Source organism: Periophthalmus magnuspinnatus, chromosome 17, assembly GCF_009829125.3.
Source record: "Periophthalmus magnuspinnatus isolate fPerMag1 chromosome 17, fPerMag1.2.pri, whole genome shotgun sequence".
Classification (NCBI taxonomy): Eukaryota; Metazoa; Chordata; class Actinopteri; order Gobiiformes; family Gobiidae; genus Periophthalmus; species Periophthalmus magnuspinnatus.
Window position 1 is genome coordinate 21,068,738 of NC_047142.1, and position 72,089 is coordinate 21,140,826.

At 38.1% G+C, this 72,089-nt stretch overlaps 1 protein-coding gene across 1 annotated transcript; it reads left to right on the plus strand.

The window, feature by feature from the left end:
• The first annotated feature begins 17,847 nt into the window (after positions 1-17,847).
• Positions 17,848-41,723, plus strand: kiss1ra (KISS1 receptor a). Its single transcript, XM_033982498.2, has 5 exons — positions 17,848-18,097; positions 28,316-28,440; positions 38,752-38,887; positions 39,301-39,539; positions 41,340-41,723. The coding sequence occupies exons 1-5, from the start codon at positions 17,848-17,850 to the stop codon at positions 41,721-41,723; spliced, it is 1,134 nt and encodes a 377-aa protein (XP_033838389.1).
• Positions 41,724-72,089: the final 30,366 nt, after the last annotated feature.

Genomic DNA, 72,089 nt, shown 5'->3' on the forward strand with positions numbered 1-72,089 from the left:
AAACATATCTCCTCTGCCAAAAGAAATCATAGAGTTTCAAACAAAATATCATCTTTCTTGGGGTAGTTGGGGACAAAAATCTTGTGGGGAAAATTGTTGCTTTCTCAATGTACTGATCCCACAATAATATCTGGAGGCAAAAGTTCTCATTTGGAATGAAACCTTTGGAATGAAACATTTTTTAGCCCAGCATGGTGACTTTATCAGACCATGCTATCTTCTCTCAATAGCTTTAGATAATGGTGAACTTCAGGGCACTTATGAACAGAGGAGAATGCCACAAGCTCCTCTCCAAACACGGCTATTTTAGGCCAAACAGAAAAGGTAAGAGCAGAGACAGGCCTATTTCATGCTTTCAACTGCAGCACAAATGGCTGCTTCTTCACACCCACAACAGAGGAATGAGGACATGATGTGTTTCTTCTATATATCTTTCTAAATCAAATTAGGGTTATATCCACAGCTTGTTGCTATATAGTGATTAACAATTTAAAGCAAAATATCTTATCCGTTCCTTCAAAACTACCTCTAATTATAACCCTACGTCTTGGTTTAAATGGAATGATTTTGAGCCATGTGTTTACAGACATACAGAATGGTTGATGGAGTCATATGGGACATTTATTATATTTGTGGTGCACTCTACATCATGAGCGAAAAGCATGATACTTGCATTGAAACTGCAATTTGCATCTCACCAATTTGCTACCGTGCATGAACTACACAGACAAATTACTAATCTATTTTTGAATTTCAATGGGCTCAGTGACAAATCAGAAGTATGAAAGTAATCACGGTGGTGTTGCATATGAAGAACTACTACACCGGAATATGCGTCACTAGAGCAACTGTGAACTTTCCTTCGTGACAGAATAAAAGGAAAGCGGCTGACATACTGGTTTGTGTGAATTGGTTATTCACAACAGGACTATTTATTATTGAAATCACACAAGAGAAAAGCAACACATCATAGAGAGGATTGAAGAGGCAAGGAAGAAAAGTAAAAAAAAAAAGCAAACAAACAAAACTATTATTTAGAGATGAGAGAAAACTGTGTTGTTGTGAACATCAGCCTCAAATTGTGGGATATCAATGACTCTAGATATTGTTTCTACTGCATTTAAAAGTGCAATATGTAACTTTTCTGCAAGATGATCCACCACCTGCTCATCTCTATTGATTTATTCTCTTGCAGGTGTTTTTTATAGTTAAAAACATGCATCCATAGATCTGACCTTTAGGATTAATGGTCACTTTTGTAGATAGCGCTTTTCCACTACTCACTCATTCACACACACGTTCATACACCAGTGTAAACAAACACCGGGGCGAGGCGGGTTAAGTGGTTAAGCCTAAGGACACAACGACAGCATTCATCTGTGGGAGCTGGAATCACCTGTGGATCAGTGGATCTGACCGCTCAACCTGTAATGTTTACGTTTGCACTGCCAACCTTCGGATCAGTGGACAAACACTCTACCAACTGAGCTACTGTCGCCTTTAAAGTTTGTGTGCTGTGTTATAATTTTTTATGCATGTCATGATCCCAAGAATGATGCCAAAACCAGCAACAAAACATCGCCATGTATAACACAACTCTTGCCCTTTCGAAGCATATTCTTAGACCTTTGTGTTGTCGTGAGACTGAAGTCCTATGGGATTTCTGTAAAGGTCATCAGTAGCATTACATATACAATACAGCCATACAATGCTTCCAAGTTCTGCACATTATCTACCAGCGAGAACAAATGTGCAGAATAAATAGTGATTGTATGCACCGCACTGTCTTCTGTTTACATTCAACCCGGGCAGCTGCAGTTGGAGAGAGAGAGAGAGATAATACTATGGCATATGTTGAGTTTAGCACTCAGCGGTCTGCCATACTGACTGGCATGGTAATTACAGCTTTCAGCAGCACAGAGAAGCCCATACTTGTCCCAGGGAAAGTGTAATGTGCAGAAACCAGGAGAAATCAGAGCAAATGTGAACTCAAATGATAAGGCTTCAGAGCACAGATCAATGCTGTTTGTTGGGCGGTGAAAGCTCAAAATTGGGATACAAATTGGTATAGGTACAATATAAGATACTGTATTGCACTTTTCTGAGGAGGGAACACCATAGACATGCATTATATGTTTCAGTGTTGCTGTAATGTGTCCATGGAGAGTAATATTGATATTAGGGTTATTATTAGGGTTAGAGTGTCCATCCTCTGGTCTCACGGTTGGTGGTTCACATCCTGCTCTCAGCTTAAACATCGTTGATAGAGTGATTAGATCCGCTGGCAGTTTGATCTCAGCTACCATAGGGGAATTTTGTCATGATGTGTCTGATGTCTTGTCTGATGTATAAATGTATGTGTAAAGGAGTGATTGCTTCCTTGAAGTAAATTGCTTTTAGTGCCTTGAAAGTAGAAAAGCATGGTATAAATGTGACTGTTTAACAATAAAAGAGGAGGTATAGAGGAACAGACAAAGCCACTATATTGAGCAAGGCAAGGCAAGGCAAGTTTATTTGTATAGCACAATTCGTACACAAGGTAATTCAAAGTGCTTTACAGAATAAGAAAGACATTAAAATCACACCAATCTGCAACTCTCTCACCCACTCGTTTGCACCCTTTAAAAACTCTCTCTCGCACTCTTTAAACACTGTCTTGCTCAGTTTAAGAAGTTTCCCATTACTTTACAAAAAACTTTCCTGTCACTTCTCAAATACTTTCCTGTCACTTTACTGTGTCTAATAAAAGTCCATCAGTCCATGTTTCTTTTGTCATCATAAATTTACCATTAAAAAAGAAGAGTGCAGAATAAAAACCTTTCAGTCGTATGCACAGCTAAACAGAACCGTTTTGAGTCTGGATTTTAATATTATCAAAGTAGAGGCCTGTCTCACATCTTCAGGAAGACTGTAGTCTTCCTGATCAAAGACCAGTTCCATCACAGTAAAACACCAGTGGCATCCCTTCTGTCTTCCTTAGGGAATTTATATCAACAAGAAGAACCTGCAGCTGTGCATGAAGAATCACCCGGGATAACAGTCCATAGCGTGTCCTCAGGCTGAGAGCTACAGCACCAAAACAACAATGAAATATCACTACTCCTGTGTCTCAAGAACTCTTCCCCATTAACTAAACTGTATACTGTATAATCAAGTTTGCATAGGGTACAAGTGAGGACTGTTTTCACACTGATTGAAGATGCAACATGTAACCTGTTTGTCTCTTGTCGCTTTTATAGCATTTAACTCATCTATCTCCATTTAGACAAACAGCAGACACCACCAGGCCAAAGTTACAGGTCAAATCTATCTATGTAAGATTAAAGTCTAATGTCATACTGTGGAACATTCTAACCCTAACCTCTCTAAAGAGTTTAAGGAATGCAGGTCAAAACATTATATCTTTTGAACTGTGAAAGGTCCTCCAAAACAGGAATCATGACTGAAATTGCCCGCTCTTCCTTTACGTTTATTATCAATTTATCAGCATTGCTTTGATTTCCTTATTGTTTAAAAACCTCCAAATCCTATTCAGTGGCGGTGTCTTATCTATCCAGTATCTATCCATGGAAAACCTGCCTGCTACACAGTGGACTAGTTCTTTTTAAATAGAACACCAGAGTTCTTCTTCATAGATTGAGGTCACGTCAACACCACGGTCAGGACATGAAAAATGGACAACACAGACAATCTTCAGGAGGTCACAGAAGGCTTTAACAGCTAAATACCACACAATACTGTAAACTAACAGGACCATAACATTAAAGGAAAGGTAAGTGCTCTGACCTATTATAGCAATGATTGAAACTAAAAGGTGCCCCCTCAGTAAGGCTTGTTTTTATGCTGTAGATCTATAAGGCTGGTGAGTTAAGTTGTTTTTTGATTCCCAGACAAGACAGTGACCCTGAAAGAAGGTTTTATGATGTGGGGCCAAGATAGAAAAACAAACGAATAAAAAAAATAAATAAATAATCCTGATGGAGGCAGAAACATATTACAAGCAGCCTCTAGCCATAATACATCATACAATTATAATTAAATAGTGCTGCTTAAAAATTATATTCCTACCATTATTATATTAGTAGAAGTAAAAAGGTATTTGGGGAAACTATTATGCCTGCTCAAGTGAGAGTATTTGTAAGAGTATTGTCTAGACATGGTATTTATAGTTTGAAGTGGAGTCATTGCATGGACCGTATATAACATAATGCAAACAAATACATATATTACTATGTTGTCTGGGTGAGTAGGCGAGATATATTGTTTGTAAGTTTGTCTATCCTCCTGAGACCTGGCATCCTCATATGTGGACAACACATTTTGGGTCGTCTAGCCCAGTGGTCCCCGGGCCACCGGCCGTCCAAGAAATAATTAATTATTTCTGTTGTATTTATTATCTGAGTCTGAACAATCGTTTATTTTGAAAAATCTTTTATTTTGAAAAATGACCGGATTCTCTCAGTTACATTTCCGTCACTTGAGCGCCGACAACTTAACCACTTAGCGTTCCGACGGCCCGCCCGCGTTACACGTTACAACTTTACAGCAATGTACGTGTATTTCTGCGTCACCCACACAAACAATCTACACATCAAATGAAAGCTACGGCATTCATCTTTCTGAATATGTAAACCATTTACACCTCGAATCACCACAGTGCTGACAGGAAAGCCGTTTTTACAGAGAAGTCAGAAATGTGGATTTGGACTTCACTTACCATTGAACGCTCTGGTTCTGTCAAACATCAACATATTCACACAAAGTTGGTCTCATTCGTTCCGTAAAGGTCCACAGAATATAATCCAGTCAAGAAATTATGTCCACAAAGGAAGTTAGAGCCTCCATGTCCAATCTGCTGCAGGAAAGTGAAATCTGTTCCGTCACTTCTCTGCATTTCTTTTGTCAGTTTCAGGCATAATAAACTACTGACAGCGCCAAGTTTGTTCCTCAGCGCAAAACAAACTTGTTAGCTTGTGATTGACACCAAAGTTGGCCAATAAGGTGGGGGCTGTGGGTTACTGGAGCCGCGGACAGTGAATGAGAGCTACAGATGACTGAAAGAGTACGCCCCACTCTCCCCCTTGTAGAATCAAGCTGTTACATTACACACGTTTAGTGATGTTTTCACCTTAAAGCCCATGAACTGCGGAACACGCTGATGCGTGACATGCAGTGGTTTACTGTAAATGGAGTTTGCAACACGCGTAAAAAGACGAGACTGGATATAAAGATCTGCGCGTAAAATTACGCGCGCGTATTGCGTAATTTTACGCAGCAGTTTTTACGTTTTTATGTGTGTTCCAAAGTGTATAAATGCTCAGCAGACAAACTTACAGTGATTCTGACACCTGTGGGTAAAACTATAGGGTGTTACCTTTACAAAGACCCCAAACTAGTGCAGTTACTACTGAGGGTTCAATAGTGGTGATTATTTTAATTTGGAGAGGTCAGAACAAAGGTAATTTCACCAAAATGACCCGGAATGCTAAGGGGTTACAAATTAGCAAAATGAGGGAAAAAAAAAAACCCCGGTCCACGGTAAAATTTTCAAGCGTTGGCCGGTCCGCGGTGATAAAAAGGTTGGGGACCACTGGTCTAGCCCACAATGCAAATTTTTAGAAGAAGAATAACAGAATACAAGAACAGCAACAATCCAAATATATTATATATATTCATTTTTTTAACAGTTTAGAATGTTTAGAATATTTTATTCCTACTCCTGTCAGCAGCTCTTCACACGAGACACATTGTTCCAAGAGACACAATTGTTGTTTCACATTTTGTTTTTACATTCAGGACAAATGTTGCTGTTTTCAGGGTCTTAATTAATAGGTTTTGCAAATCATTATTCAAATGTTTTATCAAAATGATTAAAATGTCACATATGAGGACATTAGATTTACATAATTTTTTCTCAGAAACTACATAATGTAAAAAGATAATTCTTTGTATTTACACTCATCAGGTCCCAGTCAGCCCAAATAACAAAGAGAAATTAATAAAGTATCTCATGCAAGAGCTCGGGTCTCAGGAGGCTATGATGTGTTTATACAAAAGCAGCTTAGTCGGGGGCTTGTTTGCTTCTTAACTAGTTGTCTTGATTGGCTGACCCCAAGCACAACTTTTTCTGTTGAGGAGATAAATAACTTCCCTTTACGCAGTGAGTATCTCCATTTCTCTTGTTTATTAAATCTGAGCATTTCCAGCTAGTGCCCTATTGCACTATGTTGATTGTATGTTGCACATGGAAGCAATAATTTCCCTAGGTCTGTAAGCAGAGAGTATGAGTGTTCACGCTGGCTTTGTCTGGAATGATCCAATGTATGGCATTCAACTTATCTATCCTGCAATTATTTTCTCAGACCAGTCATTTGTGCTGGTGGCGCCAAATGATAAATGGCCACAATTTTATTTAGCACTTTTCTACCTTCAAGGCACTCAAAGCACTTTACATCAAGGAGCCACTCACACATCCTCATACACACACCAGTGTACACAGACACTGGGGGCGAGGTGGGGCAAGGACGAAACAACAGCATTCATCTGTAGGAGCTGGAATTGCACCACCAACCTGTGGGTCAGTGGACAAACTTTCTACCAACTGAGTTACTGTCCCCCACTTGTATCCATGGAGACATACGTTTAATGAAATACTATGGAACATTCAGGCAAATCATTCACATGTCAATGAATTTCCTCTTAAATAAATACATTAATTAAGTACAAGTTTATGGCATCACAGACAGTCCATCAGAAAAGTTCCGTAGTGCACCTTTAAGTGCATTAACGTCAAGACTCGTCAGTGTCTCATCCAAACGTTATGTTTTGATTTCTGTTCTCTCCAGACTGTTATGAATAACATTGTAGATTGAACTAAACACTCAAACACAAAATCATTGTTCGAGAGCTGCTAAAATGATAAGTAGTTGATGATAAAAATTCCCATCATGCACTTGGCAACATGATGCCTGGTGAAGTTGTTTATTTGGGTCCTGAGTTTGGCATTTCTCAAAACTCATTCTCCACTCAGCACCAAAACCAGCTCCATCAAAAGTCTGCTCCTTTGACTCCCGCAGCTGTCATTCCAAATAAACCACGGTAGAACATGGGAAAAGAAGGAAAAAAAATGGTAGAAAGTGGATAAAAACAAACCCGTTCAATTGCAAAGCTCACCAGACACACTATTCTTTTCTCCATGCAGCATATTCAAAGTAACAGCTTCACTTTGATTTTTTTCTAGTTTAGGAAAATGCCCCTTGGATTATGTGGTGGGCTCTACTCCAATTAAACACATTGTCTGATGAGAACCATGTAGAAGCAACTGACTGGGATTAGAATTATTATGTCTCTCTTTCATGGTACAACGAGAGAACGAGACAAGAGACAAAATGAACAACATTTTATTTTGAACTGATCCATGGCTCCTCTTTTATGGTTCAAAATCAGGTAAAGAGCCTTTGAGGACGGCATTGCCTGGATTACCACTTGATGATGTCATAAATTGGACCCAAGGCTTCTGATCTCTTGGTTAAAATATGCACTCAAACATGTATGATTGAAACACAGCTCAATACCATGTAGAATATTTTTTAACAACAAAACAACATTGTAATCCGCTCAACTGATGATGACCATTTACGATTTAATATATTTGGAAAATCCTATCTCAATTTCTTGCCCTTTTCCCAACTTATTTGAAATGTTAAGTGAAATGTGTAAATATCTGTTCAAGCAATAAATGTGTGAATAAAAAAATTGCAGATATATTGGCACATTTATTCCTCTTATTACTTTTAGCACTGGGCTAATTCTTTGGGTACTATAGGGTACTTTTTACAGTCCCAACTTTTTCATACTGTGCTTCCTGACCTCACTGTGTCTTGTGTACACCTACTGCTTTCTTCTGTCTTGTAATGGACCCAAAGTTCAGGTAGTCATTCCTGCCAAATGATTTGAAGCACAAATCAATAACACACTCTCATCCCCTCCGCAATGATGGTAAAATCACTCCTTCTTCAGATGTAAAGGCCACAGGGGTGCAGACTGGGGTATTTTTGCTCCGTCTGTAATGTCAGTACAATATTATAAAAGAAATACTGTACATGTGTTGAAGTAGAGTTGGATATCGTTGAAGAAAATGGGGTTTATATGAATTTGTAAGTATATCTGCTCAATGCAATCTATTCGGAAATATTCTTATGCAGGACATCGTTTAACACACCAGTGATTTAAGGCCTGTTTCTTTATTATGCAACACTGTCACCGGGGCCGTGCTTTTGAGTTCAACGGCATCTGTCTTGCACTGTACATTACGGAAGGGGAGGAGGTATAGAGGATAGAGTTGAAAATTAAACGCTCACCGTATAAGCTCGAGAGAGTATGTGAGATGCAGCTCTGAAGGGGAAAGCTGTTATAAATGCCATTATGGTGGTGAAGTCCCTTACGAGGTCCTATACACTAATCTGAAAAGTCTTTAACTTCTTTTGTATTTTCTTAAGTATAAGCTAAAAGAACATTATAACTTTTCTTGTCCCCCATCGTTTGTCTCCATGGAAATTGTTTGTCAAGCGTTTTTTTCACAATGTGCGATTCAATGGCTCACTGTAAATATTGTTATTACTATGAGCGGGTCCGCCTAGCCTCGGATCTGGCCCGTAACTTGGGCTAGTAGCATTATTTGATGGTGTCCACTGATTCACCTTTAGAATAATGTACTGTATGTGTTAGAAATACATCACTACGTTGGGACTAGGACTGCGTCTGATGTTGCACTGAAAAGGGAAGTACTGTAGCGAAAGACAATGGCAACGATCAACAAAAAGAGAATAATGGAACTGGTGAGTGCAAGATAATACAGGTCATTAAAAACAGACGCTAAAAGTGTTTTCATTAGTATAATTTGGCTATTGGTACGTGTACAAATGTCTTAATTGAATGAGTCATACTTTAAAAATGTTAAAATGGAGCAAGTGGCAGTGTAATTGGTCGTTTATTCCATTTACACATTTTTGTTGCAACCCCGAAATGAACAACAAGACTCATTTTAGTTTTCTGACGCACATAACAACTTTCAAGGCACTACATATGGCTAAATTACTTTTTTATGTTTGGTTTGAACTTTTGCAACGGTTAAAAAGCAGACTAAAATGAAATGCAATGTGTCCACTGTCTATTTGCTTTTGTACAATAATTAAACCTCAACCAAAGTCGTCCGATCTTAGTTAACTTTTGAGATTTCTAGTTTCTAAAGCTGCTTTTTATGTACACGGGGCTTTGATAAAACAGCTGGTTCACTAGTTTATATCATTAGCTGCATTCTATGAGCTCTAAAGATGGCAGCAGATTATAGCACTGGTTAAATAAGTGTAAAGACCAGGCAAACACTATTCTAAACACCAAGATCAACAGAGAGATGTTACCGATAATAACCCCATAATGAAGCTGCACACCTGTCTGTGTCTAAGCAGCCATTAGACCTGCTTTATTAGGCTTGAGCTACTTCAACCTTCAACAGTATTGTTACAACATTTGGGCTCACCAATTATGCAGAAATTGTTGCTAAAATGGCCTCCGCTTCACCCGTAATTGTCCTGATGCTATTTTCCCAAAGCAGCTAAATGTACCTTTACTTTGTGCTTGAACGTGGAATGAATAAAAGAGGCAAAAGCAGCATGGGTAATATTCCCAGAATAGCTAACAATATGTTACTGAACCTGGACTTTGGTTAGTAATGGAAGTTTTTATTTGGGTTAGAATTGTATTACCATCTTACTTCAATTAGCATATAAATGTAAAAGGCCTCCATTATGTTTTTTTTTTCTTTGTTATCTTAGAGGAACTGTATGTTACAATTAGATTTTAAATTGTGTAAACACAGCTTTGACCGATAACTATTCTAATGCTGATTTAATGTAAGTTACAAAAACACCGGACATGCTGCAGTCAAGTTGTTTATGTTATAATTTTGTGTTCAGTTTATCTAATCAGAAAGCACCATGTGGGCTGCCAGGTTCAAAGCAATGCAAAATCCTTTATTTAAACCTAAAAGGACTCTGATCTGATCTGACCTAAATCCCATCACCTGCAGTCAATCATGAATCAGTGCCTCTGCTGCTGCATTATATACTGTCCATTTACTTTTATTTGAAAAAAAAAAATGCTCCGCTAAAGCAGAACTATGAGCAGCTTAACTGACAAAATGTGTGCCTTATTTTTGTCCATGGAGCTATTGTTTTTGCCCCACAATAAATATTTCCTCAACACAAAGACTCAGAAACTTGTTATTTCAGAAGAGAAAGGTTCAGTACAGCTGTGTGTGATCCCAAAGTCCCACATCAATGATAAATGTGTTTCTCTGTTTACTGGTCTACCAATGTCAATCTCATAAAGTTCCAAAGGTTGTGATGTCATCTGTATAACTTCTATATGCAGTTTAAGGCACAGCCAGGTTCAGTTGTGGTTGTAGTACCTTTTTTTTAAGACAGTAAGAGTGCAGGCTACATACAGTACAGTACAAATACTCTAATATTTCGTTGGACCGTCTTTAGCTTTGATTATGACAAGCATTCGCTGTGGCATTGTTCCGATTTCGCTTCTGCAACGTCACAAGATTTATTTCCACCCAGTGTTGCATTAATTTTTCACCCAGATCTTGCATTGATGCTGGTCGAGTCTGACCTCTGCACAAAGCTTTCTCCAGCACATCCAAAAGATTCTCAATGGGGTTAAGGTCTGGACTCTGTGGTGGACAATCCATGTGTGAAAATGATGTCTCATGCTCCTGAAACACTCTGTCACAATTTGAGCCCAATGAATCCTGGCATTGTCACCTTGAAATCCATTGATGGAATAACCTGGTCATTCAGTATATTCAGGTGTCAGCTGACCTCATTCTTTGAGCACAAACTGTTGCTGAACCTAGACCTGACCAACTGGAGGAGGCTCGCACCTTTTGCTTAGTTAAATCCAGGTAGTGACTTTATTTTTGACAGTGTATAAGCTATGTGTATGGAAGACAAATAAAAACAAACTGATCCTATATAATTAGAATAACTCTTTTTCCAATCATTTTAGCACATTTTTTGAAACTTGATTGATGATTTGTTGTATCTGAAAATATCTGGGGCACATCACATCATTTGGAAAAGTTCTCATCAGTTCACACAAACCCGTTGCCTCAGCTCTCATAGCTCTCATTCACAAACATGATCAATGAATTGTGAACTTTAGCCCAAACTCGTTTACTTTTAATATAGAAACTCAAACATAACAGCAACACAATACAATTTGTGAGCACCTAAAATGTAACAACAAATGATTTCACACCTGAATCCGACAGGGACAAAGGACTCAGCAGAGCACAGACTGTGTGACTATACAGACACATCTAACACTCAGTATAGTGTAAATCCAGTGTTATGTTGGTGTAATTATATTGATTTTACAGAACTATATGTAATCACTCACAGCAAAAGCGATTTGGATGTATTCACTGTTCTGACATCTCTCAGTATTTGAATAAAATACCACAAATTCCTGTGTGCAAAATGGTAAAATGTACATTCATTTCAAACTGCTTTTGAGGGATGCTTGATGAGTTATGAATGTAAAACTGCATACTGCTGAGAAGAAAAAAAATCTGTTCAGTATTCTGTGTGAGCTGTTTTGCTAAGGTCAAATTTCAATAAAGAAGTGTGTCAAAGCGATTTAAAAAAAACTGTAAATGAGGCTTAAAACGATAACTGCCTGCTACCATTTAATATGATCAACAGTGTAGTGAAGGCAGCTTGAGTGTTAAATGTGTTAAAACTAAAAGTCAAGCTTAGGTTTCCTTTAAAGGAGACATATTACACCTACTCCCATCCGTAGCTCTGTACTTATATGTGATTCTTTGAAAAATGCTGCTTCATACACAAAAAGGTGCATAGCCATTAAAAAAACAAACAAAAAGATATTTATATTATTATTATTACTATGTACAAAAATCTAGAAACTATAATAGATCTACTTTAAAAACACAGAGGAGATCTTCTGGACTGAATTACAATATCATTTCTTCTACAAATTCAGCACAACTGCAACATTGTATTATTTTTACCTGGTGATATTTGTATAACGGTAACAACCAGAAGACAATGACTGCTGTGCAACATGCCAAGTTCTAGCATTTCAGCTCTAAAGGTGAACTAAAATAACTCAACATGGGCTCAATGATACACCAATGGGATGCAATACTTTTTATTATGACTTTTCAAACACTTAGAAATGCATTTGTTGAGATTTAACATATTTTCTATACAGTTGGCACATTCCAACAGGCAGGGCAGTCATAGTACACATATTATTATTGTCTGCGTACACTGGTGTATGAATGTGTGTGTGAATGAGTGAGTGGTTCCTTGATGTACCATTTACCATTTACTAAAAAACTGTGTGGGATGCCCTTATTTGTGAATTTGTGTGAAGAATAAATAGCTAACGGTATGTTTAAGTGACTGAGGTAGGTGTAGGTGTTACGTATCCCCCCAGGAAGCCATATTCCATAGTATTCTTAATTGGACTTTTTGAATAATTTATTTTTATTTCCACATATTTCCATTTATTTAACAGTGTGCTGCGTAACGTATCTGATGAGGAATCCAGCACCTGCTTGTCTCCATAGAAATCTCCAGAACTATTCCACAGTATGGCAACATATCTATCATGGGTGCAAACATGTATTCTTTCTTTTTTCATCTTTATTTATACAGGAGAAACCAATGATAGCACTTAGACTCTCTTTTTCATGGGTGCCCTGTCAAAATAGAACACAAACAAAACAAATATGTCCATATAAAACATTAAAAAACAGGTGCAGGGGTAAGTATAAAAGTTCATTAGGAGGCACTAAAGCAGAGGTGTCAGACTCATTTTCACAAAGGGCCACATCAGCGAAATGATTGCTCTCAAAGGGCTAGATGTAAATGCAAGACAGTATAAATGTAACCAAATGTAATGTAAAATAAATGTAACTATTTTTTTTATCTTGTTAATTAACCGTTTCTGTATATATTACTTATTCAAGTTACAAATATTGCATATGAATTTGCATAGATATGAAAAAATGGCTGTTTAACTGTGTATCTCCTGATAAACTGATATTTTAAGACAATCACACGTCTTTTAATTTACCTTGTAGCAAGTCACATAAAATGACGTGGCGGGACGCATTTGGCCCACGGGCCTTGAGTTTGACACGTGCACTAAAGTATCCAGTTTTGCTTGGATATTCTTACTGTGATTGGTGTCACCTCTCCACAGATCACACCTGTAACTTGGACTTGGTCATCATAGAGACAGATCATGCCATACTCTGTAACACTGTAGGCAACATTTCCAAGAAGAACTACAAGATTTTTTGATAATAGGCAGAAGAGCAGATGATATCATTGTTTTCTTTGTACTATTTGCACAGTGTTGACATATGCTAATATTTACCAATTATTTTCCAGTTGTTCCCTATGTTATAGTGTGCTGCATGTCACAGAAAAAGTGTCACCTATACCCATTTTGCCAACACGTGCAGAGCTGGAGCTGCGTTCACTACGGTCAATTTACTGAGAGAAATCGACCTCAGGCCCACACGAGACTGAAACAATCCCTCTAACCTTTAATAGAGGTATAAGTCAATACATTATGGGACTATATGTGACTAGGGAACACTAAGGAACTATGGAAGGTGAAAGAACATTCATTTGATTTTACATGCACATAATGCTGTGGAGGAGAGTGCAAATGCAGCATGTATTTGGGTCACTCAGTACGGACTAATGGAAAGGATTGCATGTAAGCTATAAAGGAAAAACTGATTTTGTGGGAGGGCATCTGATGCAGGAAGCTCACAGCAATACTATCGACTACTTTCAGATGATTTGTTGTGATTATCCTGGAAGAACAAAACAATTTTATTACAGTAATTGTGATGATTATACTGTACTATGTGAGATAATTGGAATTTCAATAAACAAATACAAAGCTAAACAGACACATTATGAACAAAAAAAATTAAAATAAAATAAAATAAATAACAAAAACAGTGAAAAAAGTTAAACATTTGCACACCTAAACTATGCCACTGTTTGGTCACAGCCCCACAAGCAAGTTACACAATAAATCTTTAAGCTCTTTAAGCTTTTACCTAGCAATCACCTCAGTAACACAAATACGGACACAGAATGCGGGAGTATTGCAGCGATGAATACTGGATTAATAAAATAAAACCACAAACAAAAGCAAAAGAGAAAAATAACTTCATCACCGATGAGTACGCCCCGCTTTTCTCTGGGGTAGCACCCACACACACACACACACACACAAATACCCCCAAGATTGTCTCCTACCTACACTCTATAATCATATAATTTGTATCTGGAGACTGCTGATTATGGTTGTGCCTCATCTAACCTGGGTTTACTTCAGAAACTCTATCTGTCTATGCGCGCACACGGTAGCATCCGAGTGATTACAGACTGCATGATTGCAGAGTGGTAGCAGCATGTACCCTGAGAATAGAAATATTTCCTGGAAGTGCATGTACTAGCTAATGAATAAATCAAAGAGGTCGCAGGTTCAGTCATCTGCTGGTTAGTAATCCAACATAACATAATCTCCGGCAATCGTTTGAAAAAGCTTTGAATCGCTGACACCAATCAATATCCATACATGTAATATTCAAAATGGCGTTCTTTAAAATATGCAAAAAGTTGAATATCAAGCATAATATGTCTCATTTCAAGAGTTACATTTTGTTTATTGCTTGCCAGTGCGTCCTAATGCAATGGTAAAAAAGATGACAAATTCAACAAATTCTTCAGCGTTTGTATATTCTGACATATGAAATCAGTGCCTTATGCCGAAAATCAAGAATTTATCTACAGTAGTTGCAAAACGGTTCTTCTTCAGCGCGCATAGTAATTAGCTCTCACACATTTAACGGTAACATCTTTTAAAACAGCTGGACACGGGTACCTCTGTGATCACATAAGGAGCAAACTGCAACTCGTTTAGAATTAATGAAGAAATACCAATGACCAGGATACGACACCATCTCTGCTGCCTCATTACATGTACAGCATTAACAGTCAGTCATGCTAGCACACGTTCATCGTTAAGGGATATGCTGTACCTGAATGACAAAGGTAAGGAACCAAGGTCAGAGAACATACAGCGCAGAAGGGAATTATAGAAACCTCCAGGATAAAGACAAGAAGAGGACTAAAGAACTTCATGGTCGCATTGTTGACTTAAATTGACTCTTGTGAGCTCAAACTGTTCAGGGTTTGTGTGTTAAACATGTGTGAATGGAACGAAACACAACTCCAGGTATGTTTTTGATGAGGAAACAACATTATTACATAGATCAGAAAATAGCATAATATGGGCCCTTTAAGCACCTATGGAATGCTATATTTTAAGGCAGAATGCATTTTTAGGAAATTCTACAGACAAAATAACTTATTTTACATGGAAGCATTAAATTATGAAAAGTGTTTGACAGAATTTTTCCTTCACTAATCCAAAGATTTTGTTTTGTTTTTCCCTATTCACCAGCAGTGTTCCACTTGAAGACACAAGATTTGACTTGTAATCAGGCTCGTGTCTACAGGGGTGCAAAAGGGTGACCTGCAACCTCATTTAAAAGTGTTTGCACCTTCATTTTAGGCAGGTAAAATAAAGATAATAAAGGAGCATAGCCTTTGGACCCTTAGAGGCACCCTCTGTCAGTTTGGTGTGCACCCAGACCTACCTGTAACATTTTGATTGATAATTCTACATGTACCTCAGTAACCCTAAGCACTTCATGCTAAAGCTACAACATGTGTATATTGCAAGATAGGATCAAATGAGCCCCTATTACGTTTTACTTTTTTTTTTATTTGGTCAGTCATATTATGTGTAGTTCCCAGCCTGGTGGACGACATAGATGCCATAACAAAAACTTTAAAGTGCAGGTTAGACCACTCATATCAGAAACAAATGTTTTGTCAAGGTCAAGGTGGAAAACACCTCCAAAGGTAGTGGAGACTTCCAGATACAGACAGAATGGTGATGGCGAACCAACCGAACATTGTGGTGGTGGATAAACAGAGCAAAGCTGTTGTGGTGGACATTCAAGTGCCAAATGATGGGGACATCAGGAAAAAGGAACATGAGAAACTAGAGAAATACCACGGGCTCAAAGAAGAGCTTTTTTGGCTAAGTGCAATCAATTTCTCAAAAGATATTATAATTTATTATGGGTCTCTAGTAGTGTGTCACAATATAAAAATTTTAAACTCAATTTTGATACTAAGGAATAGACCTGATACCAATTGCGATACCACGATGATAATAAAAATAAAATGCTTTTTATTTAGGCAATAGAATGTAAATGATAAACACTGGGGGGGAGGTGGGTTAAGTGTCTTGCCCAAGGACACAACAACAAATCATAGTACTTATTTTTATGCTACAAGACTCAAATGAGCATCTGGTTACGACACTAGTTCTAGTATCGATTAGTATCTGATTTTCTCTACTTCTGACAACAAGTTTATAGTGGTAAAGTCTAATACAACAGTCAGAACCACTGATCCGAAGGTTGGCGGTTTGAATCCCATTTCAATATTACTGGAATGGAATAGGCTGGTGCATGAATATGTGTTGAATCTATACATAAACACCATACAGATCTATTTATAAACTGTTTACAGTAGCTTTAATACTCAGGAGACAGGATATGGATTTCTTGCTTCATATCTCATACATACATTTGACATCTCATTTGCACCTCAGCTGTTTTTATTATGTAAACACCATTTACAAATTTTCCTCGTAAAGTTGTCATCGAGCAAGTATTTAGTTTTTCTAAACACATTCTGTGTTAATGCATTGTGTTTGAACTCTGTGTAATATGCTAGATGGCTTGTATTTGATTGGGATGGCTTATCTGCAGTCCCTGTTAGCCGCTATGGCACAAAATGAAAAAAAAAAAAACAAAAAAAAAAAAGAGAACGCGGTCCCTTTTCAGTTATTTGTTCTCCCCAAAATAAATAAATAAAATAGATGGATATAATGATAAGGTTGCCAGGGAAACCGTGACATCAGCTGTTTTCATCCCAAATAGCCCACGTGTATTGGATCTCCCCTCTTCTCTCCTCTCCTCTCTCCTTCTCTCTCCTCTTCTCACTGTATCCCTGCTCTTACTATAAAACGACTGCATCAGACCCGGCGAGCGCTCAGTCTCTGTGAGGATAGCAGAGGCAAAAAACGCGGCTCTCAGATCTCACGGGCAACAAAAAGAAAATGTATCTATTGTTTGGGATGACTTTTTTGTATCGGTAAACTCAAAATAATTGCTGTGATCATGCCAGACCGGGCTACTTGGATTGGAAGATTGGAAAACCCTGCTTTGTGGACAGAATTCAATGGATTGTGAACCTTTTGTACTTGTTAAAGACAGCCAATATTGCCTTGCTACCAAGAATATACCTTAGAGACTGCTTCCCAAGGGTACTGTGAATTAATAATATTCTTTGCAGCAGCTTCGGGCAATTTAAAACAACTTTTTCAGATCAAGATTTCTGGGATTTTTGTCTTTGCAAACCACTCAATCCCCAATCCAATTTACTCTTTATCAGTGTTACAAGCCTTTAGATTTGAGTTCCGATAGCGTAATTTCCTCACCTTGTCCCCTGCGTCTTCAGTTACCAATCATGGACTACTATTACTACTACTACGACTACTACTGTCAACTTTCTACTATTGCTGCAGGACGTGCTATGTTTAATCTTTGCTAATTGCTGCTAGTGCTACTATCATCCCACCAAAATGTTTTCCTCGGAGGACCTCGGCAACAGCACGGAGCAGATGTGGATAAATGCAACCCCAGCAAACTTTTCCCAAGAGAGAAGGACAGAAGACGAGAGTGAAAACCACGAGCACCCGTTCCTGACAGATGCTTGGCTCGTACCTCTGTTTTTCTCCTTAATTATGCTGGTCGGACTGGTCGGCAACTCTTTGGTGATCTATGTCATTACCAAACACAGGCAAATGAGAACTGCAACCAACTTTTACATAGGTGAGTAGAAAGCCAATGAGACTCTTTACTCTACAGGAATTGTGCGTGGAATATTAACACATCTGTCATGTTGTGCATATTCTGCCCGTGCCGGCTGTAGCGTCAAAAAGAATAGATTATCAACAGCGCTTAATTGGTGGGGTATATAAAGGCGCGTCTGTGTGAACTGTTAAATTCATAGGAGAGGAGAGGGAATACGGAATGATTCAAACATATGGATGACTTTGGAAACTACATAAGGAGCATAAAATCAAGACATGCAAGTTGATACTGTGCTTAAGCTTTCCCAAAGGAGACGTATAGGACCTAGCAGAGCAATGGAAAACATCATCATTCCCTGCGTGGTTATATGGCGTGGTTAGGAAGGTAATTAAAAGTTTTCAAATCAGATTCAGTAATTCCAGACATGCAGCTAAACAGGAGACAATATTTTTGTTAATGCCATAGTTTTCCTAACAATACCAATAACTGAAATCGCTTGTCCGTTCATTGTCACCCTCGCTATAGCCATGACCTTTTGAAAATGCACATGGCGAGTAAAAATGTGTGTGCAAACAAATACAAAATATAATAGTAGTTTTTAATCAAGAAAGTGCCACTGCCGTTTAAAGGTTCTATATTACACAAAACTGACTCTTGCGAGCGTTAAGTCATGTTATAATGTTTTTTATAAAGAGTTGTGTTTTGTTTTATTCACACATGTTTGAGTAATCCTGCGTTATGACTGTCTACATGTCCATATCTCCAAATACCCTGGTCCTTTTACCTTTAGTTCAGTAGAGGTTGTCAATTCCAGGGCTGAAATTATCCAAATAATTCAAGTGAAGGTGTGCGGAGTTTAAAAATACTTCCTGTATAACCACAACCACAAAATAGCATAATATGGACTCCAAGGTCACCTGTCTTTGTCCACATGGCAAGGGCTGCACTGCCTCTTCTGCCTCTTTTATGTTTAGTATTTCCTACCTCACAATATCTCTACGCTTCAGTTTGCATAGCTGCCACTTTTAAAATGAATAACCTGAAATAATACGCTATCGTTTTTGACAATTTATGGGATTAATTTTTGCATATAATGACACGGAATAAAGCAAAATCAAAGCATTTTTTTTTTAGGTTTAGTGAGTGTTTTTAGTTATCATCTTGTCTTTTTAGTGTAGGCGCTGTTTAATTTACTGACATAACTGTTATATGGAGCAACACACGCGATCAAGATGACAGCTGGGCCGAATGAGACTAACATAATAATAAGAAAGCATATGGATACTTGTATTAAATTATTCAACAGGTGCATGCAATATGAAAAGCATAGCAAGTAGCATGGGATTACCTTAGAACCCTTTTACAACCCGCTTAGAACCCGCTACACTTTGATGTCTTTCTATTGAGGTTACAGAAAATAGGAGGCAAATCTGCACTGTCGCCTCTGCTTTGAACCGTGTAGTTTCTATATAGAATAGGCTGGAAGAGGAGAACTACAGAAATAAGCGTTTGATGTGGTGTTGACAGAGGACTCTGCCTGTCCTCCTCATGTCACCTCATGTTGACTTGGTGTTTGTTTGCAGAGATGGTAATTGTCAGCTACTACGTTGACTTGAGTACAGCTGTTTCGAACATCAGGTTTATTTACTCCAGTCATATTTGCATGTTGGTGACTCTTCCCAATATGAGTAAACTGTCAAGTGAAGTATGTTGCTTGATAAATGATAAAACATCCTGTGCATTGTGTATTGTCTGCATGTTTATGGGTGGGAGAGAGGGGTTGAGAGTGGAGACAGAAGGTGTATAAATAGGGCTTCTGGGTAATTAGAGGTGTGGCTAAGGTGAGCTGTGATTCGCTGGAGAGGAGCAAGAGGAGATTAAGGCGTGGTCCTGCTCCTGAATCTCAATTAATCACATTAACTAAATTTTTTGGCTACTTGGTGGTGATATAGATGAAATGAAATGTGTTTTAGTTGCAGTAAATGTTCCATAAGTAGTGAATACTTGCTGGGATAGGATCCATATGTGTGTAACCATACAGTGATGCCCTTATTGAAAATTGATTTGAATATGTTTAACTCACAACATTTAGCCCTCACATAGTCGATGTTTTAACAGTAGAAACAAAGTTTGAACAAAAATACATTTCCATGGTGGCTGCAGTATTTGAAAACCTGCTGTGTCAAAAGCTCATTATGAAAGCTCCATTATTCCTGATTTTCCGATTCATTTCTGCAGATTGACACTCTTTGTTAAGGCCTCCAGAGTGAGCAATGAGATCCAGTCATGGACCCATCAGAAAGACATTGTACTTTTTGAATAAATACACCCCCCTGTGTTATTTCTCTGACAAAATCCAACCATGAGCCAGGTTAATGCAAGCTGCAGTCCAAATGCACCAGAGAGTAAAAGACCAAGTGAGAAAGTAACAAGTACATCGAGTACCATTTTAAGGAAACATTTGAATTTTCAAGTAGTCTCTTTGCAAGACTTTGGATTTCAACAAAACTGGATCAAACAGGTGTAAAAAGCACTTCCTGTATTAAACTAGAACTAAACCAACATCAAACTAGAGCTAAACCAGGATTAAATGAGGAACAAACCAGACATCAACCAAGATTAACCAGGACCGTTTTAGGATTAAACCAGGGGAACTAAACCAGAACTGAACCAGGATAAAACAAGAACTAAATCAAAGCTAAGACAAGATTTAACCAAGACTACCCCAGGACTAAACCAGGACTAAACCAGGACTAAACCAGGACTAAACCAGGACTAATCTAGGACTAAACCAGGACTAAACCAGGACTAAACTAGGACTAAACCAGGACTAAACTAGGACTAAACTAGGACTAAACCAGGACTAAACCAGGACTAAACCAGGACTTAAGTAAAGGGACTAAACAAGAACTGAACCAGAATAGAACAAGGACTATATTAAGACTAAACCAAGCCTTAACCAGGATTAAACCATGAGTAAATCGGAGGAATTAAACCAGAACTGAACCAGGATCAAACAAGGATAAAATCAAAACTAAGACAAGATTTAACCAGGACCAGACCAAGACTAAACGAGGACTAAACCAGAGGGACTAAACTAGAACTGAAACAGAACAGAACAAGGACTATATTCAGACTAAACCAAGACTTAACCAGGACAAAACCAGGATCAAACAAGGACTAAATCAAAACTAAACCAAAACTTAAGTAGGAGCAAACCAGGTCTAAACCAGGACTGAACCAGGACTAAAGCAGAGGGATTAAACTAGAACTGAACCCAGATTTAAATCAAGTCTAAAACAAGATTTAACCAGGATTAAACCATGACAAAACCAGGGGAAGTGAACCAGGATTAAACCAGACCTAAATCAGGGGACTGGGAGTAAAGGAACTGAACCACAAGGATTTCCAAAGGCCCTGACACCTCTTGATATGGCTCTTATGTAATGTGTGTCATGGGATTTGACAAGGCATCGGTTATGAAATTGTAACATGATGGAAATATTAGATTCTCCATTAAGGTTTTAGAGCCACCAGAGAGCTGCTAATAAAATATATTTGTGTGTGTTTATTTTGCACATAACCGCTTCTTCTGTCAATATAAACTGTTTTACGTTCACCTTTGGATTACGGGGAGACTACTGGCAATTTAAGATTACATTATGACCTCCAAGACGGATTAGCCTGTGCACTTTCCACCCCATAAGCTATGTCTTATCTGATAAAAAGGTTTATCTACAGCTTTACTTTAAAAATACTAGAAATGCATGCCAATCTTGTAGTTTATGCATATTTTAATCCTTGCTGTGAGGCTATAACAAAACAAATTGATTCAGAATTCAGCCTCACAATATGATTAATACAGAATTATTCAACCAGTGATAATTTGTATGTATTTTATGATTTTTACATGGGAAATAGCCTCGAGCAGAATTGCGTACTTTTAGCATTCAGGTACTGTACATCATTGACAGTATTTCTAGCCCCATTAAAAGGTGTGCCTAGGTGGTGTGGACAGTTGGAAGGATTACATGTCAGGAGTGGTTTTGTTGTGTTTAGTCCAATGAGCTGGTCTTTATCAGTATTCAGCTCACACTCTTCAAATGGAGGTGATTGATTTCTGTTGCTCAATTCAATTACAGAATGTCTGAAAGATCTGTGACACCAGCTGCCACTTCTGAAAATGTAAGAGAGATGGTTAGCGAAATGGGTGATATTGGCACAAATGTTCTAAAACTTTTATGGATAATCACAATGACAGTATGTTTAGACAATATAAGGTGATGCAACGGAAATATGCCAAAAAAAAAAAAAAAAAAAAAAATGCATTTAAAGTTGAGCCACTACAAACAAGATGGTGGACTGGGAGTGTCTGGAGAACATTAAAGGGGAGGAGGAACAGTGTTATTGTGATTTTAATGTCTTTCTTATTCTCTAAAGCACTTTGAATGACTTTGTGTGTGAATTGTACTACACAAATAAACTTGCCTTGCCTTGCCTTGATATTGTTGCCTGGTAAATCCAAAATGATGGCTCTTTGTATTTTTGAACAGACGGAGATCAGCCCGGTCACCACTCCCTTCTGTTGGGTCCGGTTCAAATGGCCATGTAATTAGTTTTTTTTGTCTTGTTTTGTTTTCATTAACATGTGTGAAACTCATTTTTCACACATGACTTTGAGCAAAAATTTCTTCCACCTCAAATTAACACAATCAGTGCTTCTATAATGTTTTCTACAATGTTTTTTCAGTTCTCTGTGATATTTTTTCCTTTATTTCCTATATTTGTTCTGACACAGATGGACCACGCACATCCCTGATTGGCTTTCAATCCACCTTTCAATCATGACCATCTGAACATGGGGAGATTCACCAGTAACCAGACTCACATCTTTGTAAAGTGTTGGTGAAGTGTGAACTTTGGAACCGAGACAAGTCTTATTGGTGTGACAGCCAAAAACACTTCAGACGCCACCCCTGCAGCCAGGTGTTACCACTGGGCTTAATCAGAGCAGATGGACGCCATGTCACCAGCAGCACACACGGTTTTAGACTGAAACGGTTCACTAAAAGTCTCTGTGAATGCTGCAGAGAAAGTCTTCTTTTATGGCTCCATTTAAATGTCATTTAGAGTTGGATTGAACAGATGCAGAGAAAAATAATGAGAAAACCTAACACCTGTGCGTCTGTTCATTCTCATCCTTGCGAGTTTAGACCGTGGGATGGGCATTTTAATATTTTAGCTTGAGAAGATTTTTTTCATGTGTTACTTTTACTTTTACTTGAGTATTTTTTGCCCTGGTATCTGTACTTTAACAGATAACAAAACTGAGTACTTCTTCCACCATCTTTCCTCATCGTGATATAGCCTTAAGAATAACTGATCCAAACTGAGTAACTATGGGTATAAAAATGTGTCCATGTTTTTTGTTTTTTTTCATTTTGTGGTTGTTCCTATATTGTCTCAAAAAGTACTTTCAAATGTAGTTTCCACTGTACCTTCCTTAAAAGCAACAACACTTTTTGTTGACTTTTTTCCAAATCACTGAAATATGGGGTAGACAAAATGACAATGAAAATAATATGATAATTTGGGATAATATATATAGTGTAAGTCACAATGGTATAGTCATCACAATTCATGTATACACTAAAGATGGTTTGGTCCTCTGGTTTAGTCCTGGGTTTAGTCCCAATTAGACATATTTTTGAAAGCCTAAGAAGTTATATTGTCTTATAAATCAACAGTACCATCTTCTGAGAGTTGATACTGATTAATTAAAAGTGGACCAATAAGAGCAAAATGGGTGGAAGGAAAGACAGAATCCATTTGTATGTTCATATAGAGCTGGATTAAATCAAAAAGGGTCAATTCACAATTTAATTATCTCAACAGACCGAAATTAGCCACAGACTTAGATCATAATTTGGCTTCTTATTGTTGTATTACTCACTTCTATTTCAACACAGCACCGCAAGTGAAACATGTCATTTCCCTTCACATGTTTTCCCAGAATCCCTTGCATATGGCCTTTCATTCTTTGAAAGGCGAACTGTTTTAATATACCCAGTTGTAACAGGTTCGGAGCTCACCATCTGCGCCATCCTGCAAAATAATGCCCCAGGAAGCATAATGGGATTACATTCTGCTACAAAACAAACACAAAGATTAAATATTTGTCGTGACTGGGACACTGGGAAGGGACAATCCTATCATGCTCCATTCAATTATGATGACCTTTTAGATGGAATAGTGGAATTATCACTTTTCCAATCTCCACATGTGTAACTCTTTGATATCTTCGTGCGTATGTGGCACCTAATCAAATAAAAAAATTGACTTTTCACTGAAACCTGATTTTGCCGGGGAACTAGGACAGACGGGGCAGCAAAATGACTTCTATCTTGGTGATTCAAGATTTTTTCAAACTGAGCTTAATTATTGATCTCACTCGGGGGTTCTGTGTGAAAATACACAGAGTGCATATATATTATTCAAGATGGGGAAATTGTAAGAACAAAGTTGGACAAAGGTAAGATAAGGATTTGGTCTAGTTTTAAAAGTTATACAGTATTGCGCTATGTAACCTTTCTGATTTAGGGGCTGTCACTTGCTTATATAAATTATAAATGTTTCATAATATGATCCACAAATGTATCTAATTTACATTTTTGTTTTTACTACTCAGAAATACCTTAAAAAACACGTGGGTGGGATCGCCTCCACACAAGTCTGACTTCTGACTTGACTTGATGGAGTTATTGTCTCATTAGACAAATGTAAAATTGAATGCCAGATTGTGGATGATTTTAAGCAAAGCCCCAACATCTCCATATAGATTATTTTATTTTTATCATTTTTAATACATTCTTTTTCCAGACCATGGTGTAGTTTGTTTTCATACGTGACAGTTTCAGACAGTTCTCAGAGTGGTCTCGTGATGTTGCTGTAACGTTCCCAGTCAGCTGATTTAAACAGGTTTTGGTGCTGTGTTCCTACCTAGGAGACAGGACAACAGCGCCATCTGCAGTCTGACTTTTTTCAGGACAGTATCCCAGGTGTGTGAGGCTAAAAAGGCCCCCTCGTCTCAGTTTAAAGTCCCTTGGACACGTTTTTGCATTTCAATTGTCTCCTTAACCCAGCAACAATGTCTGTTGTCCTCTGTCCCAGTGATGTTGTATCCATAGTAACATTACCGTACATTAAGGGTATAACAAAGAACCTATTAAAATAAGTGAATGGAAGACCAGATGAACCTCATTCGACCATCACCGTATAGAAACAAGCAAGTGGTAAACACTCCACCAGAAAAGTTACATAGTGCACCTTAATGATGAAAGGATAAATGATTGTCCATAACCTTTTGGATTTATTGGCATGAATTCAATGAGTCTATTTGTATGTATTGTATATGAATGCATGTATGTGGGTGTGTGTGTGTGTGTGTGTGTGTGTGTGTGTGTGTGTGGGTGTGGGGGTGTGTGTGTGTGTGAGTGGAGGGGTGTGTGTGTGTGTATATATATATGTATTATTTTTATTTCCTTTTTTTTTCTTTCTTCAACTGAATAGGAAGTTTAAACAAAGCATTTAATTTATGTTCAAATGGAAGATAGGGTGGGATTTAATACGTTTTCTTCTTTCCACTACCTTTCGAGCTTGTAAAGAAATAAATCTGGGAGATGTGCTTTGGATATGCCTGACGCGTGTGCTCGAAATTAAAAAAAAAGAAAAAAGAAAGGATTAGTAAAGTCCATCCATCCATCCATTTTCTTCCGCTTATCCGGGGCCGGGTCGCGGGGGCAGCAGTCTAAGCAGGGACTCCCAGACTTCCCTCACCCCGGACACGTCCTCCAGCTCCTCCGGTGGGACCCCCAAGGCGTTCCCAGGCCAGCCGAGAGACATAGTCCCTCCAGCGTGTCCTGGGTCTTCCCCGGGGCCTCCTCCCGGTGGGACATGCCCAGAACACCTCCCTAGGGAGGCGTCCAGGAGGCATCCTGAGCAGATGCCCGAGCCACCTCAGCTGGTTCCTCTCAACGTGTAGGAGCAGCGGCTCTACTCCGAGCTCCTCCCGTGTGACCGAGCTCCTCACCCTATCCCTAAGGGTGCGCCCGGCCACTCTGCGGAGGAAGCCCATTTCAGCCGCTTGTATCCGCGATCTTGTCCTTTCGGTCATTACCCAAAGCTCATGACCATAGGTGAGGGTAGGAACGTAGATTGACCGGTAAATCAAGAGCTTCGCCTTCCGGCTCAGCTCCTTCTTTACCACAACGGACCGATACAGCGACCGCATCACTGCAGACGCTGCACCGATCCGCCTGTCAATCTCACGCTCCATCCTTCCCTCACTCGTGAACAAGACCCCGAGATACTTGAACTCCTCCACTTGGGGCAGAGACTCACCACCCACCCGGAGGGAGCAAACCACCTTTTTCCGGTCGAGAACCATGGCCTCGGATTTGGAGGAGCTGATTCTCATCCCAGCCGCTTCACACTTGGCTGCAAACCGCCCCAGTGCCTGCTGCAGGTCCTGGCTCGAAGAAGCCATCAGGACAACATCATCTGCAAACAGCAGAGATGAAATCCTGTGGTTCCCAAACCAGGCCCCCTCCGGCCCCTGACTGCGCCTAGAAATTCTGTCCATAAATATAATGAACAGAACCGGTGACAAAGGGCAGCCCTGGCGGAGTCCAACATGCACTGCGAACAGGTCTGACTTACTGCCGGCAATGCGAACACAGCTCCTGCTCCGGTCATACAGGGACCGGACAGCCCTTAGCAAAGAGCCCCGGACCCCATACTCCCAGAGCACCCCCCAAAGGACACCACGAGGGACACGGTCGAATGCCTTCTCCAGATCCACAAAACACATGTGGACTGGTTGGGCATACTCCCATGAACCCTCGAGGACCCGATGGAGAGTATAGAGCTGGTCCAGTGTTCCACGACCAGGACGAAAACCACACTGCTCCTCCTGAGCATTAGTAAAGTCATGGGACTGTATATGGAGGTGTATTAACAATATGTCAAACGTAGAGTGTAGTGGCTTTTAGTTGTTATTCATACACACACATTAAATATACACAACCTCAAGGCTGTTGTGCCAAAGAGCCTGAAAAATGCATAATGGTGCAATTGATTTAACACGTATAAATGTTACAGGTTCACAAACACTGAACAACACTCAGCGCATTTTAATATGGACCACATTTTTATCACTTTATCCATAAATGAGTGGTTGATTTATGCTTTCCATAATCAATCATATGTTTTGTTGTTCTCTAAAATGAATTCAGAAATTGATTGATGCCGGCCGCTTTAGAATAATGGTGTATTGTTATTCAGGCCACACAATGGACATGAAATTGAAATAAATGAGAGAGGATTTGCATATAATTGCCTCAGAATATTGACAGCAGAACACTATTATATTTGATTGTTTTTGTTTTTCCAGCTGTCAGGGAGTACAAAGTGTATGTACAGTATACATATGTTTTTTGTTTATGAATTGCCACATTTCACAGTAAAGTTTCTATGCAGACAATAACCTATATACCATGTTTCCTCATTGTGGCATGGACTTAAGAATAACTGTTTCAGACATGTTTATTTTTTCATTTATGGGTGACAGTAGCTGAGTTGGTGGAGTGGTTGTCTATTTCCACAGATGAATGCTGTCATTGTGTCCTTGGGCAAGACACTTAACTCACTTCAACCCCAGTGTCTGTGTACACTAGAGCATGAATGTGTGTGTATTAATAGGTGGATTGTTTGGGGGTGGAAAAGCGCTATATAAGCATGTGACCATTTACCATTTAGCTGTTATTTTTTTCCTATATCGTCTCGAAACGCTACTTTCAGATGTAATTTCCACTGAACGTCTTCCCTTCCTTTACCCCCTCAATCTCTCTGTAATAACCAACACTTTTGCTTGAGTTTCTATCGTGAACGCTTCCATTATCTTACAAATGACCTTTCTGTTTGTTAAGAATCTTCATTTACTATAGTACTATTGGACAATCTTGCCTTACATATATTATACTCTTATAGGCTCTTTCCATGCCCACTGCACCAAATAGACCAAGTCATTTGCGGTTCATTTCATATGCCGCTTGTTCCTCCAAATGTTTCTCTTATCTCTGTGAAGACTAGCCTACAGTTTGATGATAATGAACTGCTATAAGAGGCTTCTTCAGTTCCGACCCTCTTGCACTGATGTATTGCGTTTTGTGTCCACAGCTAACCTTGCTGCCACAGACATCATATTCTTGGTCTGCTGCGTCCCGTTCACCGCCACGCTTTACCCTCTGCCCGGGTGGATCTTCGGCAACTTCATGTGCAAATTTGTAGCATTTCTTCAGCAGGTAAAGTCACGTGATTATATATATCATCACATCTAAAACTGTTGTTGTGGTGTTGTGTTAAAGTATGTAGATTTTTAAGTTTCCAGATGTCAGTGTATATGGTTTTTTTTTGTATTTGTTTGTTAGCTCAGTTGGTAAAGTGCACTTCCTCTGATTGGAAGGTTGGTGGTTTGAATCCCGCTGTCAGCATAAATTGGTAGCACGGTTAGGTCCTGACACAGGCTCCCATAGATGAAGGCCCCAAGTGCAAGGAGTGGTTCCTTGATGTAAAGCACTTTGAAGATGGAAAAGCTCTATATAAACATGTGACCAGTTACAATGGTTTCTCAGTCCTCAGTGTTAATTTTTTTCTTTCTTTTTTGTTCACAAGTCGCCATGTTTGTTTTTGATTCGAGGTAAAAGCCAAAAGTAAAGTAAAATCTGTCAACTGGACAAAAAGTTGTAGGAGTGAAGACGTTTCGCTGCTCACTCTTCATATAGAACCTTTTCTTCTTTACTCCTACAACTTTTTGTCCAGTTGACAGATTTTACATTTGGCTTTTACTATGGATCAGACCTGGATGACTGAGGGATTACACAGACATTTTCTGATTCAACCACTTCCACATAAATTCAGACTCTTACTCCTCTGTAAAATAAAAGTCTTGGGTAGGGAGGCATTATATACTATTACCAAGAACAACCTCCATGTCTTCCATTGTTAACATTTCTATGTAGTTAGTTCTATCCAAGACCTGCGTCATCTCATCTCAGAGGCTTTATGTAATGTGCTCCTCTGAGTATGAACGGGCCAGTGTGTGTCACAGCTGACCTTCTTAGTGAACCCCAACTCAGACCTATTCAATCTTGTGTGAAAGAAAACCTGAATGGAAGATACTACTATAGTGTGTTCAGTGCTCATGAAGGTGTGGGGACAGTATTTGCTAGTAAGAAAGTGTAAAGAAAAGCAATATTTTCTCAGCAGCTGACCAATGTTTGAACCACAATCAACAAGAACACATGACATAAACAGAATCCTTGTTAGCTTTAAAGGTCCTATGTTATGTAAAATTGACTTGAGAGCTTTGAGCCATGTTAGAAAGTTGTTACCTCTTCAGAAACAAACAACTTTTAACTTTTGTTCAGTAGTGATTGGTAATTAAAGGCTGAAATTATCCAAATGTTTCTAGTGAAGGTGTATGGTGTATTGCAACATGATGACACAAGGTAGACCTTCCCTCCTGTGCATATAAAGCCCAAATACATCTCATTTTCACCTCTTACTTCCTCTCAAAACAATCTAAAAAGTTGTAATTTGCTCCCATTATGAACAAATAGAACATATTCAGCTGTTCATCCCTCTCTCCTGCTCCCCAGTCTTTCTCTCTCAACCACTTTTCATCTACTTGTCTCATTGTAATCAGCAAGCTTTCTCTAAATTATCTTTAAAAGTACAATTCCAGATCTAAAGGCTATTCATTATAATCATCCTCATAATAATGCAATCAGACAGTCTCAGAGAAATTCAATATAGAAACTCATTTTAAAAAACCCACAATACTCGCCTCTTTCAAAATTAGCTCATACAAAGTTGTCCATGTTGTTTAATGTTTCAATCCCTTTTGTTCTTTGCTTCTGCTGTTTTACCTCCAGCTGTGCTCAAAACAACACCTCAGGCTGATGTGGCTGGGAAACACTGACAATAAAGTGCAAGACAACAAATGGATCTTACAGAAAGTTATTGGAGTTATGTATTAACTCCTGTCTGCTTTTTAAAAACAAATTGTTATGAAATCAAATTATCAAATCACAAAGTATTTATTTGCTATTTTTATACCTCTGAAAACATGTCCATGTAATCCATATGTGATTCTTGTATTAGTTTAGCAGCTCATCCCTCAAGTGTTAAAGGTACTCTAAGGAACTTTTCTGGTGGAGGGTTCACCACTAGGGTCTGCTAGTCTCTATGAAGAAGTTATTGTCTTTTCTACAGTATGGCATTAAATGGATCCATCTTACATTTATTAATTTAGAGGTGCTTTTTATTTCTGCAAAAGTATCTTGAAAAGCATGCATTCTTACAGCAAGCAGGGTCGCCTCTCCACAGATCTGACCTGTAATTAGCCTGCTTATGCCACCTGCCTGTCTACAAATGTGGAAACAAGTAGATGACATACCCTCTACCACAAAAGTTACATCGTGCACATTTAATGTGTTTTGTTTAACATGTGTGTTGTGAAGTTAATATTGATTTGAAAGCAAAGACAAAAAAAACGTGATTTGATTATTTTCTTCCAAAATTGTGCAGCCATAATTTCAAAGCACTGCGTTTAATGAATAAAATTTAAAAAAAAAATTAATTAATTGAAAAATTGATTAAAGTATCCAGTCATTTTGTTTTCTTTTATATTCCACTCCACTTCCTCTCTGTGGATCTGAACTGGATTTAGAGAGATATTGAACAAATGGACAAAGATGAAATATTTCACAAACATGAAACTAATCAGACGGCAGCAGGCAGCGCTTCTGACGCCAGTTTGAAAAATGCATCACACACAAAAAAACAGGAACAATGGAACAAAATGGCAAAAGTCCATGCTTGATTTCACAGGCTTTTGATAATACCAAAGCCAGAATGATGGATACTATGGTCCAACGCTGAGAGGTAACGAGGCCAAGGCAACGTGACCAAATATCTAAACCTTCTACAAAAATCTATTTCACCGACCAATAATATTTATCAAAAGACGACAGGCCTCGCAAAGTAACTCTTACATAAGGGAGAAAGTATATGTACAGGTTTATAGAAATAGCAGGGAAGATATGATATATCATCACAAATCAATCCTTGTTACCATGGCAATGACAAAACTGTGTGGACCAGAACATTCATTATTATTTTCAAACTGCAACATCCCACTTTGCATTCAACAAGTGGAGCTACACTGTAAAACGTTTGCTGTAGGTATTACAGTAAGTTACAGGCAGTGTAGTGATACTTTAGTGATACTGCAGTTACAGTACATTGAATGATACTGTACAATACTGTATTTTTACAGTACCATATATCTTAGTGTAATATTACAATAGTTTACTGCACCAATAAATTATTCAGAATCCTTTGCAAAAGCAACTTATAGTAGTAGTACTGTGAAAACACTTCCTTCACATCCTTTACAGAATATTGCAAGACAGAGTTTCACATTTGATGTAAGACATTTGTAGATATGGATAAATATTACAGCAGAACAGCATAAAACATCACAATCTCAAGAATAACTTGCATAGGCATTTTAATGATGTTATACTTTGAGGCTCTGCTGGCCTGCATTAAAGTCATCTGTGTGAATAAGGGCGATTTACTGAGGCTACACCAGCAGGAGGAATGGCACTTCAGACATTTATCTTTAAAACACATATTACTGCATCTCACTGTGTGACTCAAATATCCTCAAGCCAATGTTATTTATAGTTATGACGCACTAGTGAGGGATGGATGGCACAGCCTTTCGAACACAATACAGAAGCACCAAGACCTTTAAATAAAATATATACAAACTTTCAATGGCTCCCACAGAGATTTTCAGTCTCAGTAAACTGTGCTTTTCATTTTTTTATTTCCTTTACCTGTTCCAAGCACATTGCACCACCAGGTGAAGATGGATTACCTGTAAGTGAAGGTAGACTATAAAATAAGTTTAATATACTGTGGAACATTCCAGGTAAAGCAATTACATCTCCATGGAGACTGGTCTGACAGATCTCAACCACCACATGGAAAGTTACATATTACACCTTTTATTTAAAGAATATACAGCAGACAGTACAGACATAGACATATAAGCAGCCAGTTCATGGGGTTAAAATGTCCACTCCCTGCTGTCTGCATATAATTATAAATACGGATATGACCACTTCACTCCTGCAGTGGCTTCTTTCCACTGGCTGCTTGTTATTTTTAGAAATTACATTGCTTATTTTTAAACACATTTATGGACTTGGACCACCCTTTATCAAAAATGCTATCTTTACACACCCCAGTCGGAGCCTTTAGGTCTCTGAGGACTCTGCCCATGGTCCAGACTTAAGAGCAGAGGAGACAGAGCTTTTTTTAGAGCAAACCCCAAACTGTGTAATTCTCTGACCATTAGAACAACCACTTCTGTAGAGAACTTCAAATCTTTATTCAAAACATATTTTGCAGTGCTCATTGCAGTGAATGATTAGGCTTGGTATGCAGCAAAAGTAAGTGAGGAATGACTTTGGACCACTGCAAACAGTTTAAAACGAGCTACTTCTGTTTTCCACATTTTTAACAATCAGGTACAGCACATTTAATCGTGTTTTCAGGGTTAAGAGCTGTTTTGAAATCTCAGAAACACTAGCTAATGCAACCAAGGTTTTAAACATGGCAAACTTAAAACCTTGGTTAAAAGACGAAAATGAATGAATGCTTGTCTACATTTCTATCTTTCAGACGAAACCACTTACATGCAGTTTGCCCTTTGGTATAAAACTGTACCTTTCCTATAATTAACACAGGAGATGGGGGTTTGAGTGGCAGTTAATAAAAATACACTTACAGCTGAGGCAGAAATGATGGGCTGAACACGACCAATTTGAGCTTCAAGAAGTAACGCATCACTCAGACGGGGGGCATGGGGGGTTAAAAGGATTTTAATTGTGAATACTAAGATAGATACAGACTCATTTAGGTCCAACTAATGGCTTTAATGAGAAGAAGTCAGCACATTCCAAGTAGTCTGAACATTATTGCACGCACTGGTAAGTCATTGCAGTTTAATTGTTGTAATTAGAGAAAGCAGAGAGCGTTATCTTTCACAAAATGGCCGTGGTTTTGAAGAGGAGGGGAGACTGGAGTGTTAAATAATGAACCGTAATCACTTAAAGGACCACCCAGGGAACTAGTGTATGTCTCCCTAATGTGGCCTATTATTCATTTGAGCAACAGGGAACATAAACAAACTTGCAAAAAAAAGTCATTGGGCTCAAGGCAGATTGTAACCAACCTCCAAAGCACTAATGAACTCATTGAGAATCTTATCAAAGTCATTTTGTATGCTTGTCTTTTGAGTGTTGTGTTCTTCATTGTCCTCCTTTATTGCATTTTTAGCATCTTAAAAAGTCAGATTTCAATATGCTGCGTTACAATATGGGACTAAATTTGCCTTGTTATGAGAATATATGACTGTTGCCATAGCGATTAACATCTCAAAACTAAATATTATATGATTTGAATGGTCAACCGTCCTCAAAATGGCACCATATAACAGGAAGTTGAATCCATAGGCTACTGAATGTATCAATTAGAAGCTCTACAATACTTTTTTTTTCTTTGCTACTTTAAATTTTTTACTCCATCAACATCAGTTCCATTTGTATTTTCTGTTATTTGCTTATTCTTTACCTGTCAGTGCTTTCATGCCTACACATATGAATAACTTTGCATGTTAAAACCTTCCAGTAACTTTATTCCGCTGTTGTCTCATTTAAACTTCAAAAACATAATCCTCTACTTTGTTCTCCAGTTTGACTTGTTTTCTTGCCTCTGTCTTTTTCTTATCACTTTTTATACTCAGCGGCCAGTCCTTTCATTTTTGTTTTCAGCGCAGGCCAGTACATAGTAGTCATTACCACTTTTTCCACAGATTTATGTAGCATTCTTCTTAAATGTGCAGCCGGGGAGAGAGTGTCACTTTGCTGACAACACAGACCACAGCGGAATATTTTCAGTAAATAATGGATGAGGAGCCACCACCAAAACTTCTGCACAAGTGAATCTGAACTTTTTAAATTTTCTGGGTGGCTCAAAAAGTGAAAATGCAATACTTTTCCTGCAAGTAGTGGTATTTAGAAGAAATTCCCTATCTATATATATATGGTAATGGTTGTAGTAATAGTACATTAGTATAGTAGATTAATAATACCTGTTGTATGCCCCAGCAACTTTGGATACGGAACAGCAAGCCATAAACAGCAGTCTTGGGCCAAAAAACGACTGATAAATTAGCTAACGACATGATTTTTGCATTCCTGGCATCCTAATAATTCACTGCGATGACAAGTTTCAAAGTAAAGTTTTGCCATCACGTAAAACTACCAACAAATAGCATGCAAAAAGGCTCACTTCCTGTTTTGTGGACGGTAAATGCAGAGCTGCCAGGAGCTGCTTTTGCAACATATCTGTACTGGAGCAAAAAGACATTTTCTCAGCATGGATAAAAATAAAATTAACACATGAAATCTAAATAAAATAGTAAATTCAACCCCCCGTTCCTGCTCTAGCTGTCAAAACAATAACCTCTCTTAAGTTATTTCTATATGAAGTGTGTTCTCTCCTTCTTTTCCCAGCAGCAGAACTATCGATCATCTCATACTTTCTTTCTCCACCTTTCAAAATACCATTGTCTATGTCTTAAGAGGTTTTTCTTCACTCTCTCTCTTTCTTCATGAGTCTCCTCTAGCATCTAACTGTCAAACCTATGACAATGCAACGATACTTGTCTGGAGGCAAGTGATTTAGTTAAATAGTCCATGGAGATCTTTCTGGCATAATGTGGTTTATAAGAACAGGAAAGTCTTTTGTCAAATTTTGCAGCAACAACAACTAAGTCATTTGTATTCAGTTCACATTTTAATATTGCACTAACTGTTGTTTGTCGCTGTGTAGCTTCGTGAGGCGACGCGTCAACTTGTCAAAAAAAAAAGAATGAAGCTCAAAAATTAGAGCTATTATGCTAATGACAGGAAACCTCAGGCACACCATTAGAACAAATTGATGAATCCCGCTTGGTTAATATTTATGTTATTTATAGCGATTTGTCTAAGTGCATTTTATATAATGTGTTTGTAGACATTTTCTATAGCGGCAACATCAACCTAGCACTCCCGCCTTAAGTAATGTCATTAATTAGCAATCAGTTGTGGTGGTAGAGTCGTAGAGTCGTGATGCATAAGCCTCTTTTCCATTAGCATGGTTTGCTTGGGGCCGCCTTGGAGCAGGTCCGCTTGGTGTGGCTCCCTCCAGCAGAGTTGAGTTTCCATGCTCCAGGCACGGCTCTGGGTCCAGTCTGCCACCGGAGATATCACCCGAACATAACTCATGTTTTTGTAACTATATGGCAGATTTCAGCAATTCACAGAAAGTTTAGCAATTTCAAGCTTGTGGCTAAAGCTAGAGTCAACACAAAACTACTTCAGGTTTATTGTTAGCTTTTTCTGCTTTGATTTCACTTCTCTGCACCTCTACACTGTGTTTTGACATCTCTTTATGTAATGCATTAGGTTTGGGTCATGTTAGATGCAGAGAATATCAGCTCAAGTTGCCATAAGTGGAAATATGGCGGTTTATCACAAGATCAGGCTGTAATTTAGTTCACAATAGTTTTGTTAATTGTAATGAATGCAGTTCTGATATAGACAATGAGACATTATGTGAGAGATGTGTGAGTTCCTCCCTGTGCCATTTTCAGCAGTCAGCAGTATCCCATTATCAGGTGGGCCTATGCAGCTCTATAAGGAACAACCCACGCTCTTAGCTATATGTCTCTGTATGCACTTTCCTCCATGCTGAAATCCATCTTTACTATCAATTAGGAGATAAATAATAGTGCCTCCTATTACTACAGCAACAGGACAATTTGGATTAGATATTTCTATCCTCTAAATGTTCACAAATAGACAGTAACAGTTTTGGCACATTGTTGATTGATTGAGATCAGATTGTCCCCACCAAATTCAGAATTTAGTATTGCTGAAAACTATTACTGCTCCAAATGTGTATGTTTATAATATGATCAAAAACTATCATTGTAATGTGACTAAGCGTGTGTGGGTGTGTGTGTGTGTGTTAAATATGTTCTAATTGACAAGTCACATTATCATTATACTTCCCGTTTGGGGATTTCAGTATTTCCAAAATCCATTAAAACATTGTTTGTTTGCTTTTTTAAATCTTTATTTATACAGCGAGAGCCCAAGGAGAGCACTCAGACTCTCTTTTTCATGGCACCCTGTTACAAATAAAGAATACAAAAAACAAACTAAAATAACTACCTAAGTCCATTTAAAACATTAAAAACTGGTGCAGATATGTTTATTAATGTTTTTCCCCAGATCATTAAATTGCATTTGTGGTACCAGTGTGCCCAGTTTTGTCCTTGAAATATATTCAATTTTTAGGAAGCAAAATACCCAAAAGCTTTTTTCCTCATTTCACTTGGTGCAAGTAAGATGGGAAAAAGGTGTGAAAAGGTCCTATTCAGACAGTCTATTAAGTAGTCCCTGATAAATGCCTTGTATACAGTGTTGTTCTCTTCTGACATATAGTGATGGTCAGCCTACTTTTCCATAGAGTGCACAGGGATGAGTTTAAAATTCATCACGTGTTATGGGCTGAGTGAAAGCGTGTGCGTAAAGGTTTCAGAGCAGAGGATTAAGGATTAAGAGGTCTGCATGTATATTATATCGTCAGAATCTAGTACAGAAAGAAAGTATAAGATATAAGAAACATAATCTTATATCTAATCAAATATATTCTCTTTGTAATGCAATGGGACAGGGATAACACAGGACAGACAGATGACTCACAACGGCCACCTGAAAAGCACAACCTGTCAGCACCTTTATGTGGCTCTGCTGTGAGGGTGCCCATGTGCTCACACGAATGCTGTTTTTATTACATTTATGTGGTCTAGTGATGTACAAAAAGATGGGCTGGCGAGAGCATCTCATTCTAATTATGTTTATCAGTGGATGTATTTCTGAAGCTACACTGATCTTGCCATATTATTATATACCACGCATGCTTTTATCTGTAGTGTTTCTGCTTAAATGAAAATGCGTGCTCTTCTTGTATCATGCAGAGGTGGCTTATTGTAAAGGATTGCAAAAAGTGTGAGATGTAACCATAGACTGTATAAAGAAGTGGACTGTGAAGTGAGAAGTGAGTGTGACGTCACCCATGGCATTCGGCTCCAGTCAAATAAATCAGTTACAGGGGCGAATTTTGAGCCGAGTTCCTTATTTGGTATTCTGACCACGAGTATCATAGGAGCCAAACAGCCAGTCCAGAGCGAGACACCCACCCGTACCGCTGGTTTAGCAGGAGCCGTGTGCTTAGAAACACTGTCAATCAAACCTATTGCTAACGCTAGACCTTGGGAAAAGAAGGCACCTCACTGGTCTGTTATTAATATTCAGATCTTGATGTACAAAATAGCCAAATAATAACACCAGGATCATGTAGAGTGGGTTAATACAAACATTTTAAGACCAAAATGATAGCAGCAATTACAAAGGGAGGGGCGACAGTTTTTCAATAGAAAGTGGATTGGCGCCAGAGTCGAAGGAGTCAGAAATGCACTCATGCTCACTTCCTGTTTGGGCCAAGGTGACTAACAAGTTGGCTATGTCCATTTATAGTGTTGAATATATGGACAGCACGAGGCATTCCTTGAAACAAATTTTAACTTTTTAAAATAGGTGATGAGGTGTTTTCCAGGAACGTGACCTTTGTGAACTTAAATTATTACATTTTATAACAGAGATGAAGATGAGAAAAATGATTTGAACGATGATTGGAATGGTTGGAAAGGCATGAATCATCAAATATTTCATGGCAAATATCTGAATATGACCGCAAAAGGTCAGCAATGGAACAGTTGCCATATGATTGTGCTACTCACTGGAAATAACCTTTATCCCTGAACTAAAACATATTACCAGTAGTGTGCCATTTGAATATATATACATTTCTAAGATGAGTTTTTTGGGTTTTTTTTGGTCAGAAGAACTTTATAGTTGAAAATTTGAGCAAGGTTAAAAAATACTCAAAATCTTACAAATATCTTTAAAACAACAGCAAAGAAAAGCATCGTCCTCTCATTACCATATAAATTACCTCTATAAAACAAATAAAAGGGGCAGAGGTTTGGCCATGAAAAACTTCTGAATCAAGCTGGATGCATTAGAAATATCAAATCATTTTGGATGTTTTTATTGCACAAGAAAACACTGAAAAGCATGTGTTCTTACTGTGAGTGGGCTTGCGTCTCCACAAACCTGACTTTTTTTAGGCCAGGAGAAGGCACCTGCTTGTCTCCATGGACATGTTGTTCCTTTGGCAATAATATTCCACAGTATTGAGTATGGTTTTAATTTTTCTTGTCATGGACTTGTGCAGGTACAGTTACATGGTTTTGCTTTAACAGAAGACTAACTTTAACCATTTTCCTTGCCCTACTCACATAACCTGTTTCCGTTCCTCTTCATCCATAAAGATCTGACCTTCCTATGACCTGTTCTTTCCAGGTGACAGTCCAGGCCACGTGCATCACCCTGACGGCGATGAGTGGAGACCGCTGTTACGTCACCGTTTACCCGCTCAAGTCCCTCCGCCACCGCACGCCCAAAGTCGCCATGATCGTCAGCATCTGCATCTGGATCGGTCTGTACTCAACTATTAGCAACCTACAATAACTGTAAGGCTGTTATTAATGCAACAAAAAGATCTCCCCAAATTACATTAGGTTAAGTGTGGATCAAATAATAAATGGGCAAAAGAAACTCAAATCTTGCGTAAAAAGGCACTGTACCTGTAAGTAATTAAATTTATCCCTCACTTTCCTATTCACCGCAACAAGTGTAAGAGCTTTTCACTACTGTCAGAAGCTAGAGAGTTTTGCCAACAACTAGCATGCTAACAGTAAACTTCACGTCCAATTCGGCCCTAAGAGCTGATTTTACAATATGTCTCTATGGCAACAAAACAAATAAACTTTATTACATACAAAAATCAGGTACAGGCCCTTTAATATATTTAGTTTCCCCTTTAATGTCTTTGTCTCTACTTCGGTCCAGGGTCTCTGATCTTGTCCACTCCCATCCTGATATACCAGAGGATAGAGGAGGGATACTGGTACGGCCCCCGTCAGTACTGCATGGAGCGGTTCCCCTCCAAAACCCAAGAGAGGGCGTTCATCCTGTACCAGTTTATCGCGGCGTACCTCCTCCCTGTTCTCACCATCTCCTTCTGCTACACGCTGATGGTGAAGCGCGTGGGGCAGCCGACTGTGGAGCCCGTGGACAACAACTACCAGGTAAGTTCAGTGTTGATGTGTTTGGTTTTGGAGTTAATTAAAAGTAAAATGTGTCCAGACAACTTACAGATAATTGGGAATCACATTTTGCACATAGAAGCGGGAGTAATGTGACATGTGTTCAGTTTTGGATAGTTTCTGAAAGGGCTTGTAAACACATTTTTACAACATATAATATTTTAAAAAAGTAAAAAAAAAAAAAGATGACTTAATAGGTAACATTTTTCTTGGTTTTGGTGTAAATATAACACCTCTGAATATATTTAAATGTGCACTCTGTGACTATTCTGATGAATGGTACACCACCTGCTTGGTCTCCATGGAGATGCAATTAGTTTATGTAGAATATTCCACAGTAGTGCAGTGAACTTCTCCGGCGATAATAGATAGATACATGGATACATACATAGATACATAGATAGATGGACGGATGGACAGACAGACAGAGAGATAGACAGATAGATAGATATATACATATATACATAGATACATAGATAGACAAACAGATGGGCAGACAGAGACAGACAGAGACAGATAGATAGATCGATAGATAGATAGATAGATAGACAGATACATAGATAGATACATAGATAGACAGATGGACAGACAGACAGATATATAGATAGATACGTAGACAAATGGATGGACAGACAGAGAGACAGACATACAGATAGAGAGACAGACAGAGAGATAGATACATAGATAGATGGATACATACATAGATAGACGGACAGATGGAGAGACAGAGACAGACAGAAAGACAAACAGACAGATAGATACATAGATTGATACATACATAGATTGATACATAGATAGATGGATACATAGATAGATAGATAGATAGATAGATAGATAGATACATAGATAGACGGACAGATGGACAGACAGAGACAGACAGATAGATAGATACATACATACATAGATTGATACATAGATAGACGGATAGACGGATGGACGGACGGACAGACAGACTGACAGACGGACAGAAGCACATACCTTACTGTGGTCAACAACATCTCTATGTAGAGAAGCAGGTCATGGACCCGAACCAGAAAATGACAGTGTAAAATGGTAATAAAATTTAATCTACTTCTTATAATAAAAGACATCAAAAACAACAGTATCTCTGGATCCTGTTCTTTCAAAATGTACAAAACTATACTGATCTACATATCAAGGTCTTTTGGATGAAGTTCCAGAATAATAAAACAGTTTCTTCCTTTCATAACCCACATCCATAACTGTCAGTACTGCCCCCCAGAGGTGCACCACAGCAGCAGGTCGGACACGTCGCCCTGAGCACTTTCTATTTCAAGTGAGATTCTTTGAGGTTGGAGCAAGAATTGAATAATCCCAGTTTTACCTGGAACAATCCAATGTGACCAACTCAACAAAGAATGGATTATTTTCTCTACAGTATATGCTGTTTACATTAGGCTGGGTGAATAAAACTGTAACTATTGAATGTCAAATTATTCTCACAGTGGTATGGGTAACAAGTGCTCCAGGATATGTTCTTTCTTTCAGTGATTTAGTGATTTTAATACCACCTTCACTCTACAACAATCTTAAGGAGGGGGTATTATGCAAGATCAATGTTTTGAAGCTTTCTACCATTGTAACACTGTTCTATCATCAAAAAACATGCCTGAAGTGGCTCCCTATGCTCTCACCACACAGTCTAAGAAGTTACTTTGAGAATTACAACAAGAAATATTTCAAAAAGAGCAAACTCAGAGAACCGCAGACTTCATACGTCTTTATTCTCTCTCAATATGTGTCAATCTTTCTTGTCTCCAGGTTAATCTCCTCTCAGAAAGGACCATCAGCATTCGCAGTAAAGTATCCAAGATGGTGGTCGTCATCGTCCTGCTTTTCGCCATCTGTTGGGGTCCCATTCAAATCTTCGTCCTATTCCAATCGTTCTACCCGTACTACCGCCCCAGCTACGCCACATACAAGATTAAAACCTGGGCTAACTGCATGTCGTATGCTAACTCATCGGTCAACCCCATTGTCTACGGTTTCATGGGGGCCAGTTTCCAAAAATCGTTCCGAAAAACATTCCCTTTTCTGTTCAAACACAAGGTCAGAGATAGCAGCATGGCTTCCAGGACTGCCAATGCGGAGATCAAATTTGTTGCAGCGGAAGAAGGGAACAATAACAACAATGGGGCCGAGTGAAGGCAATAAGAAATGTAGAAGATAAGCGCTCAGTATGAAGAGTCTATCAAAACCGGTTCAGTGTATGGTCCTAGGTAATGTCTGGTGGATCACAAATTATTTATGTTACTGAATGTCTAATTAGCAAGCTGATAAAGTGGAAATACAGACTAATTATACTGAATGGAGCCCAAGGGTTTGCTGCATAAAATGTCTGTAGTCGTCACTGCCAGGACTAGGCAGAGTCGGCTATAGCACCATCCATCAAACCAAATAACCAAATAACAGTGTATGTGCAGGGTACTGATACACGCTCTGGCATAAATCGGCTCACAGAACTGGAGATGCAGATTGGTGCCATTGCAAGAGCACATGACATTTTTGTGACAAGAAATAATGGAAATGGCTATTCATGATGCTTGACAAACACTGACAGTTCACATCCCTATTTTTAAGTCAAATGTACAGAGTGAAAGTTGCCTAAACTTGTGTCCTCAGTCAACGTCAGTGTATTTATATGTGTAACTTATGTCCAAAAAAACCCATACTTGCACTTCAATTATGAACCGTCACTCTTCATTCATATTTATACACTATTGTATTAATTCCCCGCTAATCTGTTCATAGTGCAAATATAGTATTTCTGGCCAACAAGAAGTACTTAGATCACTGATTAAATGTCCAGGGAGCTGACCCTATCTCTTCTAAGGTGAGTAAGGTGTCCAGGGGTTTGAAAGTGGTGAAAAATTATCATAATTTCGGTAACACTTTAAAATACGGTCCGGGACTTACGGTGGTAGTTAGTAGATACTTGACTGGTAGTTACGGTGGTACTTACAGTGGTAGTTTGTGGTAGTTACAGTGGTACTTATAGTGGTACTTACAGTGGTACTTATAGTGGTACTTACAGTGGTACTTATAGTGGTACTTACAGTGGTACTTATAGTGGTACTTACAGTGGTACTTATAGTGGTACTTACAGTGGTAGTTTGTGGTACTTACAGCGGTACTTATAGTGGTACTTATAGTGGTACCAGAAGTGATACTTAGACTAATAACTACTGGTACTAGTACTGGTACTTACTGCTAAATCATATGAAGTGAATGGTATTAAAGAATATGGTGTTATTAGGCATATGAATCTTTGATTTCATTATACGTTCATAGAAAATACACAAGACAAAACACTGTGAAAACACAAACACTTTATTATGACAAATTTCACATTAATACGACAATCAGATTTAAAAGAAATTTCCAATAATGACAATAACAAATAAATGACACGTTTTAAATGAACATGACAGTGATACATACTGTAAAATATCAATACTTTAACTGCTATTTTAAAGCGAGACATTATGGTACTTGCACTATTAATTACTGGTACTTACTGTAGTTTATACTGGTAATTACTAGTACTTTCCGTGGTACTTACTGCTGTATGTACTGGTAATTACCATAATAGTTACTATGGTAATTACCAGTACATACAGCAGTAAGTACCACGGAAAGTACTAGTAATTACCAGTATAAACTACAGTAAGTACCAGTAATTAATAGTGCAAGTACCATAATGTCTCGCTTTAAAATAGCAGTTAAAGTATTGATATTTTACAGTATGTATCACTGTCATGTTCATTTAAAACGTGTCATTTATTTGTTATTGTCATTATTGGAAATTTCTTTTAAATCTGATTGTCGTATTAATGTGAAATTTGTCATAATAAAGTGTTTGTGTTTTCACAGTGTTTTGTCTTGTGTATTTTCTATGAACGTATAATGAAATCAAAGATTCATATGCCTAATAACACCATATTCTTTAATACCATTCACTTCATATGATTTAGCAGTAAGTACCAGTACTAGTACCAGTAGTTATTAGTCTAAGTATCACTTCTGGTACCACTATAAGTACCACTGTAAGTACCACTGTAAGTACCACTATAAGTACCGCTGTAAGTACCTCAAACTACCACTGTAAGTACCACTGTAAGTACCACTGTAAGTACCACTGTAAGTACCACTATAGGTACCACTGTAAGTACCACAAACTACCACTGTAAGTACCACCGTAACTACCAGTCAAGTATCTACTAACTACCACCGTAAGTACTGGTAAGTCCCGGACCGTATTTTAAAGTGTTACCATAATTTCCATAGAAATTAACCATTAAAACAAATATTATAGATGAATATATTATAAATAAAAAATGTAAATATATTTTTAATGGTGAAACAAATTTGGCCACATGTAAATGGGAATTCAAATAGTTGGGTATTAAAATTTAAGTATAGTAAACAGATGAATTCAGATATTGTGGTTCAGGGTTAAAGTCTATAGTTAAAAGACTGATCTTGTTTTCAGTATTAATGGTTAATGCATGCATAGCCTAGAGGAGAGCATGGTCAACATGTTACATCTGGCTTTTATTAATTAGTGTCTATCACACAATTAAGGAGTGTGATTGATGCTAGGAACTTGAACAAGCTACGGGGGTCATCTCATCGTATAAAGAATAAAAACTGATTTGTTCTTCAATAAAACATGAATCAAAACCATACACTGTATAAATGGACATAGCGGAGCCTGTTAGCTGTTGCGTCCCAAATATGAAGTGACCTTGGGCGCGAAGTGGTTCCTTGAAGCTCTGGCTGAAATTGACTTATACTGAAAAATCATTGGTATTTGAGTTTTATGTTTTATGAGCAGCTGAGCGTGTTGATTCACCTCTAAACTCAGAGGATCGAAAGGTCAGGTTAAAATGCAAATATTAAGAGTGATAAAAGATATATTTATATGCTAATTTAGAGGTGACATTTAATTTTGTATTACATTCCACATTACAAAAGTGAATTTTAAAAGTCAACATTTGGCACCAGGGGCAGAATAGGGGCCCGTATCAACAATAGGTGAAATCTTAATGGAAATATCATCATATATATTCATGCTGCACATACTGCCACTGGACACTAAATCAATATAATGCATATATAAAATATTTTTTCATATGGATATGCATACACTGGGGAGCAATGAGGAGGCACTCAGACCTTGTTTTTCCAGTTTCAAGTACATCTCAGGTGTTTGGTCTCAAGTCTGAGTCGATGGTATTCAAGACCAAATTCTAAATTGAAAAAGGCTGATTCTAGGCAATGGCATTTAGCTTAGATTTTTTGTTAAATTTCATTTATAGTTTTAAACTCCTTACATAATAAAAACACTCAAAAATAAACACAAGTTAAGAAACATTTCTATTAGAAAGGCCTGCAGATAATCTAAAGAGTGAAACAACCAGAATGAAGGTCTTCAGTCGTCACGACTGAAGACCTTCATTCACTCCTGTCTAACTTGTCACGAGTGAGACAGGAGAGAAAATGTTTGAAAAATGATAGAATCATTCACTTGTTTCTGGCCCACAATGAGATTCATGTAAAAAATGCCCTGTGTCAAACCAAACCAGAGCGGCTCCAGCTCATTTATACTCTGTTCAATGTGATAAGTGATTACTGGCAGGACAGGAGCTTTTAGCTACGAAAAACATGTTTACCTTTCTTTCAGACCCTCACATATTATCCCAAATGTTGATGTATGCACGTCAGATCACGCAGGTATAATTCAAAGTGGTCAGATGTGGCTGCGTGCCCTTTGGCAGCGTATTTTCTGAAAGCACAGACTATTCAAATACAGCTTTTTGGCTTTTTTGAGAACAGTGCATATTATACCTGAGCCAGCTTCTCTATTTCTCATGGTTTTATGTCGGCTTTTATGGACTCAACTAGCACCCAAATTATATGCCCCAATTTTGTCAATGCAATTCACTTTTTTTTTTTTTTTCAACTGTAGATAATGTAGATAAAGAGCATTTATTTTGGGGGACATTTTATAAAATGGTTAGGTAGTAAAACTCAATTACATGTAATTAGTTTGAATGGGATGTAATTAGACCTAACTAGTCCATTCAAATTGGTTTTACTGGTTGAATCACTCTTTTTCAGGTTTACCAAACCAAACCTTCAACATTTTAAAATGCTGTAGTCTTTGTCAAAACGTCCATTTTGTACATTCTAACTGTGCTCCAGGATGCAATGTATTTATGTCTGACCCATAATTGTTGAAAAATAATTTGACGTTCATTATCATCTTGTAAAATAAATCCACAGCTTTGAATGAGATAAATGTCTGAATGAATAAACATTTGCAACAGCATTGTGTGGGATCAAAATCTGCTGTGAATCATTCATAGAAAAACAGTGAAACTTTGAGATAGAAACCGAATCCAATAGTTTAATTATATTCTCTCATATCTGATGATCGTAGATGAGGATTTTATCATTTTTCACACACCATTTAGAATTCAGTCTTTTGCAGAAGATGCTATAGGGAGGTATGCTGCAGAACCAAAGAACTGTGGCCAGGGTTTAAATAGCATTTCTGGGTAAAAAACGAGGTGTCACTTTGCAGCCGTGAGCAGAGGCTAGGACATAGCACAGTTGTTGCCCGATTTCACAAACGGACCCATTGTTTTTGTTCAACTAATTTAACTCTATTAAAACAAGACACTGGACTGATAGATGAGACTTATGCTTATTATGTGCTGTGTTCACAGTAGCCAAAAGTGCTGCTCAGTACAAATGTATATCAAGGTATCTATTGCTAAAAATGTGAGTGTATATGTATGTTGTCCCAAGTACATCTTTAAGCGCTTTTATAAGACAACTGAAGCTCATTAAACAAAACGCACATTAGTAATATTGGAGAAAATGAATTTACTAAAAGTGTCTGAGGATTTTTAATCATTTGGAGGTTATGAGTCATTTACTTTTGACTGATACTTGTTTAGGCCATTTGTGTGTTCTGTTTAGTGTTATATTTGCACAGAGAACCCTTTTCATGAATTACTAAAAAGGATTCTAAATTATGACAGAGCAGAAGGACAAACTCGGGGAGCAGGTGAGAGCTGAAACTCACAGCGTACACTTTAGGACATCACCAGACTCAGACTTATAACTTAGACTTAAAATTTAAGCATCACAGAAAAGATCAGAGAAAATTTTTGTTGAATTTTAGATATAAGGCAGCATTATAAAGAATCCAATTTAGGCTTTATCTTTTCTTTCTCGGTCAAATACACTGCATTACATCGAATAAAGTGTAATGAATAAAGTCACTGAATAAAGTGGTTGATGCGTCAAATACAAGGATTCCTTTTTATAGATTCAGTTAATTCCACTTCAGCCTCTTTTGATTTTTGTTTGTTTACCCTAATTAACAAACTGTGTAATTAGTGATGGCTGCAAAAAAAACAGGACTTATTGTTGCACATTGTAGAAAACAAGAGTGCCCAATATAAACATGGTGAATCATGCTTTCTGTACACACTGCTGCCCACAGATTCCCCAATGAAATAGCCAGTGGTCACCTTCACAAAAATGACACCAGCCATCTCTGCTGTCCAGGAGAGTGGGGTTTTAAAGTAGACAGCACAGACTGTATAATAGAAGTGGAGTAAGTGAGTGAGACATTACCCATAGCGTTCGGTTGCAACCACATGAAGCTCATTGAGGCTAACAGTTGCAGTGACTAATCTGCAGCCGGGGACCATATTTGGAAATCCGAGCACGAAACCACAGAGCCAATCAGGACCAAGGCTATTGAAGGCACTACTGGTTTAACAGTGGACAGGCGCTTAGCAATGAGGCTGTCAATCAACCGGTTGCTTACCCTAGTGGGAGCAACCTCAGGGAAAGCGGGCATCGGATTGGTCTGTTATTAATGTTCTTATCTTAATTTAGGGGCAAATTACTGAAATAAAACACACATAATCATGTAGAGCGGGTTAAAATGAACATTGTAAGACCAAAATGACAAGCCTGACCACAACAGCAAAGATTTTTCAATAGAAAGTGAATTGCACCACATCTGGTAGTAACCACTTTATGCCCATGCCCACTTCCTATTTGTAATGTCCCAGTTATAGATACAGACTATGGTACACAGCTTCAGTGTGTTCAATTTCTTCTTCTGACGTGAAATAAAGTTGGCAGGAAATGCTAAGAGACAGATGTGGGAGGAGTGATTCAGAGGAGAGACAGTACAGTGCATGTGGGCTGCGGGGCATTCACTGGTAACACTGTAGGATGGGATCTGAAAGACAAGAATTATACAATATTGTGATTTATACTTTAAAAAAAATGTATTTATGTATTTTTTTTTGCTGTCGTAGATCAGTTAAAGAGTGGGTTTTGCAGGATGGGGGTTGCACAGATATATTGAGCCCCACCACCCACAAGATAAAGTTAGTATATTCATCATTCACTGGGGGAAAAAAAGCACCAGATTGGTAAAATTACTATTGGACTATTGAAATCTTACAATTTTGTCACAGGTAAAGGAGCAGATTAAAGTGTTCAATCACCCCAAAAGCTCATATAAAGCCCATTAAACAACTAAAGCACTTCAAACCTAATCTCTATGGACATTTTTTGCACTGCAGCTTCAAACATGAGGGATTCTGTTCATAACTGCCATTTTTAGACTTTTAATCCCAAGCGCTATAGTAAACACACTGAATATACATATTTTTGAATGAGCTGTTGCGTCGGGATGGAGTTTTGTATGGATGGAGCAGAGTGCTGACTGCCTGCTCTACTAAACAGACAGGAGGATACAGGCATTATCATGGAAAACAGTTGACTCTGACTCAACTCTTTGAATGCCAATGATGCAGGTATATGAAGATTCCCATGAAAGACAAATGAATAAAACATTAGCATGCATGACGCGAAAGACTATGAGGAGAACCCACAGAAATGCTCAAACAAATTAGCCAAATGATGCTGTCGGGTTGAAAGGTTAGAAGCGAAAGAGCAAGACAAGAGCTTTAACTTTCAGTGATGGAATACATTTTACTTCATGTGTATTTGTCTGCCACATGACTCTCTATAGAAATGTATTTGCCTGTAATGTTCCACGGTATGGGATTACATGGAATGACCAACACTTTATATTACTTTACTTCACGCAAAATACATCCAGATTGCAATTATGTGTATAGTATTTACTTCAGTTTATGTCTGGTCGAACGGGCCCATATTACGCTATTTGCGCATCTATGTTATCGTCAAAAACGTACCTGGAGTTGTGTTTTGTTTCATTCTGCCGACAGACTAATAATTAGGGATTACTTAAACATCTCCAAACAACTCCGGGTGTCGTAACGTCTGACAGGAGGGACCAAAAAGACTTGGGGAAAGGTTTAACAGTGTTTATTTACAAAAGTGCAAGTGCAAATATGACGGCAGATCAAACGATGAGTCAGGAACGGGGTGTTTGCCGTGGTCCAGTGACAGAGCGTGAGTAGCAATGACGGAGACGGGACGGACAGTACTGGTAGAGAAGAGCAGGGTTGGAGGCGGGAGAGCTGAGTGGGTCCAGGGAGCGGGATCTAGTGAGGAGCAAAAGTATCCAGTTTAGTAGAGTCAAAAAGATGAACTGAGCCAAGCAGGGAACACCACAGAGATGCACGGACGATCTGGCGCTGAGTGTCAGGTCCTGGCCCCTCTTATCCTCCCCAGGTGCAGCTGATTGCGGATTAACTCCAGGTGTGCACGGGAGGAGCCAAGATCTCCTCCCCAGCTCCAAGCTCAGACACAGAAGGGAGGAGAAAAAGACCAAAAAAGGCAGGACAGACAGGGATTGTGACATCCAGGTATGTTTTGGATGAGATAACAACATTCTAACGCGGCTTAAAGCTCACAAGAATCCATTACATGTATCTAACTTGTGTTCAGTTCAGTTCATTCAAGTGTTTTACGTCTAAAAAATACCTTAAAACACATGTATTCTCACTTTGAATGTATGTTTTTGGTTCAATGGCATGCCTTGTTTGTTAAACGTGACTGGAGCTATTCAGTGTTGTGAAATATACACATGGCAACGGCCTCTTCAAAACTCTTCCTGTACCTCAATCAAAGATGTCTCCTTATAAACAATGACATAATCAGTGAAACTTTCTTTCCACACTTTTTCCCAGCATGCCCTAACATATGGTTTGCTGAAAATTACACATTTATATACCACGATGGACACACATTTCCATCTCATTCACTGTTGCTTGATTGTCTAGTTTAAATTTGAATAATAACTTGTGGTTGAAAAGACTGACTTTGTACAGTTCATATGTTGAAGTAAAAATAGGGCAATATCAGACATGTTAAGTTTGTAATCTAGATATATTTTTTAATTGATACTTTGGTTAAATATTGTAGCGTTCTGTTGTAAGGAAGCACAACAAGTTTCTTCTGGTTGTCTATTTTCTGAGCAACTGTACACCGTAACCAACGCCAAAACAAGAGCAAAACAACGGCGGTCTTAACTCACTGGAGCCTGTCCCCAAAACCAGTCACCTTCACGTCACTTTGCCGGCATAGCAACCAAGTGTCACATACAAAATGAATTACGTCAATGACACATAAACAGGTGCAAGAACAACAAAAGGTCTCAACTCTGAACTAAACACAAAATATCAGATCATTACAATATTTTAAATTCACAATATGACGAGTGAGCCATGTGTTAAACGTACATTCTATCGATGTTATTATGAATTCACAAAATGATCAGTACAGGCAAAATTTTGTTCAAAGTTTCTTACCACTACTAAAAGTTCATTTGATTTTTGAAATTATTCACAAACTCCACTTAAAAAGCTGACCAAAAAGAATATTTAATGATAAATCTGAGAAGTACAATTGTTATGAAGGTTAGCATTGGGACAGGTTTTCAAGCAATTACCTCACCTGCTCCTCTGCTCCTAAAAGACTCGACTTTGGGTATAATGATCGTTAAATCCAAATGTTAATTGGCAAAATGTCTGTTTTTCTCTTGTGACTTCACTACGTTTTGACATTTTTTGCAGCAGTTATGTATTTATCACTCCCCCTGTGGAAAAATCTTATCATATTGTGTCACGTTGTTGCTAGTTAAAGCAAACCTATTATGCAAAATCGACTTTTCAGAGCTTTTAACCATGTTATATTTGTTTCACCTTCTATTTTCCCTCTCGAAGGTGTTTTTACAATGATTCTTGAAAGTTTGGGCACTTTTTAATCGCTTATTTTCAAGACTCCATATTGCCAGTCAGTCCTCATTTTCATCGGCACCGACACACACCCAGTGCTCTGTATTTACCTTATTCTTCAATTTTATTTTCTTAATCCGTGATAGATGAAAAATTTGGCATTTGGTACAAAAAAAATCCGCTACTTGCTGTGATGTGCTGCTATCCATAGGAGCTATATGGATCTTTGTTGTGATGACATTTACAGCAACATCAGCTCCCATTCAGCACCGTTTTCACAGAAGTCAGGAGACATGTTTCCTTTATTAAGTCATTTTAGATAAATATTGCGATTTAAAATGTGCTAATTATAACATAATGATCGACGGGTGTCATTTTATAACTAAAGCAGACACAAGCACAACATGTCTTCTTTAATATCACATCTAACTCTTTAATTCCACTTAAGCACATTGAGGTTTAGTGCCTTGTAGATAATCTCCCTTTGAATTTGAGCTCTTTGTTCTGGAAAATGTTTTGGGAATACACCACTTTCATGTGCATTGATGGTGAAGGACAGACATTAACCTCTGATAATTAAGGGCAAAAGGATTTCAGTGCAGACAGACAATGGCACTGGAGAACGTCGACATCCAGGCGCCTTGGGTGTCTTGAAAAGCGCTTTATAAATCAAAGGTAATGCTTCCTGAATAACTTCGCCAGGGAAACAAGCAGGTGTTAGACTCTGCCATCAGAAAAGTTAACCTTTAAACCTTTTAAACCTTTAAGTACCTCAAATACAATACTGGATTTCAAAAAAAGAGGAAAAAAACGTGTTTGATATCATTGCTGTCTTAGAAATTGTAGTTAGTTATATGCATTAGTCAATATTTAGTGCCATTTGGCTATATTTTGTCAATCATATAATAAGAACAGTGCGGCAGAGGTTTTAAAGACAGGTTTCGAGGATGGTCATGTGGACATGTTTTTAATTTGAATGGATTTAAACAAGACATATTGTGCGTGTGTCTTCTATGTAGCTATAATCTATGACAGGGGTGGCGAACACGCGGCTCTCGAGCTGCATGCGGCTCTCTGCCAATAGGAATGCGACTCTTTGCCTCGTATAATATTTTCTATATACTGCAGCTCTTTGCATTGTCTCATGTTTCACTTATTTTTTTCTCTCTTAAAACACATTCAAACCCACCAGGGCTTATTAAAACAAATAATAAACAATATATAAAACTGATTTATCAGCTTTTTTTTACACTGCGTCTGACACCTGACCGCTCGTCATCTGCGCAGGTTACGTCTAATGCCGCGAAAATAAGTAAACATTTGATGCGCGTGCAGACTGTTACCCTTGAGTCAAAATGGCAAAATGCAAAACTAAACGAAAATATGAGGATGAACACAGCACATTTCTGGAAGAATGGGAAGATGCTTACTTTTTTATTGAACGGAATGGCAAATCACTCTGTTTAATCTGCAATACTACAATATCACATTTCAAGGCTTCAAATCTTTAGCCTCATTTTAGCGCTCTCCAGGGTCATATGGACAAGGAATTCCCCAAAGGTTCTGAACTACGCAAGCACAAACTGAGCACCTTGAAAAGCCCGGTAAAAAAAAAAAGTCTCAAATGTTTCAGCAATTGAACAAGCATGGAGAAACTGTGACACTTGCATCCTATAAAGTGGCGTGGAAGATTGCCCGTGCTAAAAAAAAACGTACAACGAAGGAGAGTTTTTAAAAAAGTGTTGTGAATGTAATTGAAACCTTGGCTCCAGATAATAAAAAAAATCCCACTGAGATTATCGTCCCATCACTCCAACAAGGTAAGAAAATCTGTGATGTAGTTTGGAAATAACACCTGACTTATGCTTGTGTAGATAAGCCTTTATTAGTCCCACAGTGGGGACAATATATAAATATCTTAAAATAATTTAAAAAATAAACAAAAAATATTCCATCATTTTATATTATACAGGCCCTACATGTGTTTCTGAAGTGTGTTCAGTAGTTGTGTGTGTCAGAGAGACAGAGATGAAGATAAAGAGCAAATGTGTGTGTGTGTGTGTGTGTGGGTGTGTGTGTGTGTGTGTGGGGGGGGGGGGGGGGGTGTTTGACAGAGTGAGAGAAAGAGAGAGAGGAAGAGATGCCTGTGTGTGTTTATGTGTGTATGTGGGGGGTATCTGACCTCTGGGTAGGTGCTGTGTTAACTCTGGCTAAGCTGCATTTGATGTGTGTGTTGAGGGTGGACACTTATCTTGAAATGAACAGAAGTACAATGCTTGCTGTTGTTTTGTAAGGAGAGGAGTGTTTTAAGGGAAATAATATGGTTGTAATTGTGTGTGTGTGTCTGTCTTGGCAGGTCAATGCGTCGTGTGGCTCTTTGAGTCTTACGGTTGAAAATTTTGTACCTAACTTGTTCGCCACCCCTGATCTATGACATCCGAGAATCACTATGTTAAAATTTGTACATTTTAAATGCCAATAATCAACTAAAATGACTTAATAAAAGAAACAAGTTTGCTACCTTCTGTGTTAGAAAACTGCGGTGACCAGTGGGAGCTGATTTCGCTGTAAACATCATCACAGCAAAGAGACAGCCCCTCTGATGGATAGCTGCAGATCACCCTAGCGAGCATCAGATTTTTTTTATTTGAACCAAAATGACTACACAGTGCCACCGAATTCTATGCATATCAAGAAAATAAAATTGGAGATTGAAGTAAGTACAGAGCAGTGGGTATATGCCGGTGGTGGGGAAAATGGGGACTGATCGGCGAAATGGCATCTTGAAAAAAAGTGATTCAAAACTGTTCAAACATGCACCAGTCACTCCAAATGTGACTTTGCTTGAGTAAATTCTGAGGGGAAATCACTATAACACGGTTAAAAGCTCTGAAAAGTCAACTTTACATAATAAGTCTGCTTCAAAAAACCCTTTGAACGCTTATCTACCATGTACGACTCTTGGACAAATGAGAGAATGCACCAATTGGTTTATAGCAGCATTATTATATACATGAAGCAACATTTCGTGGAACCATGTTTCAGTATTTTTCATCATCAAAAAGCACCACATTAAAAGCATGTACTGTTAATGTAATAGCTAAATAGCACAGAAAAATGAGCACTGCCCCTGTAATTAACATCACCTATATTCATACGTGAGAGTTTCTTTTATGGTAGACACTACACACTGTACTGAATGAACCACTCTACTCATCATGTGTTTCCTAATTGGCCCCATTCACAGCCCCTCTCTACGTCTTACTGGGGAGCTGATGACACATTTAGATCATTTCTCTTTCTTCACCAGCACAAAACGCCTTTCAGCCCAAAATGTCGCTCCGTATTCACTGTATGTTTGCTCTGTGCTCTCAAAGCCTGACATTAGCATTACACTGGATCTAGTGCAGTTTTATTCAGATTTTTTTGGCCAGGCAACGCACCGACTTCTTCATTTTCAAGTCTAGTGCTTGGAACACTTATGATGCAAACAAAAGATCACAATAATATATTCACAGGTACAGGGGGAACACGGTGTACACGGTGGGTGTTTTTAGATTCAGACTATCGTAACAGGCAGTAGTAGTGAATAGTAAAATTAATTTATTGAGTATTGGAACAACTATTTTGGAGTCTGTAAATCAATAAGGGCTTATTTGTTCCTAAATCATTACCTCAAAACAATGCGTTAACATGTTCTATAAGTCTCCTCTCCCCAGTGTGAATCTCACTAATGAAACTACGGCACACTGCTTCTCGTTAGTTAAGTTGATGTGTACAGTTTTGTATCCTGCTTTTGTGTATTTATGTAGCACTGTCATGGGAGAATGGATGATACCAAACAAACAAATAATAATAACAGACCAGTTCTGATGATTTTAATGAGCTAATTGGCAAAACTGTTGTACAGCTGTTGTACTTTTGTATATTGCTTTAAGCCTTGTTTTTATTGCTTTGCACCCTCAGGACTGGTGAGAAGGTGGCACGGAGCAAACCAAGGTATGACTTTTTATTAGTATATAGTGGACAAAAAGAAAGAAGAAAAGGGCAGTGCAGGGTCACTCCGCATGGTATCTGATAGTTTTAAACTCTGCACGGCTGAAGCTCCATAGAATACAAAGGTATTATGTAGAAAAGATTTGATTCAAGAACATTTGTTGTGCTTTTATTTATTTTCAGATGCCACATTCACTCAGAAACATGAAGGAGAAGTGATAAAGAGCCCACATTACAGGCACAGAGGACCAGGACAACACATGAAAACCAAAGCTCAAAGACTCTGCAGTGGATGTCTCTCCTTAGGGCTCAAGGTCCCTGCCTCTGCGATGTCAAGGACAGCAACTGACTTTGAAAGAGAAACATTCTGACAGGCACACTTAAGAACACGGTGAATAATACATCAAACATCGACACGTTGGCTTTAAAATGACCAAGAGAAAGAGAATGGAATTAATAATATTAATTTGTTTGTGAGAGAGACAAAGAGCCAGAGAGAGAGAGTAATGGCATCAAGAAAGGACTATAAGGAGGATTTATAAGTGCACTGTGGAGGTCCTGCTTGTCTCCTTTGCCCAGAATGTTCCACAGTATGGCATAAGAAGTATCTCAGGTCAAGTTACAGGTCAGCTCTGTGCAAAGGTGATTCTTTTCACAGTAAGAATGCATGTTTCCTATCTTACATCTTTCAATAAAGGTAACATAGAGTTTAATGTCACACTGTGTAACATTGCACCAATAACATCTCCATGGGGACTAGCAGGTGGCAGATCCCCACTTGAAAATTTACACAGTGCACATTTACATGCAGTTTGGGTATGTTTTACAATCTTCAAACAAAATCATATTAATAAAAGAGTATAAAAGAAAAAATAAAGTAAAAATAATGAATGAGGTGATTTTGTTTATTATAGATAATCCATTTGGCTTTGTTCATCCCTGGTTTAGTTTTCAGACTCGAGTTTTCAGCAGTACCTTGGCTCAATCAGGGCAATATAGACTTTCTGTTTGGACCAGAAAGCCGTCGGCATTTTACACTTCCTCATTTGAGCGAAACTGAAAAGTTCAAAAACAAAAACTTTCAGGAAAACAAATCCCAAACTTCCTGTTATTCTTACCTCAAGGCCTTTTGGATGGTCAGTTTTGTGGTCTTGGGTGTAATCTCCGTAATATAAACTCTTACAGTCAATCTCCCATCAAATGAAATAGGCCACCACTCATCTGAGTCTAGACTAGTCAAGTATGCAACTTGAGTTACTATTATTGCAACACATTTTAGTCACAATAGAATACAAATATGTGTGTCTGGGGTTTGTTCAGAGTCCCCTGTGATCTTTCCTTTGGGATTCTCCTTTCTTTTCCCCTTTCCTTTATTTGTAAGCGCTCAAGGCAACAGCTGAAATAAACAGTGTTCTGTATTACTAACATGACTCCTCCTTTTGTGAATCAGAGTGCACATGGGTAAATATAGGCTTCTCTGTGGCGTACACCGTATGTAGAATACTTAAAAAACTCCATAGAGCAAGGCTACTTGTGTAAATACTATTACTGAGGTTTGAACATGCATTCTCGCTCTCGTTGTTTCTAGTCACTCGTATTTGAGTGAATTACCTCCAGGTTATGTTTGGTGAATAATTTAGTCAAGCCTTGAGAGTGGAAATTAGTCTTCTGGGTCCACAGAACAAAGCTGAAGTTTATTTTTTCCATGCCGAGGTTGGAGCTTGCTGGTTGGTAAGCATGATGTGTTTTTGCCCACAGTCCTGACCCTGACCTCCTCCTGCACCTCTGGGACCTGATGGTACATGAGCGAAATCTGTAAAAAGTATTATTTCACTGGACAGCAGTGTTTTCCATAGACAACGAGCTACAGGTCAATAATATTTAACGCACTCAAATGAATTCTGTTAAAAAGTTGATTTCCGGAGTAATACAGTGGGTTCAAGAGTCTAGTCACAATGGAAACGATGTGCGAATTTACCTTTTAGAGGTAAAGAGAGATATTTCATTGCAAAGAAATTAACTTAAAATGTAAGTAATAGAGAAAATCCAACTCTGAGTAGATTATCTTTTTTTTCTTCTAAGCAGACAAATTTACAGGTGTTAAGGTTTGAACAAGTTTGAAGGACCTGGCTAGACAACTGCATTAACACATTTATTAAACTGGGAATCAGCAGCATTATGTGAAAAGTGCTTACAATATACTTAGTTATTTGCAACATCAGGCTTGGGAAGAAAGCATAAGTGCTTATGTCTTGAAATAAAAGGAACAAACCTATAACCCATATCCACTTCTATAGGCTCGTTAGTGTCATTGGAGCAGTGGTGGAACGTACAAGTAGTAAAGTGCTGTACTTAAGTAGATTTTTTTGGTATCTGTATCTTATTTAAGTCAATTTTACAGTGAATACTTTTTACTTTTGCTTCATTACATTCGAGAGCAGGTATCTGTACTTTCTACTCCGCTACATTTTGAACAGGACTGAAAAGTAAAAAGTACTTTTCACATGATTTGAGGGGTGATTTTTACCAAAGTTTTTGAGTTCAAGCTTCAACTTTGAGCAAACAAAAATAAATACACAAAATTCATACGAAAAAATACACAAAATTCATACAAAAAAGACACTGATTCCTATTGTTACTCTTGACCAAAATCTCTATCATTTTAATCAGTGTCACTACATTTAACACTAACAAATGAGCAACACTTGTGAGAAATACTTTTTAGTACATTTTTAAACAAGGACTTAAATACTTATACTTTGTAGATTTTTTCATGTGTTACTTTTGCTTTTACTATTTCTACTTCAGTAGCTTTACTTTTACTTAAGTAACAAAACTGAGTATTTCATCCACCATTGTATTTGAGCCAATTTAAACAACTCATTTAATGCTTATATTTAAATGTCTTTAATAAAACACTAAAATACTAGAGAAAAGTAATCGCAAAATATTTTTTATGGTAAAAAGCCCCCAAAGCTGAGGTCTGGGGTTTGCAGATCACGTGGGCATAATGTTATTCATGATGGTCTTTTAAAATGACATTTGTAATCTTCAAATTTGCCGATGTTTGACCTGCATAATATCAACACATCCTGTTCATAGAACAGAATTCACATCTCTTCTGGTCCGGTGAGATCTCAGCAGTGGTCTCATGGGAGGAGAATCTATTTTGTGTGTTGGACCGTTCAATATTTGATGATATTTATGTACGATGGTAAAATCAGGTCACTTCCTGTAGAGTATATGACACAAACTCGTCAGCATTATCAGTTACTTCACCTCTCCGTGAGTGGGCCTCCCCGGGGAAATTAAAATGTAGATTGGAAAAACACAACAGGTGAAGGAGAAAGTCTGATATTTGTTCTTAAGGTTGAAAACTTCAGCTTGGTGGATTTTTAGATACTATCATATTAAGCAGAAGCAGTAAAGTTAAAGTATTACACAAAATGGATTCTCGTGAGTTTTAAGCCATGTTATAATGCTGTTACGTCTTTGTGTTTTGTTTCTTTCACACATGTTTGAGTAACTCTTTATTATTAGTCTTTCTAAATCACCATGTCATGAAGCAGTAATTTTCAAGTTAACAGCTACTTTTACCTTCTGTTCAGTAGAGGTTGGCTGAAATAATGATAAGTTTAGTTTAAAAAGTTTAGTTTAAAAAGTTGAGTTTAAAAACACAGTAGAGCACTTCTTGTATTGCCACATGACATCACAAGTTGGAACAGAGTGTTTTCCATTTGAGAGATCCCAGTCTGTCCCTGTGTTTCTGTGCTGTCTTTCCCCCTCCCTTCTGTATCTGCACCAGGTCCTGGGTGGAGACCTGGCAGCACCCACTACACACCTGCAGCCAATCAGCAATCAAACCTTCACCTATAGAATACTAAGGGACCGAGGATCCTACACTCGTTGCCAGATCGTCCGTATATCCTCCATGTTACAGTTCTGCTCAGCTCAGTCTAGCATGGTCAGAGTACTCAGCTGCCTTTTCTCATTTTCGCCAGATCCCGCTTCTTGGAACTACCCCAACACCTCAGCTTTCAACCCAGCTCTCCTCAACCGGTACGGACACCCCAGCCTCTGACCCCACTACTACTTTTACTCCGAGTCTATATGTTTGATCGCCCCACAGACATTTCGACAGTGTGAATGAAACAAAACACAACACTGGGTATGTTTTTGATGAGGCAACAACACACAGGCCCTTTATGCTACACTTTGTTGGCTCCATAGGAAAATGTGTTCTCTGCATTTGACCTATTTTTCCATTCCAGATATTGGGCTGGACTAGGTAAGTTTAATCATGCTGTCTGTGCAGTTTCTTCTCTTTTTTTTATGGATAAAACATAAATTATGTAAGCAGCTTTTCAAATACACACCAGGAGATTGTGGGAAAACATAAGAGCTAATCATGTTATGCTAAAAATGTACTTCTGTACTGCTTCCGTAGCAATGATAAATAAACATCTCCTGCGTTATAGCTTCACCCTTGTGCCTCGCTTCTTCCCACTCTCTACTTTAATTTATTCTACAACAGGAGTGGTTCTATGACACTTAACACAGCCGCTCCAGATCGCTAGACAATGTCCATGATGTGCCAATACTGACAACACACTGATATTTGGAAAAAAACAACAACAAAAACTGTTTAGACGCAGGAAGCTAAACACATTTCTTGGAATTGAAAAGACATGACTCTATAACGCGTTCTCTACATGAACTGTCAAATCTTCTCAGGCTTGTTTCAAATTGACACTGCAGCTCATAATGAACAGCAAAAGCAATTTCAATCTCATCTGTTGCAGAGACTTAAAAAACATGTTTATTCTTTAGTATTTTTTTTTTTTTTAATTATTATTATTATTACACCAGAACAATATGTGAATCACTGTGTAGCTCTAGACAATACTCTTTCACACAATTTCATTCAGTCCAAATCAATGTTAATTACTTGGTTTTAAGGTTTATGTAAACAAACAGCAGTAGATGTGGTATAGAGGAGATTGCTATGTCTTCAAGGGTCACTTGTTTTCGACCCTGTATTTTCTGCTCCGGCGGCTGTGACAAAGCAGCAGCCAAGCTTATTTCTAAAAAGAAGGGATACCAAAAGTCGTTTACTTCCTCTAGCACGACAACGAATGGGAAATATATTGAGAGCTCTATAAACTACGATGTGGGTGGTTAAGTAATATCTGTATGTCCTCGTGGATCGATTTCAAGTTAAGTTTAAGAGGTCGTATTATGCATTAATCGATTTCTACCATATAATAATGTTGTTCCCTCATCGAAAACATGGATCAAGAGGTTTTAGATCATCCGTGCATGTTTCAGTTTAAAAGTAAATTTAGTGATCTCTCTCGGGCCCTATTAGCTCATACAGCTACATCATCCTTGCTCCCACACGACCGTTCTCTGTAAATATACATAAGCATGATACAAAACTGTACACACCAACTTCATAAACCTGATGTGATGTGCAGTAGTTTCATTACCGGGATGCAAGCTGATTGTGTTGTGATAGTGCTCTGAAGAGGGAGTGACTTAGCATCGAGAGCAAAAGGAGAGGAGGCGAAAGTGACACTTACAAAACATGTTAATACGTTGTTTTCACTGAATATACCATAAAATGTTACATAGTGGTCTAAATGTGTTATGTGTTAGCAGTTAATGCCCCATAAAAGTAAAATACCCCCTTTTTTTTTAAATAAAGTCTCGGTATCTGAGGTGTATTGTGGTTCTGTGGTGCTAAAATTTAAAACATTCATCTATTCACTGGAAATGTTTGATTTTTTATTCAGTGTAAAACATTATTCTGTATTTCATTACATCTGGGAAATATGACAATGTTTGATGGAAGTTTCTGAAGTCAATTTTCCATTTATTTCATTTTCCCCGTAGACTTAAAAAAAAAAAAAAAAAATCAAATATTAAGAGATTTTGAATCAAATTATAGGTGTTGTGGTCATTAGTTGGCACACTGCTAATTACCCCCTCATGAACTTTCAAACTTGTAATAAAATTTGTTCCACGAAAACGTCGATGGGAGAAATGAATGGAAATGTCTACTTGCTTGTCTCCATGAAGATGTTAGTGCTTTATCTGAAAAGTTCCACAGCGTCGTGTTAAATCTATCTTGTATTTGTTCAATTACAAGTTGTGTAACAGTAACATAAAGAATAGGCTGTGAATGGTGTTTCCTCTTTGCAGATCTGACCTGTAACTTGGCCTGGCGGCATCACGTGCTTGTCCATGGAGATGCCATACCCTATGTTTAATGCCATACTGTCGAAGATTCCAGGCCAGAGGTGTCAAACTCATTTTCACCGAGAGCCACATCAGCAAAATGGCTGCCATCAAGGGCCAGATGTAACTGTGTGGCAGGATAAATGTCACTAAATGTCATGTAAAATAAATGTAATAACTTTTTAACTTTTAAACTCCCCACACTGTCTCATTCTTAAACGTTTCGGTCGTTCGATACCTGAGGAAGGTATCAAAGTGACTGAAACCTTGTAAGAATGAACTTGAATCAAGAGTGAGACAGTGTGCGGGAGTTTCCTTAACCTTTTAGACCAGGGGTGTCACACTCAATTTCACCAAGGGCCACATCAGCAAAATGGTTCATCTCAATGGTTCATCTCTCGTTTCTTGCAAAGAAGAAACTATGTCTGTCTAACTGCGGAACTCCTGATAAACTGACATTTTAAGACAGTCATACATTTAAATTTACCTTGTCGCGGGCCGCATAAAATGACATGGCGGGCCGCATTTGGCCCTCAGGCCTTGAGTTTGACACATGAGTTTTAGACCTATAAAAACAAAAACAAAAAAAAAAACACTTTACATTATCTGCCTATTGCCTCCAGAGGGTCACTTTACTGCATTTCCTCTAGGGGGCGACACAGCGCAGAGGAGCGACTCGAGACACTACGTCCTGAAGCGAAAAATCCCTGTGAGAAAAGCAGTGAAAATAAGGCTTGCCAGTCGAGCTAATGATGGCGGTGAAGTTTTTGTTGGCAGAGCTGTCCTATATGACTCACTACATTGTCGTGCATCAAGTCTGTAGGCAAAGTCTTAGCTGAAAGTGCACTGACGAATGTTGACAGCAGCGCTTCTGGTCTGGCCCAAAACCACATCAGAAAACATGGGCCCCTCTCCAGACTGCAGAGATGTAAAACAGAGCCAGCGGGACAAGCTAAGGCATTCTGACACTACTGTACTGCTGATTTAGAGGGATTTACTACTGGGGGTGTCGATGACGAAATGTGCTTTGTCTTGGCAAAATGCGAGGGAAACTGGCTTAAGGTTTTTAAAATGTTTTTTTTAAGTACACAGCTATGTATAACTATTCAAGAGGAAGTAAAAATGAACACACAATTAAGAAGAGTAAACTACAGATATATGTATTTTACTGCGCTGTAAAAGTATAATAGTAGTTGCCAATAATAGCTAACTACTAGTACTTCTACTACAAAGACAACTGCTTTTACTAATGCTGTTCCTAGTACTATAATTACTAGTACTTCTACTACAAAAACAACTGCTTTTACTAATCATGTTCCTAGTACTATAACTACTACAACTGAAATTGATACTTCTATTACAAATCAGACAGGGCTGCGTCATTACTTCTACCACCGCAAAATGCTACTGCTACTACTGCTACTACTGCTACTACTGCTACTACTGCTACTACTACTACTACTACTACTACTCTTTCTGAATATCATAATAATCATCTGGGTAGCAGGCCCAAGCAGACCAAACTAAAAAAGGGTCACATTTTGAGATCATTTCCAGTAAAAGGAAAATCTCCAGCTGAGTAATCCAACCTCACACAACTTTTGTTTTTCAGAAAAACATAAAAAATAAAACCATGACGACTACTTTAATGCTTCCAGTCATCAGCTGAAGTTTGGGAGGAAAATAATTGTCAATGTGGTGGAAAGAAGGCGGTAGGAACTGCAGACACGGGACACAAAGAAGTCTTTCTATTGCAATAAGTTGAACCAAATCACGTCACAACACAAGCAGGAAACCACACCACTATAACCACTCACCCTAGAGAGACAGAGAGGGAAAAGAGAGAGGAAAGGGGGCAGGGAGAGAGGGAGAGAGGGAGGAGGGAGGAGGGAGGAGGAAAGGCAAGGGAGGGGGTGAGAGGAAGAGAGAGAGAGACAAAAAGAGAGAGACAGAAAAACTATATATACAACTCACCACAGAGACACGAGAGAGCGGGAGAGAGAGAGGGAGGGAAGGAGAGAGAAGGGAGGGGGCAGAGAGAGTGGAGGGGGAGAAATAGAGAGGAGTGAGGGAGGGTAAGGAGGGAGGGAGAAGGAAAGGAGAGTCAGACAGAAAGAGAGAGGGAGACAGAGAGAGACAATGAGAAGAGAACTAGAGAGAAATAGAGAGAGGAGAGAGGGATAGTAAGAAGGGAGGGAGAAGGAAAGGAGCATAAGACAGAGAGAGAGACAGACAGAGAGACAAAGAGAGAGAAGAGAAACAGGGAGAAGTAAAGAGAGGATGAGTAAGAAGGGAGAGGAAAGGAGAGGAGAGTCAGACAGAAGACGAGAGAGAGAGACAGAGACAGAGATGAGAAACAGAGAGAAATAGAGGGAGAGTAAGAAGGGAGGGAGAAGGAAAGGCTAGTGAGACAGAAGGAGAGGGAGAGAGAGACAAAGAGAGAGAAGAGAAACAGGGAGAAATAGAGAGAGAAGAGAGGGAGAGTAAGAAGGGAGGGAGAAGGAGAGGAGAGTCAGACAGAAGGCAATAGAGAGAGAGACAGACAGACAGACAAAGAGAGAGAAGAGAAACAGGGAGAAATAGAGAGAGAAGAGAGGGAGAGTAAGAAGGGAGGGTGAAGGAGACAGAAGGAGAGAGGGAGAGACAGAAAGACAAAGAGAGAGAGCGAGAGAGAAAGAGAGAGGTAAACCACACGGCTATACCCACTCACCCCATAGAGAGTGTTGGCGGATGAGGGGGCAGCAGAGGGAGAGAGAGAGAGAGAGAGAGAGAGAGAGAGAGAGAGAGAGAGAGAGAGAGAGAGAGAGAGAGAGAGAGAGGGTGAGAGACAGACCTGGAGAGGGAAGAAAAGAAAGGAGGTCTGGTTTAATGAAAGCCAATATCCTGCCTCTGGCCTAAAAATAAATGGAGCAACGAGCACATAAACATGGATATGCAGAGCTGGGACTGTTACATAGGCAGGACCACAGAGAGACCAATTTAACCAGAGGAGTGAGGTCAGTCTGCAGCACGAAAACAAAGAGACGCCGCCATGTTGGGACAAGAAGACTCAAATAAGTTTGGACACTGGTAAAAACTGGCGTGGAAAATGAATCTTATCTTATCTTATGTGATAATGAGGTGGAAGATTAGTCTGGTCTCACACTGTGTTTTATCACCTTAAACAGAACAACAACAGTCTTATTATGTTGAGATACTGAGGGGAACGTGTTTTTCTAATCACTTGGAATAAAGTATGTTTGTGCAAAAACTGTCATGAATTGATATGTTTAGGAAAAATAGTTTTAACATACCTATTGTTGTCCCCTTTTGTTGTTCTTTTTTCTTATTTTGTATATATATTACAGACTTTTGAATTATATTTCATGCTATGTTCAAAGTATTACCGATTGCCAATTGTATTCTATAGCTGCATAACAGCATGAATGTTTTTCCCTTAAAAAATACATGATTAAAAAAACACGTGTAACTATAAGAATGGGATAATGATTTGTTTTAAATTGTTAATCGCTATGGCAACAGTCCTACTTTAAAAAATATATCATGTGCAGCTATAGGAATGGGATAATGTTTTGTTTTAAATTGTTAATCGCTATGGTAAGAGTCCTACTTTAAAAAAAATAAAAAAATAAAAATCATGTGTGGCTAGGGATGGGATTATGTTTTGTTTTAAATTGTTAATCGCTATGACAACAGTCCTACTTAAAAATAATAATAATAATTAAATAAAATTCTCTCCCCCATCCACATTTTTCGTAAATGCGACTAAACTGTGTTTTCTTTGCTGTGGCACTTCTGGTTATGTGGGAATCCTGTTCCTTTCAATGGAGAATTTAAAAGTTTTGCTGCTAAAATATAATATAAAGTAGGCTTATTTGTGTCAAATGTTCAGTGTGTATTTGCAACAACAATTCAACAATGCACCGATTCTCTGAGAGGCTTTAAAACGACTTTGTAGTCCCTATAGAACTTATTTACTGTCAATATCAGCAGCTCCATGCAAAATAATCCAACCTGAACAGCTATGGCAGCACCTACAGCAACGTCTGGAACAGGAGAATGGGGATGGGACAATATTTAGTTTTACATTGTTAACCACTATGGCAAAAGTCCTACTTGAAAAAAAAAAAAAATCAATAAATAAAAAAAAAAAAATCATGTGTAACTATTGTGAATCATGTGTAACTATAGGGATGGGATAATATTTAGTTTTAAATTGTTAATCACTATGGAAACAGTCCTACTAGCAATCAACATAAACATATCTTTTGACTGGGAAAAAATCCTCAAAATGTTGCATCTATCAGTAAGTTGAAACCCATTAGACCAAGTTATCTTATTATTAGTTGTCATAGCTCAAGTAGAAAAGTTGCTATAAGAGGCAGCATAGGACTCAGTGAAGTGTAAAGTGAAAAAGCTGTACCTCCTCTAGTTTATTTGGTCTGAAAATGAGACGGGTACAGCCCCCTCCTCACCTGTAAAACTCTTCTCCGTATAAACATATGAATGAGGTAGAGGCTGACGTCACTGTAATCCTGGGACTGAATGGACCATTGACTCTGCTCTATACACACAATTAAATGGTAGACTGGGCCCATGCAATTAAGCACAAACTTGGAGCCACAGTTTCCCAAGTGCTAGCAGCAGATAGTGAGACACATTACACTGGAAGGTACACGCCACTCATTTTTGTTTGGGTTGGGAGTGCAGTGCTTATGCAGTGAACCAACGCCATGACACCTCTGGAATAAATTTAAATAAAAACGTGAGGAGACTGGCAGATTGTGTTAATATTTAACTATTGTTGGGTTTTAGATGACATCACTGCATTCTATAGCAGGCACATAATGTTTAAAACAGATGGGGGCAGTGCAAATGGATATTATTCAAATACAGATTTTTTTTGTTGACAGTGACTTCTTGGGTCTAGTCACTAATAAAAATCTGGTTATCAGGTTAAAAATTTGTGAATTTACCTTTTGGATATTTCATGGCAAAGTACAATGTAATCAAGGAAATCTGGCTCTTGCCCCCATCTGAGAGTATGACATCTTCCCATTTTATAATCTGTAAACAACCAATAAATACATCATAAATAAATTTTAAAAAATGAAATTATCCAGCTAATATACAAAAATCAACTCTTTTGTTTCTAAATATTTTTCTTTTATTTTTTCAGAGCATTTAGAACTACTCCTCTGACATTAATATGAGCAAATACAGCACCGAGGAACGAACGCTCATTGTACAGTGGTACTTTGAGTCACATGGGTCAAATTCAGAAACCCAGAAGTTCGACATTTTAATACCAGAGATGCCCCAAGCGTAAATGCTATTAAAGGAATAATAAGTCAGGGTGCAGTATGTGATCTCCACAGACCTGACTAGTCCTGATTTCTTCTTGTGGGGCGACCTTAAAGAAAAGGTGTTTGTGAATAAACCTCAGACAATAAATGACTTAAAACGTAATATAGAGGATGAAATAAGCCCGGAAATGCTTTAAAATGTTATGTAAAGTGAGTTGGATCGGGCTATTCAGTGTGAAACCGAAAATGACACTTAAAAAACATTATTTTTAAAAATTTGGTAATTTTTACTTCCCCTAGTTTAAGTAATGATAAGTTTAAGTGTAAGTGAACAATTATCACCGTATGTATTGCCAAAAATCATAGAAGGTTCAGTTTACCTACTGCTAAAATTTGGTGAGTATAACTTAAGAACTATAGGAGTTATAGAAGATTTAAATGTGTCAGTGACTTTTGCATTTATAAACACATATGGATAGAAATCAGCTTAAGTCGTGAATATTATCTAGGCCTATTTATATCAGGTATAATATTACACTTAGGTACAAAATAACAATTAAAAAGTCTGAGATTAACATAAACTACCTTCTAAATAGCACATTACATAATAGACGGGGGCCATGGAAACCTCAGATCCAACATTTATTTTAATAATAAGACCTGGAATGTGATTGGATGGACAGCTGTTATTCATGTAAGGATTCAACGAGGAGCAGTGACTCTAAAACAATGAGTCTGTTTATACCACGGTCACACCAACTGAAAATCGCTCACTTTTAAATCTGGCGACCTTTTGGCTGTCTGTGGATGTTCAAGCCATTAGTTATTTCTGTTTTGGTTGAAGCTAATCACTTATAACAGTAGTTCATTTGTTTCCCCCGTTGCCATGGTGATGCTCACAGCGTAGTGATATAGGACAGCGATTAAAGGGCCCGTATTACGCTGTTGTTATAATGTTGTTTTCTTATCAAAAAACTTACCTGGAGTTGTGTTTTGTTCCATTCACACGTTTAACAGATAATCCTGCAACGACTTCATCTCTCAAACTGTAAACACTCTGTTCCACCTTATGATGTCATGAGGTAATACAGGAAGTGCTCCACTGTGTTTTTAAACTGCACTTTGGATGATTTCAGCCCTGGAATTGTTCATCTCTACTGAACTAAAGGTAAAAGGTCGCTGTTAACATGAAAACTACCACTTCATGACATCACAAGGTGGAACAGAGCATTTTGAGCTTTGGAGATCTGTTACTCAAACATGTGTGAATGAAACAAAACACAACTCCGGGTATGTTTTTGATGATGTAAGAGCATTATAACACACTTTAAAGCTAACAAGACTCAATTTTGCGTAACACTGTATAGGACTTTTAGCTGTTGCCGGGCTACAAAAATAATTCCTATGAAACTAGGGAGATGGTGTATTATTGTAAAATATTCATAATACGTCCTGTCTTTCTGTATTTCTCTGGCCTGAGTGTTAGAGCAGATGTCATGTGTCACAGACTTCAGCTCTGCACTAGTCTAATGGTCCAAAGAACTCACCCTGTCAACTGCACTGACAGTAGAGACTGTGGAGAAGAAGCTGACAGAAAGTTACAAAAGTTTAAGACACAATTTAATATACTTATTTTCACACTGGGGAAGGGGAAATTTGAACTTTTGTGCAAAACAGTTTGAGTTAGAGGAGGCTTTAAAAACAATAACAGCAATCAGCACTTTGTTTTTACCTAGTACACATCCATTATATACATTATATACATTGCATAGGCCGTACAGGTAATTCAGTTTTTTTCTTGTTTGCTCAATAATTGATCCAAATTGTGAGGACATTACACTGACTCACATTCATTTCCTGTAGACTGGTTCTAACATAACACTTTCCTAATCTAAACCTCAAAATAAATAAACCCTTATCTTAATGCCTGAAGGATTTACGTCATTGGTATTTTATTTTTACCCGCATATGCGAGGCCTGTCCCGATAAAGTGACTGGGCTTCAATCCTAACAATATCATAATACACATATATGGGAAATTCATGATTTCTATGTCCCAAATGTAAATCATATTTCAATCAAGGCATAGTAAAAGTAGTAAATTACTGTACTTAAGTTAAAAAAATAGGTATCTGTAGTACATTTTACAGTGGATTCTTTTTACTTTTACTTCACTACATTTGAGAACACTATCTGTACTTTCTACTCCACTACATTTTTGAATAGAACTCAAAAGTAAAAGTATTTTTTATAATTGTTCAAAACCTGCTGAAAAGGCTGAGGGTATATTTTTAACACATTCGTAGTTTAAATAAACAAAAATACACACATACACAGCTAAAAAAGTAATTATTAATTCAGTTGTTTCTGTTGAACAAAATTCAGCTCAAATCTTTATCAAAGTCACTACATTTGAAGCCTTATAAGACCTCAAAATCTGTGCAAAATACTTCAACTTTTTACTCTTTAAGCACATTTTTAAACAGGTACTTGATTTTCCCATCTGATACGTTTACTTTTACTTGCTCCTGTATCTGTACTTTTAATTAAATATAAAACTGAGTACTTCTTCCACCACACAAAAGGCTCTTGGTATACATGAAACCACGACAGCATGTCTTTCATCATGACTACACGGTGAATACCACGAGATGAGATTATGTTCTGGATGGGTTCCAGTTGTTGTTGCTTGCGGGTGCCATCTTGTCACGCTCATAATGACTGATGTGAAGCGTCTTATTAAACTACATAAGGGCACTGTCCCGAAACTTACTCCACCTCTGCTGACCTCACAAACTCTCACAGACATCATTTATCAAAGTCATGTGAAATACTGCTACACAAATTATATCTATGGCTATTAAAGTGAACTTACCATGATATAAGACTCAAACATGTCACGGTTCGTTTGATATACGGCGAGGAGGGATTTCTCTTTATTGCGCCAGTGTCAATACAAGACTTATAGTGTTACTGATGTTGCAAGGTTGCCTTAATATTTCAGTCTTAGAGAGATAAAGGTCAAAATATACCTTTGAGGCAGTGTTAGCGGCTTTTAAGCTAAGATGAACTAGGACATGCTACCTGCTCGTCTCCACTGAGATCTTATTTCTTTGACAGGAATATTTCATACACACTTTTGTTGTGAATGCTACTAAACCCACGCTTTTTGTGGTAGCAGTAAAGCGGGAATCCCATTCATTTCAGTTGAGAATTTGAGAAAAGTTTTGCAGCTAAAATCTGATGTAAAGCAAGTTCATTTAACCAGCAAGTCAGCATTGAGCCAATTCTCTGGGAGGCCTTAAAATGCCTTTGTAGTCGCTATAGAACTGATTTACGATGACAGCGCCCACGGCAACTTCCGTAATAAGATAAATAGCATTAATCTACCTAGCATGTGTTTAATTGCATTTATTGCTTAAATGATCCTTGAAAAACATGCATTCTTGGGGTCACTTCTCCATAGATCTGATCTGTAACTTGGCCTCGAGATGACACCTGTTTGTCGGGAGCATTAGCATCTCCATGGAGACAAGCAGGGGCTAAACCCACCACCACCAAAAAGTGAATTTTCAGAAAATAAAAAGTTAATGAGCATGAAAATGAGTGTGGATCCCTTGATTTGAAATGCCAACAAAAACATTCCACACCCCTGGACGGTTCTGCACCAATGATAATAAGCATTGAAAAGTCTAATTGACTGTTATTTTATAAGCAAATCACTACAATAAAAGTATGTGATGTGAACATAACAAACTGTCAGCACATCACAGGGTTTACTCTTTTTATTTCAAATTTATAATGAAGTTAAATAATGAGTCAGGGTGTTCTAACAAATTCTGTAATTTTTCACATCACTACATTTAAAAACTAAAAGGATAAACTCCCCCACTTTTGCACTTTTACACTTTTAAAGACCTTAATACACCATCAACAATGACTTCATTCATAATAAACATATAGAACATTAAGTATAAGTCAAGATTAATAACTACTTCATTCATTCTGTAATTACATAATTACTGACCCTGAATCATTCTTCATAAACGCTGTGTTTCTTATGAATTTGTTCGTGCTTATTTCGACCAAAGTGAAATAAATATTTTTGAAAGCTTATACTTGTGAGTGTAAGGTGAAGTTGGCGTAGATTCAATCCTTTATAATTCTGTATGATAGAGAGAGCGTGCCCGGACACCTGGAGTGGAGCAGGTATTATCAGGGCCAGTACCAACACACACTTAAAGTGCAGCCACAGAGTCCGGTCTCAACAGGCTTGTCTGAGCACAGGGAGGGTGTGGGGGATCGCACCTTCAACCTCCACTGTAAACTTCTCACAAAAACAACCACACTCAGACATTAATACAGTGCACAGAACAAAAGGTTAGATAAACTTAAATCATTTACAGACACCATTTTAAAATAGATTCTAATGCATTCTTAAACGTGTACTATGTAACTTTTGTCTCTATGGAGATGCTAATACTTTACCTAGAATGTGCCACAGTATGGAACAGTATCTATTTGAACACAAGGTGAAATCTTACAGGTCAGATCTGAGGAGAGGCAAGCTTGCACACAGTATGAATACAGGTTATTTTTGAGACAGATCTGTAATGAAATACATATAAACGTTTAATGCCACAAACTGGTGGCCTGATTCTGTGGCAATGAGTTTATAAGCACATTTCACGACTTTCAGAATAAAGTAGAGTTTTATTGGCTCGGAGCAACTCGTAGTCTACTAACAGCTCAGGGTTAGCAATCAATAAAAAAAGTTTTATAATTAAATACAGTCAGTGAATAGTGGTGTGATTTAACCTAAGCGTTACTTTTATAATCACCCGGAGGAGAATATTTTAGTCTACATCTATATTTTAAAAACCCTACACTAACCCAGCCGTAAAGCTAATATGAAGCCAGTATGAATAAGCAATGGACATGGCGACCTTGTTGAAGTTATAGCAGGAATATGTTGTGTATGTACTTTGTTTATGGCTTGTATCGGCGTGTGATTTCTTTGGTATAGTGTTGTCTTACACGGAAGTCGGAGCCATGCCAATTTTGACACAATATCAGGTGTCTCAAACAATCAAATTCTCTCTGCGTTACATGATATGTGTGAGCTATTTGGAAATCATTACTCTGTGCAGTACGAGTATCCTTCACTTATGGGACTCAGAATCACAATAAGAAACAGTTTTTTGTCATTAAACTAAATTCACAAACTAGGACCTTGCTTTGGCGCCATGGTGCAACATAAAACAATAATAACAGTAAAATATAAACAATGATTAAATGAAGACATGGAAACAATAAGGTGTTAGATAAATCATTTGTCCACTGATCTGGAGGTTCGCGGTTCGAATCGCGCTCGCAACATAAACATCATTCATTGGTTGAGCGGTTACATCCACTCACAAACAGGTTGGCGGTGCAGTTCCAGCTCCCACAGATGAATGTTGTCAGTGTGTCCTTAGGCAAAACACTTAACCCACTTTGTCCCCAGTGTCTGTGTACACAGGTGTATGAATGTGTGTGAATGGGTGAGTGGTTCCTTGATGTAAAGCGCTTTGAGTGACTTGAAGGTGGAAAATACAAAATACAGTATAGATAGAACGGTGCAGTACTCATTGTGCAAATAGAATAAATATTAGTTATCTCTCTGTACAAAACAAACATATTATATTACCAATGTTGTAATTACGATATAATTACACAGGATAGTTCATTTAATAGCTTACACAGACAATGTACTGTATTAG

Coding starts and splice junctions, on each gene's coding strand:
- kiss1ra (XM_033982498.2), top strand. CDS start 17,848: ATGTTTTCCTCGGAGGACCTCGGCAACAGCACGGAGCAGATGTGGATA. Junction 28,441..38,751: donor TTGTAGCATTTCTTCAGCAG/GTAAAGTCACGT, acceptor TGTTCTTTCCAG/GTGACAGTCCAGGCCACGTG. Junction 39,540..41,339: donor CCGTGGACAACAACTACCAG/GTAAGTTCAGTG, acceptor TCTTGTCTCCAG/GTTAATCTCCTCTCAGAAAG.